This window comes from Bidens hawaiensis, unplaced genomic scaffold (genome assembly GCF_021521415.1).
Source record: "Bidens hawaiensis isolate Kalapana, Puna unplaced genomic scaffold, B.hawaiensis_p1.1 tig00006520_1, whole genome shotgun sequence".
NCBI lineage: Eukaryota > Viridiplantae > Streptophyta > Magnoliopsida > Asterales > Asteraceae > Bidens > Bidens hawaiensis.
Window position 1 is genome coordinate 331,897 of NW_027491437.1, and position 72,089 is coordinate 403,985.

Genomic DNA, 72,089 nt, shown 5'->3' on the forward strand with positions numbered 1-72,089 from the left:
TTGTATTTCGGTGTGTATGCTAGCCCAAAACGTAAAAGAGTAAAAAGGGCATCATGAACTCACCTGAATCAATCGAACACCTGCAACGAGCTAGGAAATCCCTAAGTGCACACTCACAAGTAAGGGCCTGTAAATTATACACAACGCGTTACTAATCTAGACCGCAATGACACACTTACCTAATGGGCCGCCCAAGCCCAACACTTTGGCCCGAGGCCCAACCACTTAGCCCAAGGCCCCTAAAACCTTTCAACTAACCAAAACCACCGGTTAAGCCTAAAACGAACTTGCTGATTAATAACGAGTAAAACGTGTAGATTTTAGCATGCGAAGATGAATTTAATTACATAGGATAACCTTTGAATTAAATTATTAAATTTTTACCAGACTTTAATAAATGTCCTAGGTTTATAAAAATATTTTTATTATATTTTTGTATTGGACCCAAAAATCATAAAAATTCTTCCAACACAGAAAGGTATGTGCAGCTATTTCAGCGCGCAACAAAATGGTTTTATTTTTATAAAATTCATTACCGAACCAAATCAAATGATTCCAATTGGGTTTGGTTCCTAACTCAAAACACTAACTTCCAGAAGTGGAACCAACCAATTTGGACTTGTCGAAAAAAGGTTATGACGTCGGGAAGACGGACCAGAATCCGTCATCACGCATCAGCTTTGACACTCGATTTTATAAATTCATAAAAACCATTCAAATCTCGTCCAAAAATTACTTATTATACCTTTCTGGAAACTAGACTCAAAGTATAATATCATAGAAACAAGAATCAATCAAAAACAATATATTTTCATCGGTTTACAGACCCTACAATAAACGTATACGAATCTGTCAGCAAGCTGTTATCATCAAAACTCAATCTTAACGACCAATAAGCGCGTTAATATGATCAATTAAGGTGTAAAAGACATGGGGAATCATAAAACCGACCTTGAATTGAAGTTTTCACGGCTGAAACTTGGCTGGGCAGAAGAAAAACGAGCAGGGGGGTCCAAGTCCGACGGCTGCAAATAGGTTTAGGGTTAGGGTTTTCTTTTGTTTTATGTTATAATAATTAATTTACATTCTAGTCCTTCAACTTTGCAAATGGTGATAACTTGGATGAAAGGTTAGATAATTAGACTTATGAGAATGACAAGGAGGTCCCCGAATAATGCCGGATCAAACCTGATAAATATACAAACTCTACAACGTGCGTGCCAATAAACGAAAATGTCGGGTGCTACATACTAAACTAACACTTTAAGTCGTAAGAGGGGATGTTTTGGGAAAAAGGATGGACAAACGGACTTTTCAAACGTATTACAAGGCTCTAAATTAGAAAGATGAAACCCCGGCTTTTTGACCAACATTTATAAACGATCGAGCCGATTAACGAAATTTACGGGCGTTACAACTTGAGTATTATTATTTTACAAGTTCCATGGTAATTGGGTATGTGGTAACCATCCTCGGTCTTATTCCGAGTCAAGGACCGAACCAAAAACCGAACTTTTGTTTAAAAGCTTTATTGTTAACTTTTTGAATGTAAAACTTGAGTATTATTATTTATAAGTTATTTTACAAGTTCCATGGTAATTGGGTATGTCGTAACCATCCTCGGTCTTATTCCGAGTCAATGACCGAACCAAAAACCGAACTAAACCGAGTTCACTCGCTTAAGATAAACAAGTGTGTTTTTAGCCACCAAAACTCATATTTTTCTTCAAGATTATATTTTAAATCAATTTTAGTTAATTTCTAAACATACTTGGCATGTCGGTAACCAACTTGATCTTATAACAAGTTCGAACCGATGAGGTCGTATACTCGCTTAACGAGCATTAAGGTTCTTCACAATAGAACTACATACTTGGTTAAGTCTATTTTGATTTTATTAAGTTATCTCATAACATTTATTATTTTGGGAAGTTAACTGTGAGCTTGGTCAATTATCAAGTCTCGAACCGACAAACCCGAACACTCGTTAAACCTCGTTTTGGTATTCTTATAACCAAGGGTTTTGCAATATCGCATTTTAACCCACATTATTACTTAACATAGGTTGAGTAAAAAAAAAAAAGAAAAAAAACTAATGAATAGAATACCGAGACCCGGTTTCGAGTAAACTTATTTTACAAAACTCGTTTCTTTAATTTCTCAAATATTTACATTTTAAATCATTAACTTTATTTATTTACTTTATTTGTCATGTATTTTATTTTAAACCCTTCCAAGACTACCTACTAACACAAGACCCGTTTAATATAGGTCTTGCTCGTTAAACCGATCTCTCCGATTATTCACGACACTATCTTTCAAGTTACTTGTTAATGTGAGTACTTTTTCATCCCCCGTTTCCATCTTTCGTTTTGGGGGTGGCATTGCATACTTATTCAAATTCAAATGATTTATACTTGAGTCTTAAACCACAACACGTATTGTATATGTTTACTTAAATAAATGCTCGATTTGGTGTTATATGCTTTATATGATTATGTGCAAATTCTTGAATGCTAAGGCGGGTAGCCTCTTGAATGCTAAGGCGGGTAGCCTCATCAAAGTATGATCATACGTTAATTCCAAGTATATATGGTATCCCCATATAGAAAGGTGTCGTCAATGTATTCTTATTGACGATTTCATTATTGTCGTCAATGTATTCTTATTGACGGTTCGTCAATGTATTCTTATTGACGGTTTTATTATCTAAATTGTTGTTATTATTTATTGTTTTCATATACTGGTTGTGGATTTCATACTATATACTTATTGTCCAAAACTATGAAAATTGCTCACCAACCTTCGTGTTGACAAACTCTATTTTATGCAATGTTACAGGTTTGATGTTAGCTTGATTGGATTACTTGAAGAAACTTATTATCTTGGCTTTAGGATATTAGAAAATAAAAGAACAAGTTATTTGTTTATCTATCTATTTGGCATTTTGTATGAACAATTGTTGTGTTATTTATGATGATATGGATTTAAATGAGTTGTTTAAATATTGTAACTTTATACTGTCATTGTGCAATGAGCAATCATGTCGCGCCTCGACGTTTCCGCCTTCATTGGTCGGGGTGTGACAACATGGTAAGCATCATTGATAATATTTTTAGCATAAAACCCACCAAAAACTCAAAATCCTTCATTTTGAGTTATTGTTGATTTTCTTTGACTCAAATCACTTCTGATAATCATATATGGTTATTCTAAAGGTTTGTGTACTTACTAGAGGATTTAAAATGGTGTATGTTAAAAATAACATGTCTTTATCAATTTTATATTCAAATATGTCGGTTGATTGTTTAATGATCTCATGTTTTTTGCATATGTTTTAGGCTTGTTATCGGAGAGGTGTTGGGCTTGAAGCGTTAATGGGCTGAAGTCTGGTGGGCTGGTTGGAAGCTTATGAAGGTCAAGGCCTAAGGTCCACATATTTTGTTATTGATAACATAAAAGGAGTATTAAATGCATCAGTTATAAATTGGGCGAATAATTTGCATATTTTGGTTCGGCTCGTCTTTCATTCTTCATCTTCTACACGTTTAGGTTTATTCATTCATGATAAACCATGTTTAGAAGAAGTCGTTGATAGCAGAAAGACAAGGGTACATGCACCAATCGACCGGTGTGCTGATGGTTGACTGTTATGTGCCTTATGTCCAAGGCTTGATGCAAAACTACTATCGAGCCGGGGGTCTCACCGGAAGCAGCCTCTCTATTCCTACGGGGTAGAGGTAAGGTTGTCTACATCTTACCCTCCTCAGACCCTACCATAGCTTTGCTATTGATGGGATATACCGAGTACGATGATGATGATGAGAAGAAGTCGTTCTTGTGTTGTTTGATCCTCATCACATTGATGTATATCGATTAGTTTTGAGTTTATTGTTGATTGAGTCAGTAATCTTCCATATACGAGTTGTGTTATCTGTTTTGTTGTTGATTGAGTATAAACACGTTCAGTTTGAGATTATACAGCCTCGATTTATCACTCATGACAGTTTATAACACTAGTAGCTTGAGAGTGGTTTAGTAATCATTTTGAAGGCTTGATATTGAACAGAATTTGGAATTTGTGTGTGATTTTCTGGATTTTTTTTTACTTGAAACCACATTTTCAAATGCCCGCAAGCTTTTTATCAAAAATTTAAGTTTTAAGTCTCTTTCAGTCCAGTTTGTTAGAAATTGGCTACTTGGATCACACTCACATATTTCAAAACTATCATTTTATTAATACAAATAGTATACCCTTATACACGTTTAACCTCGTTATATGAATCTCAAGTTTGAGCTTATTTTCAAAACATGTTTTAATCCAAACTCTTATAACTCGCTTAAATTAACTCGACTCATGGACTCTTTGGTAGCCTCTTAAGGATTCCATATTAAAAGGCTACATTTGAATAAGTTAACACCAAAGTGTGTTTAAATCACTAAAATGAAGCTCTGAATCAACCATGAAGCCTTTACCTAGTCAAATTTATAAACATGTTAAATGAAGCATTTAAATCCGTCACCCTTTTAATGACTCAGTTGGTGGATTTCAATTTTCAAATACCCCTCAGTTAAAGTTTTTTTTAGAAAGTTGGATAAGTTATATAAAAGGAATTCTGGCTCTTTGGACGGACGAAATTCAAAACTTGACTAGTTGAAAAGATAACCGGTACTTTTCACAAAATGAACATGTGAAAAACAAAACCAGTTGCTTTTACTTTACTGTGATGGTACCTCACTATATATATATCTCTTGACCTAATAGCCATTTTCGTTCCTGTGGTTTGCTACTTTCGCCACTTCAGTCCAAAATTTGTATTTTTGTCAATTTAGTCCTCATAGTTTTAAATATTAGCCAATTACGTCCTATCCGTCTAACGGCATCCAACTATGCCGTTAGTTCAAGGGTATTTTTGTCTTTCTCCTTTTTATTTTGAGTTATTGGTCATTTTCGTCCCTGTGGTTTGATACTTTTGCCAATTCAGTCCAAAGTTTGAAATTTTGTCAATTTAAGTCAGTTTTTTTTCTATAACCCTAGAGAGCATTATCCAAGCCCAAAACAAGTCTGCATTTACTCTGTCGACAACAGTAATCATACCCCCTCATCTCGTATTTAGTTTCTAGACGGTTCCTAAACTCTCCCCCATGGTGGAATTCAATGGTAAAGTGGTCAAAGCAATTCTGTGAAACCGAATTGTACGGAAAAAACTAAAAATCGTTTCTTTGATGAATGCATAATATTTAGGGTTTAGAGATTAACATATCATAACGAAAATCTGGGTCGTAATCAACTATTATACATTAATCAACAAAACAATTTTTAGTTTTTTCTGTATAATTCGGTTTCAGGGAATTACCTTGACCACTTTACCATTGAATTCTACCATGGAGAAGATTTTTGGAAATGTCTAGAAACTAAATATAAGGGGGGGGTATGATTACTGTTGTCAACAGAGTAAATGCATACCATTATTTGAGGTTGCTCGATGGTTTTGGGCTTGAATTATGCTCTTCAGAGTTATAAACAAAAAACATAAAAAATAAAAAAAACTGAATTAAACTGAACATTAAATTGACAAATTTTTAAACTTTGGACTGAATTGGCAAAGATATCAAACCACAGGGACTAAAATGACCATTAACTCAAAATTAAAAGGAGAAAGACAAAAATACCCTTAAACTAACGGCATAACTGGATGCCGTTAGACGGATGGGACGTAATTGGCTAATATTTAAAATTATGAGGACTAAATTGACAAAATTAAAAATTTTGGACTGAAGTGGCGAAAGTAGTAAACCACATGGACGAAAATGGCCATTAACTCTTTCAAAAATAATCCATGAAATTTCATTATTCTAGAAATAGTCCAAGTAAATCTATCGGGCCCGATATATTTCCAAAAAATCCGATTGATTTTCAAGGTCCAGTTAAAACGTACCAAGTGTCACACTCCTACCTACCCCCATTGCTTTTCACCTCAAAATCATCTTTCCACATTGCTTTTCCTTCTTTCATCTCCAAAGTTGGTTTTCAACCACTCTATTATCCGGCCACCATTTTTCCGGCCACCGTATTATCCCGCCACCATGTTGCCTGTGAAATTTAATCCTTTTGTCGCTTTCTTGAAGAAAGTATGGTGCTTGTGGGGAGATCGATTTCTTCACAGACAAGATGAAAGAATGGTGGCCGGATAATCTGGATATGTAAGTGTCGGATAATGACTTCATTTTAATCCGAATATGTAAGTGTCGCCGGATAATATGGTGGCCGGAAAGTTGGTTGCCGGATAATATGGTGGCCGGAAAAATGGTGGCTGGATAATGACTTCATTTTAATCCGGATATGTAAGTGTCGGTTTTTGTCGCTTTTCACCATATTATCATCAGATCGAAAGTATGGTTTTTTGAAGAAAGTTGGTTTTCAACCACTCCTTTCAGATTATCTGAAACAAATGTCACCACTTCTGCCATCGTGGCCGGATAATAGAGTGGTTGAAAACCAACTTTGGAGATGAAAGAAGGAGGAAAGCAATGTGGGGAGATGGTTTTGAGAGGAAAACCATCTGGAAGGATGATTTTGAGGTGAAAAGCAATAGGGGTAGTGGGAGTGGGACACTTGGCACGTTTTAACTGAACCTTGAAAATCAATCGGATTTTTTGTAAATCTATCGGGCCCGATAGATTTACTTGGACTATTTCTAGAATAATGAAATTTCGTGGACTACTTTCGGAATCTCTCTACTATTTTAGGAATTTTCCCTTAAAAACATTCAACAATTCTTCTTCATTTTCTCTCATCTCTCATTCATGAATCCTAAATCATCCTCCTCTTCTTTTATCTACAAGTCATCCGTCTACTTGCTTATATAATATCTCTATCTCTGCTTAATTTGATCATCAAATCATCAACAACGAGGTAACAATTACATTTATTATTTTTATTTGTATTCATGTTTGATTATGAACTATTGCTTCAATCATTCTTTTACTCATCTTTTCAACTTTCTACTTAGATTTTGATATAGTTTTATAGTAATAACGACTAACAAGTATTTGAACCACTCAATTTTAGTTTTCCACGGTGAAACTAACTATTTTGGATTCGATTCCGATTTCTGGTTCTAGGTTTGAACAGCTTTTGATGAATTCGTCTATATCTTTTACAGTGGAAGCTTTATGGATCACATGATTTATTTTCATTTATCATCTTATACTCGTTGTATTGCTCGTGAATTACTCTGAAGAGGGTAATTACGCTACAACAAAATACAAGAAGAGTAATTCTGTTTGCATAGTATAGCAAATTATTATTACTACTTTATTTATATTCTGTTATAGCGTAATAATAATTATTCTATAACAAATCTGTTGAGTACTTTACAAGTAATCTGCTGATATTTTGCTGTTAGGTAATTAGGAAAATATGAGCAAATTCATTTTCTAGTTCGAATTCTATGATAATTTTGTTTGTACGAACTTGCCCAATAATTTTTAACATTAAGTTCAAAATTTTGGAATTATTCACACATTGATTTTTATAGATTTATACCGCGTTTTGTACTATTATAACTCCTTTTTCACTTTTTGGCTGTTTCCTGAATTGTTTTCTTCTGAATTTAAATCCTTTTAAAACTTCATTGCCGCCTAATTGATTTCACTGTACGAATATGAATCTGAAATTCAAATGCCTGCGCATTGGTTACATAAACTTGATTCAAACGATTTTGCATCTGTAAATAGTAATTATTACCGATTAACATCAATTTTGTCGGTTCAATTTAAAAATTCTAATATAAACAATTCATTTACTAAAATATTTGATAATAATATTAATAATAATTGATGCGTTGAATTATGAATGTGGGAACCGCGTAGCTGGAACCGGTGTCGCCGGTGGTTTTATAATTACAGTTAAGACTTATGAACCTCCGGCAGGATATTTTTGCTGGATTTTACTTCATGTAGGATACTCGCAGCTCTAGGCGCGTGTTTTCCACGCGTGCTTCAACAACGTGTTCTTGTTCTTTATTGCTAGTGGCTGGGTGACACGTGTTATCAGGCCTGCAATGTTTGTGTTGGATATTTGTGGATTAATGTCTCAATAGGTTATAGGTCGCACGTAGACACAGTAAAAAATATTTTAATAATGCAATTTGGTTGTTTATGATACTAGATAAGTATAGGAAGTTTCAATATATATACACGGGCTAATTATAAAATGAAAAAAAATGAAAACCCACTTAAGTTGTGAAAATTTTATAAACACATTCTCAATCATATGTTTAAATTAATGTTTAAATCTTGTGGTTTACAATTAAAGTGAATAAAAAATATAAATATAAATATAACTTTTTCTCTCTCTTGAAAACATATATAAAATTAGTAAAAAAATGTTAAAAAATAGCAAAACATTTTTTTTTTATGTTTTGTATTAAATGTTACAACATATATTACATGTAACAAAAAAAAAACGATGTTACATAGGGTTTTCGCGGGTTTTCATAACACAAGTGGGTTTTCATTTTAACCTTACCCTATATACACATACATATCCACCCAGGATCTTAGCGAGCGTTCGTTTCACGGACTTTTTTTAAAGGATTTGGAATTGGAATGGAATGGAATGTTTGAGAATCCCTATCATGTGTTTGGTTGGTTAATATGTATTGAAATTAGAATTGGAATCTTCTTTATTCTCGGGTTTTTTTTTTTTTTTTTTTGAAGAAGAAGAATGAGGAAAACGGCGGAAACGTTTTACGTTTTTCACATTTTTCGTTTTTGAGTTATGATTTTTTTATTAATTTTTTCTAATTTTTTTAGGGGTTTTTACTTTCCATAACTCAATGAGGGAAACGGTGGAAACGTTTTGGGTTTTTCACATTTTTCGTTTTTGATTTATATTTTGAGTTATGATTTTTTTATTAATTTTTTCGAATTTTTTTTGGAGGAGTTTTTACTTTCCATAACAATCCTTATAAAATAGGTGGGATTTTAAAATCCCATGAAATGTGGGATTTGATGGGATTGAGTTTCCATTCCCATGCTTTTATTTAATGAAACGAATATATCAATTCATGGGATTTACAATTCTATTCCTTAGAATTCCTTCCAAATCCTTGAAACGAACAGGACTTTAGAGCATTCTCATCCAACCCCTTATATTATGTGAGGGGTGTTTTTATAATTTAATGAGTGATTCAGGTTGTTGTGAGTGAAGAGTTTATATTTTAGAAAAAATAGTGATTTTTTTGTATATTTGAAAAGTTACTGTTCATCTCCTATAATTTTTTAATATATTTTGAAAGTGGTTGTGAGTGAAGGAAAAAGAAAGGGTAACGATAAAAGGTATAAAAAATATTATTTAATTGAAATAGAGAGAGAAAATAAAGTGAGTTTTAGTGTAATTTTTGGTTTAGAGATAGAAGGTGGGATGAGAATGCTCTAAGAGAATGCTCTTAGAGCATTCTCATCCAACCTCTCATTTAATGTGAGGGGTGTTTTTATAATTTAGAGAGTAATTCAGGGCGTTGTGAATGAAGAGTTTTTATATTTTAGAAAAAATATTGATTTTTCTGTATATTTGAAAAGTTACTGTTCATCCCCTATAATTTTTTTATATATTTTGAAAGTGGTTGTTAGTGAAAGAAAGAGAAAAAATAATGATAAAAGGTATAAAAAGTTTTATTAAATTGAAATAGAGGAAGAAAATATAGTGAGTTTAGTGTAATTTTTGGTTTATAACAGGGGTGGGATGAGAATGCTATTATGTTATCACCCTGTTATCACGATTGAAGGTATTTCATAATATTTGAATACTTTTGTTAGATTATATGTATAAGCTATTTGTTTTGTTTTGTGAAATTTTAGTGAAACTGCAAGTGAGTTTGTTTTCTTTTTTCTATTTGAGGTTAGGGGTGACATGGGTTGGTTTAGTTGTGGTAAGTGTTAAAGCTGAGCCTATAACCAATATTTCGGTCTTAAAGATTGATTATCGTCGATTCCCTTCGATTTTTACACACATATAAATTATAATTATAACCGAACCATAAAAATTAGTTATCAAAAAATTCATAAACTAAATAGTTGGTTTCTTAATTGGTTAGGTTATTCAATTTTCTCGTCACCCATGTCTGAGGTAATCAAATTATTATATGTTTTGTATACTCGTTTAGGTAATCTAACGTGTGATTTTTTTTGACATTTGTATATTCTTTTAGGTATCAAATTATTATATGTTTTGTATTAAAAACCCATAAAGAATTATATATTAAAAGCTTATTAGCTTCAAAATTTAAAAAAAAAGGTAAGCATATTATTTTCTTACGTTTTGGAATTTGCCTTTCGTGTAATGTTTATAAATAAATAATTTATATTTTTTGACCGGCAAATAATAATTTATGTGAATTGGCATTGAGCTTACACGTATCACGATTTCATTTTATATTTATATTGCTGTCAATTTTCCTCCATATATTCCATTTCCAACTCAACTCGGAGTTGAAAAGGTCCTTTGATTTTAAAAGAACCAAACATATAATTCCTTAATGGACGGACTAATTGTTGCTTTGTAATATATGCAAATAATGAAGTTTGACCGTCACTATACCAAAGAATAGTCTTTGCACGTATGAACTTTCTTATCTTAAACATCTTTTGACCTATATACCTCAACTAGACAACAACTTAAAGTTAAATGCTACCACAATATCCGATGTCATGTTTGCTCAACAAAATACTAATGAACATAGTATCTTGATCGAGTTACATAATAATCCTCTCTTTTCATTTTTTCTAAAAGTTTCAGGTTTATCCATTAGTTGACAAATAAGCGAAATGGCATCATATTTAGTAAGTCGAATATCGCATAAAGTTTATATTTTATAGCTTTTAATTTGTTGTTACTAAAAAATATTATGTGTTATATGATCTTTTGTATTTTTCTGTTTTAAGGCTAAGTCGAATAAGGGTTATAGGAGGTCAGAATCAAGAAATAAACATTCATGGTGGTGGGATAGCCATATTAGTACCAAAAACTCCAAATGGCTAGCAGAAAATGTTGAAGGTAAGTTGCTACTAATATGCCATTCTACATGATATTCATGGTTTTCTTAAAAATAAAAGTTCATAAGGAATTAATATTATAAAAAAGGTGATCAATTTACACACGTTAGAACGTTAATGCTTATCTATGGTCCATATGAGAGCCCAAAGGCCAATAATCTTGTGTCTATATTGGGCTTGAAAGAGATTTGTTTACCTACAAATATGAAATATCCTTTATAATTTATAATTTTCTTGATTTTTATTTCACAAATAGAAAAATGTTTTATGGTATGCATATAGCACCATTGTTGTCTCATCAAGAGTTTACACCTTTGCTTTTCTATATTTCTTTTAACCAATAAATCAAGAACTTAACCCACCCATTTCATTCAGATCAAACCAACTCATTCTCGCATAATTTCTACTTTAAAAACGATATATTTGACCTATTTAAAAATAAAAAAGTCTACAACAACAGGCTAACTGTGGTTTTGAGAAATGGCATACCAAGCCAACTGGTTTTATCGGTGTGACAGTTTAACGGTTTAGTTCTAATGGTTTTATACAATTTTTTAAAAATTTTTAGATCATTAATTTTTCTCAAAATTTTTAAAAGTATGAATATGGTTCATGATTATTATACATTTACATAACTACATATCCAAAATGAAAAAGATTTTTAAAAAAGAAAGATATAAATAGTAAAGGTTAAACAATTGGTTTGGTTTTCACAGCCGAATCCAAGTTTCAAACTAGATCGATTCGTCAAACCACAAAAACAAACCGTTTGGATCTCATACCGGCCAACTTGCTTTGGTTTGGGTTATATGTCCTCTTGAAACTTGGATACATTATCTCGCGTTCATGGTGTCTCATTTTTTTATGCCTGAATCGTAGCTAGGCTTGCATCGTATAAAATATTCTGTGGCTGTGAACGTGCCGAGCCCGAGCTCCCCTAAGCTTGATCGTGGCTTGTTTATTATTTTCTACTTATATTATTAATTAACTTAAATACATTTACAATTATTTTTTTAGGGAAAGCACTATAAAATAGTAACACAATATATATTATTTAGTCATTTTATAATATATATTTTTTATATATAATTGTAATTTTCATATGCAACACAACATATATTATTTAGTCATTTTATAATATATATTTAATATATAAATTAAAAATTATATAAATAATAGGCGTATTTAGAGGATACTCGAGCTTGATAATGAAGCTCAGACTTGTTTATTAATCAAGTTTATTTTTAGCTCAAGCTTGTTTAATCTCTATTCAGCTCAAGCTTCTACGAGACAATCTCGAATAATAGACAAGCCATTGAACTGATTCACACCCTATAAAATTCAAAACCATGTTAGAACTACATGCAACTATTATATCATATCTATCTTTTAGATCCTCAAGATTTTTCCATTACAAATAATCAAATAATTAACTTTAAAAAAATCTTTCACGTCATGCTTGCCATGTTACATGGCATAACACGCTCCCTCATGACAAGGGTCCCATGTTTTATTTCTTGATTTAAACAAAACCCCTTTTTTCATGAAAATAGTTAGATTTGTATCATTTAATTAATAAGTGTTACCGACTATTCTAATAGTCAAATACCACTCATAATATACAATTACTTTTTTCAACTTAAAGGCTTTATCTTCCCATTGAAGTTGATCATATGACCCACATTTGGTTCCTTAGTGGCTGTCATAGTTGTTCCTTAAAATCTCACACTTTCTAGTGTCCTAATAAATTTGGGTCCCATTAAACACACCTTTAATTCAAAAAATAACAAATAACAACAATCAAACTAAACATTTACACATATCAAATGGCTAAATTTCACAACCTTAAACTCACTAAAGAGTTCTTGATTGCAGAAATGGATCAAAGTGTTAAAAGAATGTTGAAACTGATCGAAGAAGATGGCGACTCGTTCGCTAAGAAAGCCGAGATGTATTACCAGAAACGGCCCGAGCTTGTTTCGCATGTTGAAGAGTTTTATCGAATGTACCGATCATTAGCCGAACGGTACGATAATGTTACGGGTGAGTTGAGGAAGAGCATCCCCTCGGATCTTCAATCTCAAGGCTCGGGTGTTTCGGATGTCGGGTCTGACCCGCTCCCGAGTTCTAACACGAACCCGCGTGCCCGGTCCGGTAACCGAGCCGCGGGTTTTGATGTTTTTTTGAAAAGTGGCGGGAGTAATTCGGATTTGGGGACGAAAGAAGGTGATGACACGTCTACGTTGGATTCCGAGTCGGAATCAGATGACTCGTCGGTTAATAACTACTCGAGTTTGTCGGGAAATGATGATCAAAGCGTGTTGCGTAAGAGAATCACTGAGTTGGAAACCGAGTTACGAAAGTATGAGTCGATGGTGACTCGGTCGGATGATGTTAAAGAGGAGAAGATTCGGGTACTCGAAAGTGATATGAAAATAATAATGAAAAAGCTTAATGATTCGGAGGAAGAGGTCAAACGATTAAGACATGAGCTCAAGAATAACGGGCCTTCGGGTAATAACTTACAAGCCCAGAAGGAAATCTCGGGCTGGAAATCGAAACTCGAGAAGGAAAAGCGAGAAGTGTTGAGGCTTCAAGATAGGGTCACGAGGTACAAAACGAGTTTATCGGAACGTGATCGGGAAATTCGGGCTATGAGGGAAACATTGTCAAATGCTAATAAAACATTATCAGAAGAGAATATGCAGCTTCAAGAACAAGTTACAAAGCTTTTGAAAGAGCATGCGTTTTCAAACGATACGTTAAAAGAATGGGAATTACGATGTCAGAATACAGACGAGGAACTTAGACGGATGAAGGTTGTAAAAGTCGAAATGGAAGGTGAGATCGAGAAGTTGAAGTTTGAGAAAAACGAGCTTACGGTCAAAGTCAACGAGCTTGATCGAGAGTTGACTTTGAAAGATGGTCAACTCAACAGGTTAAGCCAGCATTTGGATCAACTACGTTTTGAGCACGTCGAGGTAGTTGACCAGATATCAAAGTCAAACAAGTCAATAGACGAGTTGACTTCTAGAGGCAAAGAGTTGGAAAAAGAGATCTCGAGGCAACGGGAAGTGATTATAGAAGGAGCCGAGGAGAAACGTGAAGTGATAAGACAGTTATGTTTTTCACTCGAGCATTATAGAGACAGGTATCAAATGATGAGACGGGCTTTCGTGGGTCATAACAAACGACACCTGGTGACAGCATCTTAGCATTGAACATCATCGGGTTTAAATAACTAATAATTGACGACAGTCGTTTATGTAAGTTAAATCATTTGGTGATGCTTTATTTTTGGTCTTGTTGGTTTTGTTCCGAGTGTGTAAGTAAGGCTTGAATGTTGATCATGTATGTTGATAGATTTATGATCTGTCAATGTATAATCTTTAGTTTGTGCTTTTGTTTTGTTGATCATATGATTCATATCAATGATAACTTCCAAAATATCGGTCGGTTTTATTTACAGCCGGTATTGCTTTATTGCTTATTATTCGTATTCTCTGTTCGTCTTGATTTATGGTTTATACCAAAAACCGGTTTTATGATTTATAACGTTGGTGAAAAACTGGATCGTTTGGTTTAAAGGTTTATACAGCTGAAGAAAAACTGGTAATAAATAATAATAGTTGGATCATTTTCCTAAGAAGAATTTTCAACTTAAGTTTTTATGAATACATATTTGATATGAAAGAATCATAAATTTTTGTGCAAGTTATAATACCAAATAGAGGTGTACAAATCGGTTTTAAGGCTCAAACCGGTACGGTTCGAGTGTGAGTCAAAACCAGTTATTGCCTAAAAACTGAACGGTTTGAGACTGCTTTATCAAGGGGAAATGACTAGCTCAGTTTGGTACCAGTTCTTATCTGGTTACAACCGGTTTCACAGAGTGGTTTTCAAACCATGACAAACCGATGGCTCGGTTTGGTTTCAAACCAATTAAACCAACGTACGGAGCTGTCCAGTTTTGGTTTAGGGATCGAGTTCAGTTTGTGAACCAGCTTTTTTGTCCACTTCTGGTGCCAACTTAACACAGCTTTACACTAGCAACAAGCAATGTAAAGTTAAATCCAAACCATTGGTATCGAAAAAAGGTCGATCGACTATATTGGTCAAAAAATAGAGATATCTTTTTAATAAAAGAATTATATAGGCAATCAGAATCTTCATCATGAAAGAATCCATTGATGGATATGTTCTCTCCCATTTGTTCAACATTTGAGATACTATTATCAACGTTTCTTTTCTATGTAAAATCAAACTGTTAGTGACGGTTTAACCTAAAAACCCGCAAAACTTGTATGGACTGAGCGAAGGTAACATTTAGATGCTGCTAGTTTCGACACGAGTAATGCAGTTGCATGAATGTGGCCAGCTTGAACCAAGATAAAAATATTTTTGTTAACAGGTAAAATCGAGTTCTTTATATACGCTGCTAACTCTGCATTTTGTCCTACAAAAGATCCTATCGACAGTTAGACGCAGCATTAAACTATGCTATATCTTATCGTGTTTTGAATACAGTTATTTTTAAGATTGTAATTATCAAGAATAAGGTTAATCCTAAAGAGTCTTCATTACACAAATATTTAGACACCTTGATGGCTTGATACCACTATACTATACACAGTTGAAGTTTTAAGTTTAGAAAGTGTTATGTTTATTTCAATTATAACTTAAATCAGTTAAATTTATGTAAAATGACTCTTTTACTCTTCAGCAAACATAACTGATTGTTTATCTAATTAACTTTAACTTAAATAATCTAATAATAAACCCGAACCATTCTTACTGTTCACGTAACTACCTTTATATCTTTCCATAAGTATAAAGCTTTTTAAACCTATGATATAAAGCAGATGATATGATGTTACAAATGAGATACAAGCACATGGCTTTTCCCTACTCACGCAATACCATAAGTTTAAAGAAAACACATCATGTCAACTCGTCCCACCAGTCACAACCCCTCACACTTCTTTTACAGCTATTACAAACCTTGTTGTTCTATAATGATGTTTGCAATTGTGGGCTTGTGGCCTTTTTTCTATATAACAGTGTTGCAATTTTACAGCTATTTAAAACCTTTTAGCTTCGGTTTATTTTCTTTTATTTGTTTTTGATGATATTACCTGTAACATAACCTAATTCATCTAGGCACGATTAACATCACTACAGTCTATGATTCGAGTGCCATAAAAAACTGACCCTGCCATATAAGCTCGTGTGTAAAGAAAAACGATAATATTAAACAAAATTGATAAGGTAATGAATGAATCTTCTAACAATAACAGTTTAATCAAAATTATACACAACCTAGAGTCTCATACTCATCTACCAATCTGTACATTTTATTCTTATCATATTTTAGTAACGAGCCCAAAACATTTCTTTTTTTACTATTTTTTTTTATAAAGTCTTAGTGGTATAGGTTTAAAGTCAAACCTTTTGTGTTATTTTAATCAATCATCCCAAGCATCATCAGCAGAACCTTCTTTTTTTATCATTGCAGCAGGGGCAATCATGTACTTGTACTTATCTTCAACATTTATTGATGTCGGTGGAAGCTTCGATTGTGCAATCCTTGCTTCCTTCTGTGCAGCTGCTGCTTCCCTCTCCTTCCTTCTGGCCACCTACATATTAGACACACTTATGTTATTATCTCTAATGGTCCGAACATATAAAATCAAAACATAAGCTACAAAAGGGTTTGAAAGTCTTTTATCAAAATACGTTAAAAAACAATATAGTTTTGCTGAATGCGTACATAAGTAGATTAAAAGTGAGTTGGGGGGGGGGGGGTATGTCAAAATGAGCGCGGTTATGCCAACACAGCAAACACTGTTTTATCAAAAATATTGAATTTTATGAAGGGTTATATTCAAATGTATCCATGACAAAATTCATTTACTATGAAACATGCTACAAGTAACTGATTCTATTCTATATCATCATCATCATCATCATCATCGTACTCAGTATATCCCACCAATAGCAAAGCTATGGTAGGGTCTGAGGAGGGTAAGATGTAGACAGCCTTACCTCTACCCCGTACGAATAGAGAGGCTGCTTCCGGTGAGACCCCCGGCTCGATAGTAGTTTTGCATCCAGCCTTGGACATAAGGCACATAACACTCAACCATCGGCACACCGGTCGATTGGTGCATGTACCCTTGTCTTTCAGCTATCAACGCCACCACATGATGCCTGATTAACCTTCCGCCACTTTTAACGTTATTTTCACGAGATTAGTAAAATAACGTCAAAATTAGTGCAATTTCACTTTTGCCCACCCGAGGGTTCACACATATTTACACTATATGTGCGCACCGCAAGCAGGGCGTCAAATGAGAATGAACAGGTTGTAAATTTTCTGCTTGTTGGCGGGAGGTTTTAACAAAATCGACCCATTTATAGATAAATGGGTCAAAATTGTCACGTCTGTACTCTGTACACTACAAAGGTCTAGAATAATTATTCAAAATATCCAAAAAAAATACCTTTCCAGTGGCAAAAGCCACGGTATTCCCAGATTGAACATCTGCTGTTGCTTTCCTTATTTGTGATACAAGAAACTGAAAGAGATTGTCAAGCAAGAGCAATTATCAATAATCAGTAAATTAATAAAAGGGCATTAACATCGCTAACAATTGTAGATGATGGGTCAGATAGCGGGTCAAATGAGTCGTTTTTAGTACTGGTTGGGCCGCGTTATCCTGCAAACGCCTTTTGTCCATTTTTCAAAACTCTTAAAAAATAATGGAGGTGTTTACTATGACAACAAAAACGCTATTATGACAACAGAAATCAAATACTTAAATCAAATACTTAGAATAAAACGTTTTTAGAACTTGTATACATTAGAAATAGACTTTGAACGACTCCCGACCTTTCACTCATCCAAAGATTTTAATTTGACGCGATGACATGATTCCCATTATACTTAAAACTATACTTTTAGTCAAATGTTGAAATTTCAAAGGGCCAGATGGGGAGGCTAAGTAATAGAATAAAAGAAAAAAATGGGTTGAGAAAAAGACACCATGTCACGATCTGTATAAAATGAAGTAGCTGGGCCCGTTGATCCTGCACGGCCTGTCCTTCCAATTCGGTGCACACAGTCCTCCATTGTCTGAGATCAAAATAATAAGAAAAAAAGATGCAGTAATATAAAGAGTCAAATATAAGTTACCAACTTTTGATCTTTTAAAAAATACCAACTTTCCTTATTGCATCTCAAGTAATATAGTAAAAATACCTTTGGCAGGTCGAGGTTAACTACATGAGCAACTCCTGTAACATCTAGACCTCGAGATGCAACATCAGTAGCAACCTGAAAAAAATAATATATTAAGTTTTAAATAATTTAATTAAATATCATAAGCTTTATGACATACCAAGATATTAGTGGGACCGTGTCTAAAATCACGCAGGGCACCTTCTCTTTCACTTTGAGTTCGACCTCCATGAAGAGCAACTGCATTTAGACCTTGAGCTACCAAAGCTTCAGCAACTTCATCACACCGTGTCTACACGCACAATATAAAATAAACATGTAAGGTGTTAAGTTGCAGACTTAAGTTTCAAATTATAAAAATGAAATAAAGATAAGAAATAAATTATAAAAAGAATAATATATGGATACCTTTCGTTCCACAAATACAATTGTTAAAGGAAATCGGTGGCCTAACTTTTCAGCTAGTGCAGCTTCCTCAACAAGCACTGATAGCAGTCGATCAATCTGAAAAAGAGATATTGATTTTGTAAGAAAATTAGCATCACCAAAAAAATTGTAAACTTTAAACACGTAACAGATTGCAACAAAAATAGCATGCACCAGACTAATATTAGAAGTGTCCGTAAAGATAAACACCAGAAAGTGATGACGGTGTAATTTATCAAGTAATACAATTATGAAGTAAATAAATAAAAGCACAGCCTCTATCTAAAACTTCTCAAAGTTGGTATGTCAAACACAACTGAATTATATATTTTTATCAGCATGTATACTAATGATGAAAGACATTAAGAAACTACATATTTCATGTGTATTTGAGATTTCTAGAAGCTTCAGAAGTAATTAAGTAAATAGTGAAATTACTTACCACTCTTCCAACCCAAAAAAAAACAAAGGAGTGAGGGAATGGTAGCTTATATAATTCACACATTCATTGATAATTTCACTTTCAAATTTAAGTGTTTTTAATTAAGATTGATTCTCTTTGTGTCAGAAAGTATCAGTTATGTTAACTAGTAAAATATGTAAGTGCCCTTTTTGCTTGCTTGGAAAATTTTCATTGTTTATACTCTATTTTTTGAAGATGTACCAATTCAGTTCAGTATCAAAATCATGAACTACTGAATTTTGCAAACCTAAATTAAGTTTCGGCGTACCTTTTCAATTTCAGTAATTTTCTCCAAGGTTTGGCATACGTTCTCTGTTGGGCTGCTAATTTTTCCAACCTTCACTTGTACTGGATTTGTCAAATATTCCTGAAATTGTATAATTTAAGAGAAATTCAAATTCATTTACACAATGATAGAACATTAAATTTCATTGTGTCCATGATTTGTGTTAGAATGAAAAATCTAATGGTATCTTGAGCTGTTGATTAATAAGATATATCCCAATAATGGTATCACAAACAAAGAATATGAAATCAGATAAACCTGCGCTAGTGCTTCTATCTCCACTGGCATGGTTGCACTGAACAATAGTGTTTGATGCTTTTCTGGAAGATTACGCATTACCTAAAAGTAAAAAGGCAAAACACAATGTGGATTATTTTAACATCCTACAGTGATATGAAAACGCATATAAATCTGGGCATTGCTTAGCTATTAATTAAATAACAACACCAAACAAAATGTATATATGCTCATATGTTTGTATATTTTTAATGCTATATATTAGTTTAAGATAAGATTTTAGTACGTATTCCCCCAAAAGAAGAAACTTCACAATAATGCATGCATAAACACATCCAACTTTACACAACTTTGAATCATAACCACTAAGCTTTAAAGACCAAATCAGATTCATATGCCATGTGGAACTTCACAGCAGTGCATATATAAACACATCCAAAATTCACATAATTTTGAAGCATAATTACTAAATTTTAAAGACCAAATCTTACTCATATGCCATGTGAAATTACTAAACTATAGATAGCATCAGCATAAGATTATAACCACCAAAATTCAAGTTTAGGAACATAAAAATGAATTCTACTACATTTAACTTTGTTGTAACAGATGAAAGATTAGGCTCAGACATTCATAATCACCGTCAACTAGATAACTAAAGATTAGTTGCAACTTTTTTAAAAGAGGATAGAAATTAATAATAATAATAATAATAATAATAATAATAAAACAGGAACACTAATTGTAAGAATTTAGCATTGACATCAAAAAACACAATTTACCTCTCTTATTTGAGGTTCAAAACCCATATCAAGCATTCTATCTGCTTCGTCCAGAACAACATATGAAATTCGTGAGAGAGACGTGTTTCCTTGTTGTAAATGATCAATAAATCTTCCAGGAGTAGCAACCACAATTTCCACTCCAGCCCGAAGCTCTGACCTCTGCTAGGCATTCACAAATCAAATACAAATTTGTATTTATTCTATACCTATCAAAACCCAATAGATAGTATAACTTTTTAAATAGGGGAAAAGTCAACAATCTGACCAACTGCAAAACATGAAATATCCCCTCTTATTGAAAATGCAATTTCAATATCAATATTAATCATGAATCACCTGGTCAGAAATGTTTGTTCCACCAACAACGATTGCAGTTCTGAAAGTCACCAATGATTGACTGAAAGCCTTCACCTGTAGTGATACCATGAAACATGTAAACATCATATATTGAATATGAACATGATATCATCAAATCTTAACATCTCACTATCTCAGATAGTATAAGTTCATTATTAATAATTGACTCTGCAAATACACAGTTTTGCATTTCCATATGAAATAGATATCACCACTACTTGTGTGTGATTAATGAACATATAGAAAAATTATCAATGCTATCAGCCAACTAATGTGTACCATTCCTCAATAACCAGCTTCCATTGTTCATGGAATATTACAACCACCCAACAAATAAAAATAAAAAAGTACAAAAATTTACATAATAAACTCAACTGCTCATATAAATACTTAACAAAGAGCTTTTAAAACAAGACATGGTGCATAATGAAAGGAGTGCAAATGCATATTAACATACTACACAATCAAGACAACAGTGTGAATAGTAGTCTAATTCAATACTTCAAATTAAACAGGCGTAAAATTTATATTGGTTGTTTATGGAACCATGAAGAACTGCATATCATCCAATTTGTCAGATCAAACATGAACAGAATTACCTCTTTCTCTATCTGTTGTGCAAGCTCTCTAGTGGGAGCCAACACTAGCGCCAATGGACCATCTCCACGCCGAACAGAAGGCTGAGCTATACAATGCTGGAAATGATAAAGAAATAAGCATATAAGAGATTATGAATAAATAATAAGTGTTTTATATGTGCATGCATGAATCAGTACCTGTATCATGGGAATTGTGAAAGCAGCAGTTTTGCCACTGCCTGTTTCTGCACAGCCTAAAAGATCCCTACCGCTTAAAGCAACAGGCATCGCCTGTGCCTGAATAGAAGTAGGTGTCGTGTACTCATGAATGGCAATATCCTTCATAATGCTCGAATCCAAGCACTGCACATGTTGAAGAAATTGCATTTAATAATTTAGTAAAGATTAATTAATAATCCAATAACTCATAATGTGTAACAGAAAAGTATATCAAGTACAAATCTGGTTACCATGTCTGTAAAAGATTCGATTGGTGCAGGTGCGGGAGGAGAGTCGGGAGTGACAGTAACATCAACATTGAGTCGTAATCTGACCTCTTCAATCTGTAGGTAATAGTAATTGATTTTTAAAAGGCAATCTATTAACCAAAATGAATAAATATAAACAGCCATCATCATCCAACTGATCATCTTTTAATGAAAATTGTACCTAATGGTGACAGCTAATCATTAATCAGGAAACTAGTTAAGCACTCCGAAATCCAGAAAAGTACTATCAAAGAAACTCATTCTATAAATGCAATTCTTCCTTTCTATTATATGTCAGATAAACAGGCATAAGTTCTTTAACAACTTCATATTCCATTAGACAATCGACCTAGCAGCTAGCTCAACATTCAAATTTGGCACTTTGACCTCTCCTTTAAGCAACTTAACCTGTTATTAGCACTTAGGCTGCCATTAATTTCTAATCAAGAAAAGCTTGTGTGATAGCATGTTCCGGAAGTGAATGGCATGCTTATATGCAACTGCAATAATATTCTAAAATATGTGTGAGCTTACAAAATTCCTATCTACTCATCCTGTACCAAAATAACAGATAAATCTATTCCATCCAAAGGCAGTACCAGAAATCCTATATATCAAATTGATATTCAAATACTCAAATTTCATTTGTTTCACATAGGTTATGGCTGTATATGATTAAACCTCATAACATTGTACTCAGATAAAAATGTCAAGATTATTACAAATTTGTTCCTAAGTTCTTAAGGTTCACTATTAACAACGCTATAATAAACCTTACGGCTTGCGCTACCGATGAGAATGTTAGTATTATGCATATAATCTCAACAGGATAGACCTAGAAATGTATCACCTTCATAACTATCATCCAATAATCACAGAATTCAGCTAAATAAAAGCCTAAACACGAAACAGCTACGCGGTAAAATCCTTTCATCTTCGAATGAGCATCAGCTCAATCAATTTCATAAACAAAACAGTTAACATAACCACAAATTCAACAAAAACAACGTGAAAATCAACTACCTGCTCAGGTTTAAGCCGCAGAACGCGTTCGGACGGCTTCCACTGCGGAAGAACGACGTCGTTCGGCACCGGCGGTTGGAACTGACCGTTAGCCGAGCTCCGCCGTGGAGCCGCATTGGAAAACACATTGTTAACGGATGTAGGCGTAAGCTTATGGTTATTGGTGGTGGGGTTATCTAGGGTTTTGGTGGCGATTATTGATTTACGGAGGTGAGGACGCACGTAAGAAGACGAAGACATATTATTATTATTATTATTATTGTTGTTGTTGTGTTTCTGTGTGTGTGAAAATGATGAGTGTGGAAATAGAGAGTGTGAAATTAATTGTAACATAATCATAATAATAATAATAATAATAATAATAATAATCTCAACGAGCGTTTGCTGGTAAGGATTTTATCGTTAATTAGGGTTTATTTTCTTAAATTCAGGACAAAAGTTATTAATTAAATTTGTGATATATCAAATTAATGTGAACTAGGATAGAGCCTCTTGCCGCATGATATACGGGTGGTTAAAAAAATAAAAATGAAATAAAAGGTTGTGAATTTATAACAATTAAGAAAAAGAGAAAACTAACATTAATTTTATTTAGTTGAGTTGGTAAGGTATAAACATTTTAAAATTAAGGTAGTGAGTTTGATTCCTACCAACAACATATTATATTCATTTGTTTTTTCAATCTTTGTATTTATAACGTATTAATTAATGGTGTTATAAGCCAATATGGTCGAGTTCCTCATAAGCTACTTAGATCAATTGACTGAAAGTTTGTATTGAGTTGATTTGAATGAGTTCAGGCTTAAGCTCGAGCATAAACTAAATATTATTTAATATGTGAGTTCGAGTTTGTAAACTAAATCTTATTTAATTTGTGAGCATGAGTCCAAGATTGATATGCCGAGCTTGACTAGGCTAATAATTCTAAACAATTATAGTGTTGGTATTAAAAAAATAATTTAATATAATAAATATGATTTTATATCTAATTTTAATTAAAATAACTGCATAAACGTTTTGAGAGTGGAGCAAATGTTTCCACAATAAACGCTTTTGGAGACTTTTTTTAAAATAGTGAATTTCGGTCATTTGGGAGACTTGAATCCAAGATCTCTCATCTTGGTGTTTTAAAGGCTTTGTCTTTGCTATATAACCACCAACCCCATTCAAAAATGCATTTGGATATATAAGTAAATTCTTTTTAACGTGATAAACATTATAATTTTTTGTGTGAAAAATCAAGCATCCCGGTTTCAAATATTAATTTTTGTGGCCTTACTTAGATTAAATAAATTATTTGTATTTCTAAAATAACCAACAAATACCGGGATAATATTGAATAGTTTTTAATATATTGTTTATGAACTCACTTAAACATGAATTTGCTGTGTCGGCCTTTTTATGCATTAGGAAAACCATTTCATCATATTTTTGACAAACTTTATGAACAACTTTTAAGTGATATTCAACACGTATCTTACATAGTATTTTGCTCTTGAATGATGTTCAATATTCACCCATTGTCATAATCGAGTTGTGTAATGAAGTCATTTGAACATGAAGTAAGACAATTTAAGAATATCATGTGAGAGACTTTAAGGAAAGATGGGTTGTATTCGTGTGGTGTTGTTGGGGATCCATCCACGTGAGTATATGGAAAATAAGAGGAGATGGGTTTGGCAAGGATTTGAAATCTTAGGTGTATCTGAAGCACCAGTCTCATGAGGATTATCAAGATAACAAGATTGGCTGGTTTCTTATAATGAATCTCGACCACTTAGTCCGTCTATATATTGGTGCCACAGTGAGTCTTCCAATATATTTGTTAAAACTTTATTGCGACGTTATATCAAATCGTCAACGAGACGTTAATCAACTTTTCTCATGTGTGTTTTGAAACACTGCTTCATGCAACAACCTTTTCTAGTAGCCGATAGGAAGGTAGGGTGTCTTTGGATTGTTCTAACTTATAATGACAAAGAATGCGATTTCAAGACTATTACTCCATGATGCCAAATATTTTCGTGTCAGACCCACAATTACTTTGTCGAGGCCTTATGGGTCTGCGACATTACCATTAACATGTGAACCGTGATGCATATAATATAAAGCATGTTTTAAGAACTAGATCAGATTCGCTTAATAACATCCAAAATATCAAACTGTTATAATGACCCACCATAACATTACGCGCACTATCTTCACAGCTAAATGCACCAGCCACCAGCCGGGAATCGAACCCGGGTTTGTACCGTGGCAGGGTACTATTCTACCACTAGAACACTGGTGCTTGATGGTCGTTATAACGAAAAGTAGTTTAATCAATGTTAAGTTGTAACAACTTGTAATTTATAATGTAACGAATAAAAGCAACAGGTGGAAGAGTGCAGGACTTTGTTATAGCTTATTCAGATCAATTGTGGGTGATTAATTAGCTATTTCTGAGGGTTGAATAGCAGATTGTGAAGTAACTTATTACTTGTAGGCGTTTGTTGTTATGCAATTTGAATTTAACCTACCTAGGTGTCGTTTTTGGAACGTTTATGGTTAATAATTGATCCTTGTAGTTTTATATCTTCCAAGATATAAAGTGAGCATATATTTAAACTTCTCGAAACTAATATAGATTTATCACCGGGTTAGCAAGTTAGTATATTATGCTCCACAATACGATTAGTAATTATTTTTTCAATGGTAGTAACTAGTAAATTAACAGCGTGCTGCGCGGAGAAATAAGTTGGTAAAACCCGGGCATGGTAGCGGAGAGTCAACGCAAATTTGGTGGATATTAGCCACATTCGTTACGGTATCGGATAGGGATGGCAATGGGTTGGGTTTGGGTCGGGTTGAGGTATTCCCAAAACTATACCCGGTTATAAAAGTCTGTTCCAAACCCATCGGGTTTCGCGTTTTCCCATCAGGTTTTGAGTTTCCTATCGAGTTTTGATAAAATACCCGTCAGGTATACCCGGGTCAAAACCCGTCGGGTTTCTACCAGGTTTTGACAAAATATAACTAATTGATTACAAAGATGGTTACTATAAAGGTAAAATATCTAAAATAATTGACATAAACAAGTTTCGACAAATAATATATTTGGAATATAGTATATATAATATAATATATATATATATATATAATAAGCTATATCAGGTACATCGGGTATATAATCGGATAAATGGGTTTATGTTATCGGGTAATCGGGTATATTAGAAATTCCAAACCCGCAATAAATTTCAAAACTAATCCCAAACCCTAATGAATCTGATATTACCCATCCCATTTATGTCGAGTTTCGGGTTTCATTGTCATCCCTATTATCGGAACTAAATATAAAAAATGTTTGTTAAATTAACATGTTCAAAATAAACCAAACCAAAAAAGAAAAAAAAATAGTTGCACTCGCATAACGTATTATAAAAAAAATTAGCATATTTATTTAGTTGGCAAAATCGGGTTGTTGCCGCTCGGACATTGGTAAAACCCGAGCATTAAGACAGCGAGTCGACGTGAATTCGGTACTCAATGCCGGTTATGTTCGTTAGAGTATATGCAACGTTGGTAAAATCCAAGCGTTGTCAATCCCAGTTGTTGAGGTGGTGAGTCTATGGGAATTCAACCGGCTTATTTCATTTTTGTTTATGGTACTGAAACTATAAAAAACTCGTTCGGTTACACTCTTCATGATACTGGAACTAAATCAAAATATATAAAAACTGAGATGTGCCAATGGGGTGGCGTCGGTCAGTAAAACCCTGACATTGGTTAAACATGACCGTTATCGGTCCCATGTGTTGAGGTGTTGCGCCTGCGTGAATTTGATATATTAAAACAAAAAAAAGTAACAAAAAAATTGATGTCCGATCAGTCGCATTCGTTACAATACCATAACTTTAAAAAAACGGCTAACGATGGATCGCCACTTGGTTCAACAGGGGCCAAGCGGCACCAAGTTCAACTTTACTTATTATAGATAATATATAATATATTTTTAAAGATGTGGCATTTGAATAGTTAAGTAAAATTTCTAGTGATTTGTACATTATAAATTATAGTAGAGAACAGTGAAATATTACATGTATTCTAACTTGATATATTATACGCGTGAATTTGAAAACAGTAGTTGGTATTTTGAAAATCAAGTTGTATGATTCCTTTTCTTGAGATTTGTTTTGTATTTTACATGAAATTGATGTGTAGGCAAACTTCGTATACAACTATACATTATTTTTGTATCGCATTCGCTATTTTGATCGTACAACTTGATTTAAATCCATGGTTCTTCATTTATGTATATATTTTTTCTTTTGAAAGGCTAAATAATATTAAAAACCAAAAAAGGTCACTTACAAGATAAAATCAGCCCAAATATCATACATATGGAAAATACAAATGAAGTTAAATGATCAAATACAAGAAAAAGCAAACCAATTAAATTGGGAAATCACAAAGTTGAACCGGCACCACATCTACAAGAAGGAAGCTGATTTGATGCCATTCACCGTTTTGAACAATACGAAGAGGGCATTATTGAATGAGATCATTATTAGATAGCCATATCATCCAACACGTAACTACCGAAATCGATTGAACCATTTGGCACGACTCCTTGTTTTTTATGAGCTTACTAGAATATTCAAGTATACATCTTTCAAAGAGTCAAAGTTGGTATGTCTAGGCAACTTAACCCAATCGTGTGTTATCCCCCAAATCTCCTTAAGACTTTGCAACCAACAAAAAGGTGATGGGAGGTTTCTGTACCACCACAACAAAACGTACAGTGCACGTCGCCAAATGTTCGATGTGACTTTGTCTCCTCTACCCGGTTTGGAAGAGTTTATCTCAACAAGAGACAGGAGTTACGTCTCAGTTTGTGTGTTGACGCCTTCTAATCGTGTCGTGATTCTAAAGATGGTTCACTTGTTCATGAATATTGAAATGAGTCAACTACTTGTTTCAATATGCAAGGTGGTAAAGCTTATTTTAAAAACTTCTATAAGGGATGCGTGGGAAGTTAGGGAACCAATGCACGTCATGTCCACTAATGTATGTGGCACAAGAAACGCTTCGAAATGTAAGATGATTATGAATTTATGTTTTAATAACCATTCATTTAATTTTTTAGGTCTTCGTAAAACGTACATGGCCACTATGGATCTTTAACTTTGCAAAAAACACATATAAAGGTAGAGGCGTTCATCGTATTTATTAAATTTTGGGCTTCTAGCTTTTCATTTTGGGTTTCAAAGTTTTAAGTCCATAACTAAAACCCGACCCACATCTCTCATGATATATTCAGGTCTGTGTTATTCAAGTTCGAGGTTTTTCATGATGGGTTAATTGGAAAATTCAGTTAACCTATGTTAATTAACAAAATATGAATTAAAGATATTAAGGGTATGCTTGGTTGGAGGTAATGGAATGAAGGGGAATGGAATGGGAGAATGAATGAAATGGACAATGGAATGAAATGAATAATTATCATTTCTTTGTCTTGTTTGATTAAATTATGAGAATAAAATGAATTATTACTTTATGTTGTTTGCTATAAAAAAATTATAGGAATGAAACAGAAATAATAAAAGCACTCTTATCTCCAAATACTTTTTACACAAAAAAAAAAAAAAAACCTACAATGGCGACAGTGGTAGCTCCGGCGACGAAAATGGCGGTGGCAATGGCGGTCATGTCGGCGAAGTTGGTGGTGGTGTTGAGAAAGTATGTTGAAGAAGGAATGGAATGAAAAAAAAAGAAGAGAGGGTGGGAAGGAATAGTTTTGATGGAATGAGATTTCATATGTAATGGATAATTCCATTTCATTGAGCAACCCCAAACATCACTTTTTTCATTCCATTCCATTCCTACTGTTATTCCTACATACCAAAAGCTACGTAAATATTTTTACTTTAGTTAGATAATAAACAAATAGAAAACACCCCTGAATTGTACATCTATCCAGTCCAACATGAAATGAAACAAATAGATCTTTTGTCGTTGCATCAACCTTAGTGGGGCCCATCGAAGCCCCTCCACCGTGCCACGTCAACGTCACGTCATCATCTTGTAGAAAACGAGGCATCGAAGCCCGCTCCGCTATGGTTAATGCCCTTTGGACGCTCCCAATATATATATATATATATGTGTGTGTGCGCGCGCGCATATATATGTATGTGTGTATGTGAGAGATGAAGAAAGAGAGGGCCCACCCTTCTCCCCTCCACGCCCCCACCGACAGCGCCCCGCAGCGGTGTTCCACGCCCTCCGTGTAGCGCCCATAACAGACAGTCTGATGAATTCCTTCCGTTAAAAAGTTAACCAATATATTCAATACTCTCAATATAGCCTACACCTAATATCAGAGCCAATGGCCAACCCAAGTTACTATTGTTCATGCTCGAATTAGCTTTTTTCAAAATCGGGCTCCATTGTTTTGGTAGGTTAAGTTACTATTGTTCATGTTCTGGTTTCGTTAAAAAGTGATAGTTTTTATTTCACATACATACCTGTACACCAGTTTTCATTTGGCTAAGGCTAGAAATTTAACAACCATACTAAGTTTTAGACAGTTCGATTGAGACTTATGGGCAGGTGTAAACCCGGATCAGTTCTAATTGTGCTAAGAATTAGACTACTTTTTCAGTGAAATTATTAACATCCAATATCTGGCTTTCACGTTTGAACCTACTGAAAAACAACTTCCTGACGTAGCTTAACTATTTTAACTGTCTATGGTCTCAACTCTTACACTAGTTCATTCACAAAAACTGTTTAAAAGCATTGCTGTTGCCAATGATCCATCAGCAATCTAAAAAATAACTTTTTACTTTAGATCAACGTTGCAGTACACACTTACTATTAAAAAGTTGTTAATTTAAGTCAATCATACTTGGGTCTCATCGTATTTTCTACAGCAACACACAAGTTTTAATCATTTACTCCCTTATTCTCTTGCAATTAAAATTTTAACGTCACTCTACTCATCAGCTCATTCGAGAACGTTTAGAACTTAAGCTCATTATATTTGGCTAAACTCTGTAATAGTTTGTATTAGCTTTACTTGTTACGAACTTATTGTCCAAATCAAGCCAAGCTCAGTACAAATCGAAGACAAAATATTGTCTAGACCTAGTTCAGCTTTGCCAGTTCATGTATAACTCTAAACCAAAACATTGTTTAGCACTTCATCTTAACAAAAAAAGAAGGAAAATCCAATGATATTGTTATGAAAATAAAATAATAAATATGTTTACTGAACCTTGTCCGTCATGAAAAAATCAAGAGGTTCACCCAATAACGATGCCCACTCTTATCTCCCTGACGTTTACGGAGACCGATTTACAATAAGGCAATCGATCCCTGCTTTTATACATCAGGTTATTATTATTATTTTCATAACAAAAAATATATAAAATAAATGTAGGTCTAATCCAGGCCCCCAACTCATTAAAAATCATTGGGAGCAGACATGACGACCTAAAAGTTTCTTAATCTCCGTGGACACTACCATGCTTCCTTCATTACTTATTATCCAGAGCATCGGCTTATTGTACACGGATCCATTGAATATAATCAAACATAAAGCTACAATATATAATTGCAGTTTATTAGAAAAAAGATGAAAGAAATGAAAGGAGAACGAGATCTGGAACCGTTGTGCGGTTAAGAGGAAGGCTATGAATATATAGGTAGAAGGATGTGTGATTAGGGTTTGGTGTAACCGAGCTGAAGACAGTTTTTGATGGGCTTTCAGAGTAATGGGCCCAGTGTCAGTTGATATAGTCTAAGCCCATTATTTGGTTGTGCGAGAATTTGGTCCGTATTTATAGAAATTTAAAAGTAAGCTAAAAGGTTTTATTTTAAATAAATTTTTACGTTAACAAAGTGGATTACTTCACTAGAGGTGTGAACAAGGGAAGTCCCAAATTGGTTTGATAAACGCTTGAATTGAACTAGCTTAAACGAACTCGTTGAATAAATGCTGAGACTTCTGAGTTTCACGTATCAAATTTGACTAGTGTCGTGAGTGTAAACAAGTCTATTGTTTATATATATACATATATATAGGCTAAGTATAAAATAAAAATCTACTTGAGTTGTGAAAACTCTAGAAACTCATTCTTAACCACATGTTTTTAATTCATGTTTAAATCTTGTGATCCACAATTAAAGTGAATAAAAAATTTAAATATAAATATAACATTTTCTCTCTTCTGAAAACATATATAAAAATTAGTAAAAAAATGTTAAAAAATAGCAAAACATTTTTTTTAATGTTTCGATGTTTTGTATTAAATGTTACAACATATATTACATGTAACAAAAAAAACGATGTTACATAGGGTTTTTGCAGGTTTTCACAACTCAAATGAGTTTTCATTTTAACCTTACCCTATATATATATATATATATATATATATATAACACTCTGTGTGCTTATATGATAGATATATGATTACATAGTAAATGGAATTACATACATAATTTTGATATAATATAGCTAAATAATATTTATATCTTTGTTATATACACGTAATCATCCAATTCGTAATACCATTGTCATTAAGATTTAGGCCATAAGCAGGGGCGGACCCATATAGTGTGGATCGGGGTCCCGGGACACCAATGTTTTTTAAAAATTTATTAGAAGCGGTATATTAAATTTTTTGAGGACCCCATAAGATTTAATACTTGGAACCCATACTATTAATGTTGATGTGGTCTGGTGGAAAGTCCCTTGTTTTATCTTTGAAAGGTCATGGGTTCAAGTCTTACAAGGCTCAGTTTTTGGTTTTTTGTGTTAATTTTTAGTGTTAATCAATCATTTGATTGCTAATGTTGCAATGATAACTTTGGAAATATTCAAACACCTCTAAAATACATATCATTGTTTTCAACTTTATGCATGGTTTTCTTTAGAAACATTCAAACACTTTAAAATATCAGTTTTATTTTTCACTAGTTTAAGTTAATGGTTTTCAACACATGCTTATGAAAGGGTGTATCTAGGTTCTATCTCAAAAATGTTTAAGAAAGGGAAAACAAAGTGTTTATGTGTCAACCCGACCCATTTTGACCCGTTCAGGTAGTGATGATTGAAAAGAAAGTTTTATTATGATATTGTTTTTTATTATGTTCTTCGCCTCGACCCGACCTGAACAACGACCGACCCGAAAAATTTGAACACCGAAAATATGGGACCCCATTGGCAAAAAATCCTGGGTCCGCCACTGGCCATAAGGCACCACTATGACTCCTATAACCAAGTAACTGCCCATGAGATTTCTCAACCTTTATGATTACATAAATGCATATGGCCGGCCTCTTGAGGTGTGTGAATAAGTTTAAATTCAATGTTTAAGAAATATCCATGTACACATAAATCCAACAATACGAGACCCCAGAATTCAAGGTGTTTCATTGTATGAATACAAATAATTAATATTTTTAAACTCTTAAATTAGTGTAGATGTAGTTAAAAGGCAATATAATAATATTATTATTTAGTTAAGACTGTTTTTTATATTCATATGTTTAACAGGTATCTTGATACGTCAATATTTTAACTAATATGTTTTTTTATGCTTATTTGGTGTTTTTTTCGCACATACTAAAATGCATGAGCGCATGCGATATCTTTAACATTAAATTGAGGCGCTTAGTGATATCTTTAACATTAAGTTGCCGCTTTAATGATATCTTCAACATTAAGTTGGCGCGTTTAGTGATATCTTTAGCATTAAATTGACGCACTTAGTGATATATTTAACATTAAGTGGACGCGTTTAGTGATATCTTTAGCATTAAATTGACGCTCTTAGTGATATCTGATATCTTTTGTGACATTCGTCAATTTCGGGTCTTGTTTGTATTCGTTTTTGTATTTGTTTATTATGTAAACCGACCCGATTTGTAAACCGAAGCTTATGTTATAATCAAAATGATGGATTTATGTTACGCGTTTAGTGATATCTTTAGCATTAAATTGACGCTCTTAGTGATATCTGATATCTTTTGTGACATTCGTCAATTTCGGGTCTTGTTTGTATTCGTTTTTGTATTTGTTTATTATGTAAACCGACCCGATTTGTAAACCGAAGCTTATGTTATAATCAAAATGATGGATTTATGTTACAATATTGTTTCACACTTGTTTGTTGGGTCTTGAAAACATCCTACCTTTATTTTTATTTATTTATTTATTTATTTATTTATTATTTTTTTTTTGTTTTGTGTTTTTGTCTTGATCCATTTTGCATGAAAACTCTTGTGTCTCACACCCATATTTGACCACCAACATTACCCTATATATACACCACCTTTCCTCTTCATTTTCCCTTGCTACAACTCTAAAAAAAAAACTCTCTCAAACATCAAAGATTCAAGGTTATTTTCTTAAGTGTTCTTGAAGAATTTTGGTCTTTCATCTTAATTAGTTTATGTAGCCTTATTAATACTTGTTTATGGTTGTGCAACATATATATAATATACACCCCTTGTTTACCTTTGGTAGTTACTTCTCCGATTCCGGTCGGTGAGGTTTCGGACCCCATAAGGCAAGGCTTCATGGAGGACTTCGTGTCCTTGATATAGATACATCTATATAACTTGTTCATACATATTAATCTTGCTTATTTTAGTTTGTTGGTCATGTTTACAAGTTCCATGGTTATGGGTTTTTAAGAGTCTATGCTTCGGTTTAACCGTAAATAGCTCTAAACCGTAAACCGAACTTTGTTACTAGTTTTGTTTGTTTAAACATACTTAGTGTTAGATCTAAGTTTCAAAAATCATTTTTACAAATTCTATGGTTATGGGTTTGTAGAATCTTACCTCGGTCTTAACCCGAAACACGATCCGAACCGAAAACCGAACTTTTGTTTAAAGACTTTATTGTTAACTTTTGGTATTTTTTTTATTTGTACATTATTATACAAGTTATTTAGTGTTTGGACATGTGGAAACCATCTATAAACTTGTTGTAAGATGGAAACCGAACCAAACCGATTCTTGCTCGCTTAAGACACACAAGTGTGTTTTTTTTTAGCCATCAAGACTTGTATATTTCTTTAAAAATAGTTACAAATTGATTTTTAAATATTTTCTTAAGTACTTGGAAATGTTGGATCCAACTTGATCTCATAACAAAGTTTGGACCGACAAAACCGAACACTCGCTTAACGTGCGTTGTTAATTCTAAAACAATGGAACTACATACTTGGTTAAGTCTTATTAAATTTTATTGAGTTATCTCATAACATTCAATATTTTGGAAAGCTGACTTTGGGTTTGACCAATTATCAAGACCCGAACCGACAACCCGAACACTCGATAAAAAAAAACCGTTTTAGTATCTTTATTCCAAAGGGATTTGCATTCTTGCATTTTACCCACCTTATTACTTAACATAGGTTGAGTAAATATTAAGGTTAGATACTTTAACCCGGTTTCGAGCAAACTTACATTTTTAAAGGGTTATTATTATAAATTCTTAAATAGTTACATTTTAAACCTTGAACTTTAATTATTTACATTTCTCAACATTTATTTTGTTTAAAGACCTTCAAGACAACCTTTCTAAATTCAAGACTTATTTTCTTTTTAGGTATTGTGCGTTAAACTCGTCGTTCCGACAAATCTCCAAATTATCATCTTTCAAGTTTACTACTTGAAGGTGAGTACTTCATACCCCATTTTCCATCTTTTATTTTGGGGTGACATTTCATACTTATTCAACAAAATGTTTTATATTTGAATCTTAAACCACAAACGTAGTTGTATACTTTACCTAAATAATTGCTCGATTTGGTGTTCTATGCTTATATGCCTATGTGTTTATCGCTTTTGGTTGGTGGAACTATAAAATCCTAGACTATTTGGCATCCCCTTATAGCAAGGTGTCGTTAACGTAATGCAATTAACGATAACTATAAAATCCTAGACTATTTGGCATCCCCTTATAGCTAGGTGTCGCTAATGTGTTTAGCGATGTCTATTTATCCAAATTACCACTTTTATTTATCGTTTCGTATGCAAGTTTTGTGGCTATGTTTATTATATACTAATATGATTAAACTTATGAATTGCTCACCGACCTTTGTGTTGACAAACTTTATTTTATGAAATGTTGCAGGTTTGCATCTTGGTTGATTTATGATTGTGAAGAAAACGACATCAAAGACCTTAGGATATTTGTAAAAATGAACAATATCAATTTGCCATATTTTATGATATCTTGTTTATGGTTATTTTATGGATAATTGTTATGCGACATTTTCGATGTTGTGAAATGAAATGAGTTTATTAAATACTGTCACTTTAATTAGTGTCATGTGCTTATGGACAATCGTTACACCTCGGCATGTTCCGCCGCCTTTGGTCGGGGTGTGACATCTTTAATATTAAGTGGACGCATTTAGTGATATCTTTAGTATTAAATTGAAGCGCTTAGTGATATCTTTAACATTAAGTTGATGCATTTAGTGATATCTTTAACATTAAGTTGATGCATTTAATGATATCTTAACATTAAGTTGACGCGTTTAGCGATATCTTTAACATTAAATGGACGCGCTTAGTGATATCTTTGACATTAAATTGACGATATCTCAACAACTCTATATATTGGACTCTAAATGGCACTAATTTCTTAGTTTCATTTGTTTTAAATCCAAGCCAAATGAAATATTCTATCCGCCAATTGATATTGTTTTCGAAACTTTATTTTCTTCAACATACTTCGCCTTCGTCTTCTATATTATGAACCTCATTGTTTCAAACTTCTTTATCAAGCCAAGAATTATAAGATCGCAGCCACCAAAGCCTACACAAAAACCTATTCATCCTAAAGCCATGGCTACATCTAGTTCACCCAAGGAACCAGGATTCCCCTACACCTCTATCCATGTTTTCTATCTCCACAAGTCGTGGCCACAATAGAGTCATCTGCAACCAATGTTCCTCCAATAGAGGTCGAACTAGAACCGGAACAAAATCTGAGCATGGTTGTTCAAGTTTAGGAGCAAAGGTATCGTGCTGTAGCTGAGCCGTTCAAGACTATGGAGGTGCACATACCGCTCCTCCGCCCGTTAAACCACCGTCTGCTTGTTCTAGTGGCAACGGCAACTCCGCACTGACCAGCTATGATGGACACATCATCTAAACGCAATCTGGGAATTGAGAGGCTCAACCACATTGAACCGGATCCGATAGAGCTACCCTGATTAACAAAAGTTCCCGAAATCGGGTGTTGGTTCATAAAGTCATTAAACTCTTCTTTCATCATCATAGACAAATACTTTTTCCTTCATCTTGATAGACAAATACTTCTGGTTCATAGTGGGAGAAGTATTCGTCTATCATGATGAAGGAAGAGTTTAATGACTTCATGAATCAACACTCGGTTTCGGGAACTTTTGTTAATCACGGTAGCTCAACCGGATTCAATTGAAACAATTCATTGTGGTTAAGCCTCTCAATTCCCATATTAGAGTTTGATGATGCCACCATCGGTGCTGTGAGTGTGGATTTGTCGTTGTCATTAGAGCAACAGATAGTGGTTTAGGGGGCGGAGCGGTACGTGAACTCCCAAGTCTTGAGCAGCTCGTATACCGTACGATACCTTTGCTCCTGAACTTGAACAATCATGTTTAGATTTTGTTACGGTTTTGGTTTGAGCTCTAGTAGAGGAATATTGGTTGTGGATGGCTCTGTTGTAGTCACGGTTTGTCAAGCTAGAAAACACGTATGGTGGTGCAGGTGAATCTGGTTACTTGGGTGAACTAGATGTAGCCATGACTTTAGGATGAATAGGTTTTTGTGTAGGCTTTGGAGGTTGCAATCTTATAATTGTTGGCTTGATAGGGCAGTTTGAAATAATGCAGTTCATTGTATAGAAGAAGAGGACGCATTATGCGCAAGTAAATAAAGTTCGAGTATCAATTTACCGGATAAAATATTTTTTTTTGCTAAATATTGACCAAATCCAAAATAAATCCTCACAAACTCTATAAGAGCATCCATAATAGGGATGAGCGTTTTCGATACGGGTACCGATTGGTACCGGTACCGGTACTGAATTCGGTACCGATTTGGTACCATCGGTACCAAGTTTTGAGTTTTCGGTATCGGTACGGTACCGGTACCGGTATTTCCCGAATTTTTCACGAAATACCGGTACCGAACTGATACCGGTACCAATAATTTCCGAATTTCGGGATCGGGATTTTCGGGATCGGTACCGGTCGGTACCGGTACCATCCCAATCTCATCCCTAATCCATAACAAGCTCCAGCTCCCGAGGTCTGGATCTACATGGCGGATGGCAGACCTAAGACAAGCAAAGTCCACCATTGTAGAGTGAAGTTCTTGGGATATAAAGTGAGGTTTTTGAGAAACAACTTCAATTTCACAAATTTAACAATTAACATCGCTATAATTTGCAGACAAAAAGTTTTTTAAATGCCACTTTTTAATAACAAAAGGTTTAGAAAAATGAAGTAGAAACAAAAGTTCGCAGAACAATGAAACATCAAAATTATGAGATTTGACATTATGTGAGTAGGTACAGATTCAATATGTATTTTGAATATTTAAATTTTGATATAGAAAGAGAAGCCGATGAACTGTGTAATGATACAAATTGAGTTCGGTAACAAGAATGTCGAAAACACAGTTATGAAGTATGAATATTGAAATTAGAGTTTTAGCAAAGAAATGAAAATAAAAAAAATGGACCATTTTTTTATTTGTGCGTGTCATCCTTGCGCAGGGGCCATGTTAATCATCTCTGTATCATTCCAATTTTATTGGATGTCCCCGAAGGGACGACAATCATCACCAGTCTCGCAGCTATTTTAAGCAGCTCTTATTTCTTCTGCTTGTTGATGGGGGGGCGAAATTACTTTTTAGACAATGGATCCTATTGGTAACAATAAAACAGCAGGCCCTAGAACCAAACAAATCGCACCATAAGGCCATATGCCACGGTTGACCCGCACCCCACACATGTTATCTAGCGCGTCAGGGTCGTCAGAGAATCGTTAAAAAATTTTGTGCCGAAGGAAAAAATAAGTGCGGGTCATAAGTAAAAGGGTTTTTTTATTGAGTTTAAACAAAATTTTTAAATGAGATTACCTGGTTATGATTTAGGTTGTGCAAATTTTTTTATATAAAAACGAGATTAAATTGAGTTTAAACATTTAGAATATGTAATTTTTCAAAGAGAAAAAATGTATATAAACTTAAAAAAAAAAAAAACTCATGCTTACCGAGTAATTGGGCTGAAGACAATCGGGACAGTCGTTTCGTCTTCCATAATCCCAGAAACTACAATACACAGAGGATCATTTGAAACATGACGACTCCATCATCACTATAAATACATGTATAATGTATTTAAATCTTGTTATAGTTATCTCAGATTGATTAGTTACCTTTAGTTAACATTATTAGATGTACCATGACTATGGGGGTAAAATGGAAAAACAAACTAATGTAAAATTGCTCTGAGTTCAACTACCTTCAACGACTTCATTGTTTGTCTGCGCATTCCCGTCTTTAATTTCAATTGTACTATTGCGTACAGCTCGGGCCAGCACATTAACTTCATCTAACATCATATGTCGGGTCACAGTTAGAGATCCAATTACGGACCTTTCGTACTACTGCCCTCAATCATCATTCAGGGCCCATTGATATTGTTTTCGAAACTTTATTTTCTTCAACATACTTCGCCTTCGTCTTCTATATTATGAACCTCATTGTTTCAAACTTCTTTATCAAGCCAAGAATTATAAGATCGCAGCCACCAAAGCCTACACAAAAACCTATTCATCCTAAAGCCATGGCTACATCTAGTTCACCCAAGGAACCAGGATTCCCCTACACCTCTATCCATGTTTTCTATCTCCACAAGTCGTGGCCACAATAGAGTCATCTGCAACCAATGTTCCTCCAATAGAGGTCGAACTAGAACCGGAACAAAATCTGAGCATGGTTGTTCAAGTTTAGGAGCAAAGGTATCGTGCGGTAGCTGAGCCGTTCAAGACTATGGAGGTGCACATACCGCTCCTCCGCCCGTTAAACCACCGTCTGCTTGTTCTAGTGGCAACGGCAACTCCGCACTGACCAGCTATGATGGACACATCATCTAAACGCAATCTGGGAATTGAGAGGCTCAACCACATTGAACCGGATCCGATAGAGCTACCCTGATTAACAAAAGTTCCCGAAATCGGGTGTTGGTTCATAAAGTCATTAAACTCTTCTTTCATCATCATAGACAAATACTTTTTCCTTCATCTTGATAGACAAATACTTCTGGTTCATAGTGGGAGAAGTATTCGTCTATCATGATGAAGGAAGAGTTTAATGACTTCATGAATCAACACTCGGTTTCGGGAACTTTTGTTAATCACGGTAGCTCAACCGGATTCAATTGAAACAATTCATTGTGGTTAAGCATCTCAATTCCCATATTAGAGTTTGATGATGCCACCATCGGTGCTGTGAGTGTGGATTTGTCGTTGTCATTAGAGCAACAGATAGTGGTTTAGGGGGCGGAGCGGTACGTGAACTCCCAAGTCTTGAGCAGCTCGTATACCGTACGATACCTTTGCTCCTGAACTTGAACAATCATGTTTAGATTTTGTTACGGTTTTGGTTTGAGCTCTAGTAGAGGAATATTGGTTGTGGATGGCTCTGTTGTAGTCACGGTTTGTCAAGCTAGAAAACACGTATGGTGGTGCAGGTGAATCTGGTTACTTGGGTGAACTAGATGTAGCCATGACTTTAGGATGAATAGGTTTTTGTGTAGGCTTTGGAGGTTGCAATCTTATAATTGTTGGCTTGATAGGGCAGTTTGAAATAATGCAGTTCATTGTATAGAAGAAGAGGACGCATTATGCTCAAGTAAATAAAGTTCGAGTATCAATTTACCGGATAAAATATTTTTTTTTGCTAAATATTGACCAAATCCAAAATAAATCCTCACAAACTCTATAAGAGCATCCATAATAGGGATGAGCGTTTTCGATACGGGTACCGATTGGTACCGGTACCGGTACTGAATTCGGTACCGATTTGGTACCATCGGTACCAAGTTTTGAGTTTTCGGTATCGGTACGGTACCGGTACCGGTATTTCCCGAATTTTTCACGAAATACCGGTACCGAACTGATACCGGTACCAATAATTTCCGAATTTCGGGATCGGGATTTTCGGGATCGGTACCGGTCGGTACCGGTACCATCCCAATCTCATCCCTAATCCATAACAAGCTCCAGCTCCCGAGGTCTGGATCTACATGGCGGATGGCAGACCTAAGACAAGCAAAGTCCACCATTGTAGAGTGAAGTTCTTGGGATATAAAGTGAGGTTTTTGAGAAACAACTTCAATTTCACAAATTTAACAATTAACATCGCTATAATTTGCAGACAAAAAGTTTTTTAAATGCCACTTTTTAATAACAAAAGGTTTAGAAAAATGAAGTAGAAACAAAAGTTCGCAGAACAATGAAACATCAAAATTATGAGATTTGACATTATGTGAGTAGGTACAGATTCAATATGTATTTTGAATATTTAAATTTTGATATAGAAAGAGAAGCCGATGAACTGTGTAATGATACAAATTGAGGTCGGTAACAAGAATGTCGAAAACACAGTTATGAAGTATGAATATTGAAATTAGAGTTTTAGCAAAGAAATGAAAATAAAAAAAATGGACCATTTTTTTATTTGTGCGTGTCATCCTTGCGCAGGGGCCATGTTAATCATCTCTGTATCATTCCAATTTTATTGGATGTCCCCGAAGGGACGACAATCATCACCAGTCTCGCAGCTATTTTAAGCAGCTCTTATTTCTTCTGCTTGTTGATGGGGGGGCGAAATTACTTTTTAGACAATGGATCCTATTGGTAACAATAAAACAGCAGGCCCTAGAACCAAACAAATCGCACCATAAGGCCATAAGCCACGGTTGACCCGCACCCCACACATGTTATCTAGCGCGTCAGGGTCGTCAGAGAATCGTTAAAAAATTTTGTGCCGAAGGAAAAAATAAGTGCGGGTCATAAGTAAAAGGGTTTTTTTATTGAGTTTAAACAAAATTTTTAAATGAGATTACCTGGTTATGATTTAGGTTGTGCAAATTTTTTTATATAAAAACGAGATTAAATTGAGTTTAAACATTTAGAATACATAATTTTTCAAAGAGAAAAAATGTATATAAACTTAAAAAAAAAAAAACTCATGCTTACCGAGTAATTGGGCTGAAGACAATCGGGACAGTCGTTTCGTCTTCCATAATCCCAGAAACTACAATACACAGAGGATCATTTGAAACATGACGACTCCATCATCACTATAAATACATGTATAATGTATTTAACTCTTGTTATAGTTATCTCAGATTGATTAGTTACCTTTAGTTAACATTATTAGATGTACCATGACTATGGGGGTAAAATGGAAAAACAAACTAATGTAAAATTGCTCTGAGTTCAACTACCTTCAACGACTTCATTGTTTGTCTGCGCATTCCCGTCTTTAATTTCAATTGTACTATTGCGTACAGCTCGGGCCAGCACATTAACTTCATCTAACATCATATGTCGGGTCACAGTTAGAGATCCAATTACGGACCTTTCGTACTACTGCCCTCAATCATCATTCAGGGCCCAATGAGCCTGTAACCCGATTCAGCCGTTGACAAGCAAGACGGGCAAATGTTGGGGCCTGCTGGCCCGCTACAGATTACCCAAATCAGTTTTACATGACCACCCCAAGAACACGAACACGAGATTTGTATAACTCTCTACGACTCTTTTATTAAGAAAATGACACACGAGAAAAGCTTAATAATACCTGACACATTGAACCTAGGGTGTATATATATAAACGCATGATTTTCATCCTGATCCTATACTAACTCAAATACACAATTTGAATCCAAAACAAATAGGATTAAATAAAATAGACCAACTTATCTTATAATAAACTAATTATTATATTAACTATTCTCCGAGCCTTCAATCTAGTTTGGTGTTGGACACGTTTACATACTCCAACAAAGACTTTCACAAGTTACAGCCCCACAAACAAAGATTTCAGAAAATAATGGAGAGATAAAAGTACTCATAAAAAAAAAATTTTGAACGACAAAGAAACTCACATGTAAACCTATCCTTTCGAGGCTATGTCCAAGGTCGACTCCTCAACCTCCTTGAGACCGTACATAGAATACGTAAACCCTCGCCTTTTGTCTGGTTCGACCTGGGATTAAAGTCATGATTCGTCTTTTCACCCAGATATCCTCCGAATTGGCCCAAGTGAGAAACGAACCCGCGTCTCCACTAAGGGAGGGCATGCCTCATACCACTAGACCAAGTTCTCATGATAAGAACTCATCAAATATACATGTAAACATGATTTGTATTAAATATAAAAATGCACGTAGTTAAAATGGCCGATACTGTTAATTAACATTTAACAAGCAAATTTAATATAAATAAATCAACGTTGTATCTTTAAGGTTTTGTCTTTGGGTCCGTGGTTGACGTTATGAGCATACTTTTGTATGATATTTTTGAACATGTTAATGTAACACGTTATGAGCATACTTTTGATGAGAACTATAGTGTTGGGTTTGTGGAGGCTTGGTGATGGTTACTTGAAGACTTGTTTTATTAGTTAATGAAGATTGAAGACATGAGAGGTTTTTGGCCGACCTTAAGCCTGTAAATGAACCGAACGAACACGAACAAGGACATGTTCGTGTTTGTTCATTTAACTTAAACGAACACTAACACTTAAACGAACAAATACTTTTGCTCGTGTTTGCTCGTTTAAAAATATAAACATGTTCGTGTTCCTTTATGTTCGTTTGTTTAAAATGTCAATGAATTGTTCACGAACATAAACGAGCATAACAGAACAAAGATAAACGAACATAAATGAATATATATGAACAAATGTAACAGAACACAAACAAACATAAACATATATAAATAAACACACTTAAATGAACACAAAATAACAAAAATAAAACCATTAAGTAGATGACTCATCTAGATAATATTTTAATTATTTTCTATTAAAATTTATGGGATGCATCGTATTGTATCATATTATATCGTGCTTCATCATATTCTATTGTTGTATTATATTGCATCATATTATATTATAGCATATCGTATCATATATAATATTGTATCATATCGTATCATATTATATCAAAATACATTTGATTACACCACAAGATATTAAATACCATACTATAATATTAAATTAAAGTTGGTTGGACTTCAAATCTATCATTCTATTCATATACATTTTTACATTTTTTTAATTTAACTCTAACCAAACAAGATTACACAAAAAAATCTAAAATATTTGATAGGTAGTAAAGCAGCGGAGTTTATTAATTGTGAAGTCAATTGAACAATTTAGATGAAAACAAGTCAACATGTTTGGTTTCTATTGAATATTTTGAGATTAATGTAGTATATCATATTATATAATATCGTATCATATTGTATCATATTATTTTAATTATACCACAAGATGTTGCATACCATAATATTAAACTAAAGTTGGTTAAACTTTAAATCTATCATTCTATTCATATTTATTTTCTTAATTCAACTATAAACCATTAACATTACATAAAACTTAAGTTCTAAAACATATGTAAGGTAGTAAGGTAATGAAGTTTATAAATTACGATATCAATCGGATTGTTTACAAACAAAACTAATGGCATTGTAAATATCATAACAATTTAATAGGATTAACCCAAAAAAAAGGCCATTATCAATTTCATACAACACTTTATTTTTATTTGAATAACTAATACATAATTAAATCCATAATCAACAAAGCTTCATTTGTTCTTGGTTCCAGACTCATAAAACGAGCAAGTTGTGATACTTTATATATTAAAAGAAACTACTGACATTCTCAATAACATGATAACAAAAGATTAACATAAAAAAACTAATTCCAATACTGATTACAAACAACACTTTATTTGATTAAATTAACATAATTATCAAACCCATAACTAACAAAACATTATTTGTTTTTGGGTTCCATATTTAAGAAAAGCTGGAAGTCTACTATAAACCAGAAGTATTCGTCTATCATGATGAAAGAAGATTTTAGTAACTTCATGAATTGACACTCGGTTTCTAGAACTTTTGTTAATCAGAGTAGCTCAATCGGATCGGGTTCAAACAATTCAACGTGGTTAAGCCTTGGAATACCCGGATTAGGGTTTGGTGATGTCGCCATTAGAGCCAATCAGTGTGGAGTTGTCGTTGTCATTAGAGCAAACAAATGGTGGTTTAAGGGGCAGAGTATCGATATGTGCACCTCCCCAGTCTTGAGCAGCTCGGATACCGCGCAATACCTTTTCTCCTGAACTTAAGCAACCAAAAGCGGATTTTGTTTCGGTTCTAGTTCGAGCTCTAATGGAGGAACATCGGTTGTGGATGGCTCTATCGTGGCCACAACTTGTGGAGCTAGAAAACACTAATAGAGGTGTAGGTGAATCTAGTTCCTTGGGTGAAGTAGGTGTAGCCATGGCTTTAGGATGAATAGGTTTTTGTGTAAGCTTTGATGGTTGGGATCTTATAATTGTTGGCTTGATCGGGCAGCTTGAAATAATCAGGTTCATTATATAGAGGAAGAAGGCGAGGCATGTTCAAGGAACTAAAGTTCCAAAAGGAGTATTAATTAGAGGATAGAATGTATCATTTGGCTTGGATTTAAGACAAATGACACTGAGAAATTTGTGCCATTTAGAGTCCAGTATATTTGGTCGCTAAGATATCACTAAGCGTGCCAATTTAATGTTAAAGATATCCCAAAGCCCGTCATTTTAATGTTATAGATATCACAAAACGCGTTAATTTAATGTTAAAGATATCACATGTGCTGATGCCTTTTAAGAAATATATATATACATAAGCATGATGTAATAAGTAATTTAAAATTAAAAACAAACAACGTAGTAAGAAATTATGGGCCAATTATAGTCCAATAAGTGTGTGGGAACGTCAATCTAAACTCTGAAGCCAGCATGGCCCGGTTAAGATAACATGGCCAGAGTGAGGGCAACGAGGCTCTTTTAGGGAGTGTGGTAGCCGAAAAACACAAGAAAGTTGTTGTTCTAAAATAAAAATAATAAGCACGTTAATTTAAGGCAAAAAGATATCGCATATAAACACATATTTTAGTAAGTAACAAAATTTACGAATATGAGTATTAATGTAATACACATTTTTAGTTTAGATAATATTTAAACATTCAAGCAAATAAACAGAAGTAACGCCTTAACCTGGGGTGTCTAAGATATACTAATGAAACACGGTTCTCAAATTAGAGAACTTCATTCATTAAGCAACGAAAACATTCTAAGTTCGCAAACATATAGAACAAAACATTTGTCTTTTAAGATATACATAAACCATAAACAACATAAACTTTGGATGCTAGTCTCTATTTCGGATAGCCCGCTGATGCTCTCCATCCTAGTATAAAGATCATCGGCAATCAGTTTGATGTGCATACTAAAAGTCAGCTACACTGAGTGAGTTATAGTTTAACACACAACCTCAATTCATCATATCACATTTCATAACGTAACACATCTTAGCATACTCATCATAACATAACATTCATAAGGTAGCACTCATAACACAACATTCTTAACATTTCTATGAGTACGTGCATGGCTCGTCGGTCATCCCTATAGTCATTATTATGAACACGTACAAGGCTCGATGGCCTTCATATGCTCTTTACTATGCACATGAACAAGGCTTGACGACCTTCCCTATGCTCATCCTTACCAGCACGTACAAGGCTTGCCAGCCTTCCCTATGCTCACACGTGTGAGGTTCGTCGACCTTCCCTCTGTGTGAATGTTCAAGGATCGCTGGCCTTGCCTGTCTTGGTGATCAAAATTATTTCTTTGGCCTGGAATTTACTCGCAACCAACATGGATTATTTCTTAGTCAAACTAAATATGCCACCTACATTCTTTAAAGGGCTGACCTTTTGGACTCCAAAATAGTTCACACACCTATAGCCACCAATGAGTCCTTTACCACTCTTGGTGAACCATGCAAGGATACCATGTACTATCGGTCATTCGTAGGGGAGCTTCAATATTTAACTATTACAAAGCTCCTACTGCTATTCACTTACAACAAGTGAAACGTATTCTTTGATATATTGCACCTTAACCCTTTTGCTACATTTCACCAAACCATCTCATACGTCCATCTTGGGTTATTCAGATGTTGGCCGAGTCAGTTGTCATGAGACTCTTCATTTTACATATGGGTACTCTATCTTCCTTGGTGGTCTCATTTCTTGGAGTGCTAAAAAGCAACCTACCGTTTTCGGATCCAGTTGTGAGTATGAATATCGTGCCATAGTTAACACAACAACTGAAGTCATGTGAGTCACTCATTTCTTGCGGGAGCTGCATGCCTTACCACCAGGTCATCCCACCACTCTGTGTGGCAACCAAATTCTGTTCGACAACCAAAGTGCTTTTTCCTAACTTAGAATCTTGTGGCTCACAAACGAGCTAAACATATTGACTTGGATTATAATTTTATAAGGGAACTTGTCACATCAGGAAAGCTTCAAACCAAGTTCATTCCAACCAATCATCAAGTGGCGGATATCTTCACCAAAAGTCTTCCTCTCTCCCAATTTGAAGTTCTTTCGTTACAAGTTACAACCTGGACCGCCACACTTTCGCTTGAGGGGGATGTTATTTACATAAGTTCATATGTTTTGTACTTACATTGAATTTGTTTATTCTTGATGTACCTAAGTGTATTTTCTCTATCTTATATAAGTTCTAATCCCTTAATCGAGGGATATTGAAAGCTACATCATTTGCTTTGTCCTCTATATCCACTCCAAGTTTAACATGGTGTGCCTATTGTGAATGCTCTAACCGGGTTAAACGTATATTTATACAATTCATCACTAGATTTAACATGAAACTGATTTTCCTATCAAGAACAAACCTAGCATGATAACAACCCCAATGGTTGATATATTGACATAAACGACCCTGCGCTTTCATTCCTAGAGATAATAGCACCCCAAATTATAAGGTAAATTTTCAACAGCCTTATAATCATACTAAGGGTCCTAATTAGCCCTACATGAACAAAGGCAACATGCTTTTGCTGAAAAGAAATAACCAAAAAATCTCCTAAATATATTCAATTCTTAGGTGTAACATAAATTTTCTAAAACAAAATAAGCAAGGCCGGCCCAGACTCCGGCAACCGTTTTGGGAACGGTTTTGGTCCGACACACAAAATTTAAAAATTTTAAACTAAAAAATGGCGTGTTTTAGCCTGTTTATGTTGGATTTAGCAAAAAAAAAAAAAGAAAAAAAAAAGATCCAATAACATGTAAAATTGGGCCTAATAACTTAAAAAGAACCTAGTTTAGTCTATTTATGTTAAATTAGGTCGAAAAAAGGGCGTAGTAAAGGTCCATGTTTTATTATCTTTTTGTGTACTCGAAATCTCCAACGAGGGCCCTGAAAACGAGACGTCCCAATATATATAAAGCTATAAATAATATATATATATAAATAAATTATTTAAATTCTTAATAAATACTAAACAAACCAAATTCGAGCTCTTATAAATTAAATGATTGGAGTTGTTGCTCACATCAGTTCGATTACATCCCTGTTTCAAACATTCCAAAACGTCTAAATCGAAGCCAATTGGATGTTCTACCTGTTTACGATACACGCAGCTTCGGTAGTACACCAGTTTGGATGACAGTATGAAACTTGGAACTGGTCGCGTGATCTGAACTGATCAGTTAACTTATGTTATATTATTTATTTTGTGAATTATGCATATGCATGTGACATAGTAATTAATTAATCATCTTATCCTATAAGAAAATTTGGTATCATCATAGCATGCAGATTACTTGATTAAGCCTCTTTTCAAATTCCAGAAAAATGGGCTACACAAATTCTAAATAGTTTTCAAATATTGAAAATTTGATGCATACATCCTCAAAGCTTCACTAGCATTTCATCCAAGATGAATCCTAGTTGCAAATAATGAGAAGATAATTAATTAAAATTGTAAAAACCTGAAACTGATAGTAATTAGTTATTTGTTTTCATCAAGACATTGTGAAATAGTTCTAGTAAGAAAACATCATGGTTTCAAATTAATATAGCTTATTATTGACCAAATCCAAAAGAAAACCTCACAAACTCTATAACAGCTTCGATTTCACAATTTAACATCACTATAATTTGCAGACTATAAGTTATGTTAATGCCCCAAAATTAGGTTAGCAAAAGAGGAACAAAAGTTTGCAGGACAATGAAATATCAAAACTGTGAGATTTGACAATATGGAAGCGCATACAGATTAAAATATGCATTTCGAATAATCAGATTTTGATACATAAAGTGAAGTCGATGAACTGTGTGATGAAAAAAAATAGAAGTCGGTAAGTCAAAAACACAATTAAGAGTTTTAGCAAAGAAACAAAAACAAAAAAAATTTGAACCGTTTCTTGATTTGTGCGTATCATCCTTGCGTAGGGGCCATGCTAATCTTCTCTGTACCGTTCCAATTTTATCGGATGTCCCCAAAGAGACAACAATGGACGCCAGTTTCAGCTATTTAACGTAGGTATTATTTCCTTTTCTGGCCGATGTGGGAAGAACTGAATCTCTTTATATGAACTTAATTCACTCCTATCAGATTTTCAAGTAGGATTTGATCTTCAGGTAGAAACTATCAATTAGTTTTTAGAGTTTAGACAATGAAATTTAATGGTAAAAATAAAACCACAGGTTCTAGAACCAAACAAATCGCACCGTAAGGCCATATGCAACAGCTGTCCTACACCAAACACATGTCGCGTTAGGGGCTAGGGCGGCGGTGTTCCCACACCAACAAACACACCCCCTCACATTATTAGAATAATCAGTTCCTGATAATTATGGATTTTGTTATTCATTTTCGAAATTAAACAAGCAGTGTTTATTTAACTCTGTGGTTGGATTGGTGTAACACTACTAGAAAAGAGTAATGTTTCCTACAAAAATTTTCAACGCATTTCTTATGAACGCTATTTCCTACACGTTTCCAACGAAATTCCTACGAGAAAATCAAACCATAAATTTGCAACAGAATTGTGACAAGGTAGTGACAAAAGGCAATTGTGTTGGAATTGCGTAGCAAATATTCCACCACAATTCCAACAAAAAAATAGTCGCACACTTTTGTTTAATATTTTCGTAAGAAATGCGTAACAAAGAAAACAAAATATATAAATAATAAATTCCGTTAGAAAAGCGTATGAAGTATTCCAACGCAATCCTTTACTAACATTTGTTTTTAATATAATAATTGTTTTATGTGTAATTAATTTATTAGTTGTAATAGTAATAGTACAAATTAACTGTTTTTTTATATTAAAGTTATTGATGATAATAATATAATTTTTTTAAATTTAAAATGCATATAGATCAATATTTTTTAACGGAATGCATGTTGATAATAACATAAATTCATCTAACGTTTTCTTTATTTTAAAATTATGTATTTTTTTGTAATTTGTATTTGTTAGAAATACGTAAAAGAAAAATAAAATAACAATAATAGTACATATCTATTTCTTTATAACAAATGAGTTATTGGTAATATTATAGGTATATTGGATTTTAATAATTCAAGCTTTGTTTCATTGGCCGACGCTAAACCAAACTTTATAAATGTATATCACAACACTCCCAAGTTTTAACATATTGCCACCAACGAGTTTTTCACTAACAGGGTTAGATTTCGTTAGCTTTTTATGACATGTACGGTAGATGTGGTAAAAATAGTAGTGTGTACTGCTTATGTTATAAAAAATATATTTAATTTAAAATTAAACTTTTCTAACCAAAATAAATGATGCGCACAACTTTTTTCAAACAAAAATAAATGAACCAAAACACTTTTTTAACAAAAATAACGAAGCGAGCCACTTTTTTTTAACAAAAATTAACGAACCGAACTACTTTTTATTTTCAAAATCAATGAACCGAACCACTTTTATTTAACAAAAATCAACGAAATGAACTACCTTTCTAATAAAAATAAACTTAGGTCGAGAGAGTTCGGGTCAAAAAGCATTTTGTTTATTTTTGTTAAAAAATGTGGTTCGGTTTGTTTATTTTTGCTAAAAAAATTGGTTTGGTTCGTTTATTCTTGTTTTGTTAAAAAAAGTGGTTCGTTTCGTTGATTTTTGTTTAAAAAAAATGGTTTGTTTCGTTTATTTTTGTTAAAAAAAAGTTCAGTTCATTTATTTTCGTTAAAAAAATTGGTTCGTTTCATTTAGTGTTGTTTAAAAAAGTGGTTTGGTTCGTTTATTTTTGTTTGAAAGTAGTTTTGTTTGTTTGAAAGTGGTTTGGTTCGTTTATTTTTGTTCAGAGAGACCCATCATAATCACATTATAGTATGATCATACGACTGTCATAGTAGCCAAAGCTCGATTCACTAGGCAATGGTCAACTGATATTAATTATTTGCTCATGGTTTGAATGACTTATGCTCATGTATACACATATTATCATATTATCAAAAATGGTGAATTTTCTTACTCAACCTCTTGCTGATAAACCTATCTATTTTGTACGCATATTGCAGGTTATCATCTGATTTGTGTAACATCTCGGATTTTTCGTATGTGTTTAAACTGATTCGAGAATGTAATTCGGATCTTTCGAACTATTTAAAACTTATATTTATTGGTATTTAACTTGGTCTAACTTATTTTATAATTTCATAACTTTTAATCATGCCAAATAGTCCTTAACAACCTTTAAAATCGCTTAAAACGGCTAAAAATCGCATTTTCGAGAACCACAGGGACTAATTTTGCCAATTCTTTCATGTTTTTGATTAAATTAACGAAACTTAAACTCCAAGACATGTTATTACAGATTCCAAGACGTTTTCTTGTTGTTAAATTCGAAATCTCTATCTTATTATACCCGATTCTATCATTTATTGATTATTCGGTTTCCTAAAATAGTTATTTCCTAATAAACAAGTCTTAACACTTAATATTTAAACAAGGCATATCATAAAACCCTAAATTATTACTTCAATACCAGCCACCATCCCTATATCCCACAAAATTCCTTTCCCCATTGTCGGTTTCTTCAAGAATTTATCAAGTTCGTATTGTTTTGTTGACTTTCAAGCTTCAAGACCCTTTGACCTCGATTATCTCATGTTCCATTCATTGTTTGGGTAAGTTGTCTTCTTCAATATTGTAGATTTTTATCTGTAGAGCAAAAGCCCTCAATCAATTTTGCTGATTGAGGGAGTCTCGGTGGACAATTGGACTCACCCGTTTAAGAGCATAATAGTCAACATCTTTGACTAGTCAATTTCTCATACTTCTGGTCGGATTCAACGTTCGGTCTAGAAGACTTTTATTCTCGTAAAGAAATTTTAAGTCTACTGACCAAAACCCGACTACCGACTCGCTGTTCGGATTCTGGTCAGTACCAGCTCGCTTAAATCTTAAAACAAACATAACTTGAATTCTAAACGTTCGTTTGGATTGATTTCAGCATAAACAAGTTCGTTTTTACTTATATTATCATAACTCAAAATTCAAGATTCTGAATTTCTTATATCGTTTGACGTGTAGTGGACGACTCGCTTATTCCATAGCTCGTTTAATCGCATCTACTAATCGCTTATCATTGATCTAAGGTGAGTTTGATCATTCCCCTTTTTATACACTGTTTTCAAACGTTTTAGGGACATGTGTGTACTTACTCATATTTTCTATTCTATGTTTATATACAAACTCGCCAACATAATCATTGTGTGAATATCAGTTGAATGCTATTTGCTAATTGCTACATGTTTAATTGTTTACTTGACAACATTCGGAGAGGTCCAACACCCCCTTTGTATAGGGTTCTCATTAGTATGATCATACGATCGTCTTAGTAACCGGAGCCTGATTCGCTTGGCGAAGGTAAACCGACAATTTTAGTCATTGTAATCAATGCCCGATTCGCTTGGCAACGATTCAATGGCACACTAGTACAACTTGATTTTGGTTTGTTAAGGTTTGATTGATTATTACCACATAGATTGGTTTGCGCATTTAACACTTATCATTTATCATTTATCTATTATATATATTATTATTGTTGTGTCAAAATTTGTGATCATCACTCAACATGTGCTATTGACAAACTCTGCTTGAGTTGAAGTTTGGACACTTAGAAAGACCTTAGGATTTTATTGAAGACAAACATGAATTTAAATTGTCGTATTTATTTATCTGAATTGTTTTGTTGTATTTGAATATTGTGTGCACATTTGAAATAAAATAATTAAATAGATATCATCACCTTTATATTATGATAGTATCTTCGAGCTGTGAGCAACCGGATCACGCCTCGGCATTTCCGCCTTAGGCTGGGATGTGGCAATTTGAAGCTAAGGTGAAGAATCATTTAGAGATACCATAAGTTATTTTAATAAAAGACGATTGTGTTTGGTTTAATTACTTTGGAAAATTTGATGTATTTTGGTGTTATGAAATTGTTTGAACATTATGTACTTGGTTGAAATTTAAATAAATTAGATATTGTCTTATTAAAATGCATGATAGTGCCTTGTAAACTGTGAACCAACGGTTCAAACCCATACTTTCCACCGTAGGTTGGGTTGTGACATGTTTCACGTTCATTTTCATCCCACAACTTCTGATTACCACATCACACTCTCAAAATCTAGCAAATTAGTGTTCTTAGTGTTTTAAGGCTTAAATAAGCTAAGCAAGGTAGCTAGTAAGAGGCTCTGATCAAGTATTCCAAAAGTGTTAGAAGCAATCATAAGTCCTTTCTAGGTTTTGTTATAGCTTGGAAGTAAGATAAACAAGTTCTTAGACTTGTTTAAGTTCGTTTCTTACATATAAGCAAGTATCCAAGCTATTATCGATCAAACCTCAATAATTACTTTTTATTTATTTCCGCTCTGCGTCACCTACCAAATATCAAGCTCGGCTCATTTAAAGCTCCTTTTCTAAAGTTCAAGCTTAAAACCTAAGTTGTTTTTTCAAAATCTGTCTCGGTTCATTTGTAATTTATTCACTAATTTATATAAATGCTTAATTATTTTTATATGTGTTAAGAAAAACCTTAAACGAACTCGGTTGTGCAGTGTGAAATTAGTACATATAAATCCAAAAGAGACAATACTCAAAAGTACGCAAGGCTTAATATGGCTTGACGGGTCTAAATTAGTTTCACATACAAGGCTCGAGCTTGGGCTCAATAACTAAAGAAGCTGTATTTGAGGCTCAGGCTCTATTCAATCTCACAAGGATCGACTCTCTTAAAGCTTCTTATCAATCCGAGCTCAAGTAACTCGCCAAAGGCTTGGCTCATTTAGAGTTTTTTATGTTGATTCGAGCTCAAGTAGCTCGCGAGCGGCTTGCTCGTTTCGAGCTTTTTTATCAATCTGAGCTTAAGTAGCTCGTGAGCGACTCTGCTCGTTTTAGGAATTTTATTGATCCGAGCTAAAGTTGCTCATGAGCAGCTCGGCTCCTTTCAATATCTTTATTTATATAGGCTCAAGTAGCGGCTTGACTAGATTGCACCCATAAGATAATAAACATCTATTAAGTTTAAAATATACATAATTAACATATGAGATATATTTTATATTTAAAATAAAAACAATTAATAACATGTGTTGAATATAAACAAAAGTGAGGTTTTATTTCGATAATACTAAAAATCAAGTCATAAGTTAAAAAACATATTTTTCGCAGTACTAAAATCAAGTCAAGCAGTTCCTATTACCACCACGACTCATCGGAGGAATCGGGATGCTTCCTAACCACGTTCCAATAAACCGTTTAATTGCTAAATTCAACCTACATCATGTGTTTGTTGTTAATTTTGTAGTTCCTGCATCTCCCAACTTGTTTCGAGTTCATAGGCTTCTATCCCAGGTAATGGGTTCTAATTTGTTTTTGAATCAAGCTCATATGAACAGATTGTTCTACTTCATATCTATACTATATTTTTTGGTTTTCATTTAGGGCTTCTATGAGTTTGTTGATTGCTTAAATTTTAGGGGTTTTTGATTTTGAATCAGGGCTTATCTGGGTTTGCTAATTTGTTTTTTACATGAGTTAACAGCATATGCCCGCTAAGTGTTTGTTAGTATTGAATGAATTAATCCATTGGTTTTTCAAAAAAGCTATGAATTCTGTTTCTTATATTAGTTAACAATGTATGCTCGCCAGGTGTTTGTTAAAATGCTTCAATGAATTTAGCAAATAATTTTTTCATAAAGCTATGAATCTATGATTTTGAATGTGAATACGTGAATAAAAACAGTTGATTCAATATTGTAGTCTTAATCTCAAGATTCTTATCTCATAGAATTTCAAAAAATGTTGGGATGTTACAGTTATTTGGTAAGGTAACTTGCGGATGATACACTATGCTTACGTATTCAGTTTAAGCATAAACTGAGGATCATTAGAGCCACCGCTTAATCAATTATTCGTCTTTCTTTTCCTCGCCGTCTTTCGAACCATCCGAATACGCAGTTTAATTATGTAGGGATGAGCTCGATACCATACCGGTACCGAATATACCAATCCCGAAAACCACAAATTCTTGGTACCGGTGCCGAAATATTCGGTTGGTACCAGGAAGCTACCGGTGCCGAAATATTCGGTTGGTACCGGGACGGTACCGGTACCGAAATATTCGGTTGGTACTGGGACGGTACCGGTATTGAAGGTAAAAATTCGGGAAATACCGGTACCGTATCGTACCGATCCCGAAACTCAAAACTTTGGACCGATTTCGGTACCGGTACCGAATTTGCTCATCCCTATAATTATGTAATTAAGTTTTATGTGAGGATAACTTTTTATAATTTAAAGGATATAGAACTCTGGATAGTCAATTTACTTTATCTGCGTTATAATTATATTACCCATTCGAATACACTCTGTTCCATTAAATGCAGGGTGTATAAATTGGGATGGAACATATATCTCAGCACATAGCTGGATCTATGGGATTTGATGAGCGTCGTATCCACTTGGTAAACAAATCATATTTCTTAATTTTAGTAAGAAAATTTTGATTTTTGTACTTTTAACACGTATTATATTACTCATTTGTGTGTAGGAAACAAAACATGGTCGCAAAACTAGCTGGATGGAAATGTTCTTTGATGCCCACCTTACCAATGAATGTAAAACAAGATTCTGGGCAGGAGAACTTGACATTAATGAATGGGAACAGTTCGAGTTTTGCTCAGAACGATCAAAAGAAACATATGTAAATTAATTATCTTTATCATTCACATATAATTATTGTATAAACTTTTAGTTGAGTAACTATTACAATGCTTTGATGAACTGTAGGCAGAGTATATGAGGAGTATGATTGAGTTGTACGGTTCCGATCTCACTCAGCATCCAACGAGTGATCCCGATGTGTGGGCAAAGGTGCAGGCACTAGGAGGAAGTAGAAGCCGGAGATTTGGGATAGGATCTTTGGATCCCCATTTCGTGATGACTGGGACACCATCGAGAGCTTGCGAGTCTAGATCATATTTTGATGCTCGAAGGTCGCAAAAGAGGTATTGTTTTTGTATCGTTGTTGTTATTATTATTATTATTATTATGATTATCATCATCACTATTGGGTATATTAGTATATGTGTTTGGACCGGGAACCGGTGGCCACAGTGGTCCGGTCGGTTTTAATTTAAATTAGCTGTTTTTAGATAAACCGGGGGGTTTTTTGATAGGATTGGGTCGAATTCTCTGTAAATCGTATTTATTGATTCAGTAACCATTTCAACCTTTGTATTCTGTTTAACTTAGATTTTTAATTTATTGACATTGTAAATATATAGTTAGTTATATATTTTATATAATTTTTAAATTAATTAGCACGCGTTCGGCTTTTTAAACTGATCTTACTAGTAGAACCAGCAAACCAACTTGTTATATGACCGTTATATATAGTTGTGAAAACATTGGATAGAATAGAACTTGATCCACGGGTGGAACTAGTTAGGTCTGAATCCGTTATCCTTTGGCCAGTTAATGTTTATATTAGCTGGGTAATCAAACTGACTTCACTTTCTTGTAGTTTGACATATCAAACTATTATATGCAAAGTATTTGAAGTGGATGTGAAAAGTTATTATATTATGAATTCAATAGCTAAAAAGTTGTTATTGTCATTATGCTCTGATTATTATATAATTAGTATTGGATTTTAATTTGAAGTATTTGTTACATTTTAGTTGAGTAAAGCAGGTTTTTCTTTAGATCAATGTTTATGAATTATTATTGATTAGTTGGTGTGAATTCAGGGCTGAAATTGAAAGGTAATTTTGACCAGTAAGAAAAACAAATAAAAATTTTAAGCATAATTTTTAATTCTAGAAATACCCTTTTGCATTTCTACCACTTTAATAAAGTATGTTTGCTGATTATGTACTGATCGTTTACTAACTATTATAAATGTTTTAACAAATTTTAGGTACAAGAAGTTCGAGCCCAATTGGAAAATGAACGAAAGGCAAAAGAAGACTTGGAACGAGTGAAAGAAATGAAAAATGAGCGTATAGACAATGAAGAAAGGATGCAAAAATTTGAAGAGTTAGAAGAAAATTTCACTCTTGCAAATTAGTAATTGTGATTTTGCAAACAAACCTTCTTAAGACTAATGCTATGTGAACCTTTTAATTTAAGTACTCGTATTTGTGGTTGGTTTGTAAAACATGCTTTGAATTATATTTAACTTGTTCTGTTTTTGTAGCATAAAAGATCTAGATTTTTGTTGTTTCCTTTTTTTTTTGGAAATTTCTTTTTGAAGTGTGCAGCAAAAGAAAAATATAAAACTACAATGAAAATACATGTGAAATAAAAGTTTAAAATAAAAAAATAATTAGATGTGTCGGAAATGCGTAGAAAAATAAAAAACAAAAATTATTTAGTTGCGTTAGAAATGTGTAGGAAAATTGAAGAGAATAAAAAAAGATAATAATAAGATTGTGTCACAAATCCGTAAGAAATTAAAAACATAAAAATAAAAAACAATATTTGCTTTCGTAGGAAAAGCGTAAGAAAATAATTTACTATGCGTAGGAAATGAGTAGAGTGAAAATCAAAGTTTTTGTTATTTGTGTCAGAAATGCGTTGGAAACTTCCAACGATATATTTTTATAGGTAATGTGTTGGAAAGTGTGTTCATATTTGTTGGAAATGTGTTGGAAAAGATGATTTCCTACACATTTCTAACGAAAACTGACGTAGAAAGTTGACTATTTTTCTAGTAGTGTAAGTTCAGTCTTGTGTAATTTATTGTTAGTCCTGCTATTGTTTGGCCTATTTGCATGTTTTTTTTTTTATAAAATATACCTTTCGGAAAAAAAAAGGGTCTTCGTTTGATGGTCCTTTATGCCTTGAGAAAACTAGCTAGTAATGGCAAATAATTTTCATTTGCAACCACAATGGTTACACCAGTACATTTCAAACACATGTAGAAGCCAATGCGCTCTACTCTTAATAAATTTTCATTTGTACTATGACTGTGTGGGGGTAAACTGGGAAAACAAACTAATGTAAAATTGCTCGAGTTCAACTACCTTCAACGACTTCGTTGTTTGTCTGCACATTACCGTATTTAATTTCAATTGTACTATTGCGTACAACTCGGGCCAGCACATTAACTTTATCGAACATCATAATTGGTACCTTCCGCGTCGGTCGTTGCTACCGCGCCCCCCACCCACTGCGCCACTCGGCAGTGTGCAGTGCCCATAGCGAGGGGTCTTGGTGAAGATACACCCCACAGACAAAGATTTCAGAAAAAATGGAGACATAGGGAACTCATCTACCTATATTCTAATAAAAGAAAATAACTGGGTGCGCATGTCAGTTATAGATTCATTCTTAGCCTAAAATTTCCAGCTTAAACTATTCTTCTATTTTTAATGAAATTTTAATAAAAACATATATTTATGTCAATATAATCAAAATGTTTATATCCTTAATGAAATCGATCTACTTTTTTTTATTTAATCAATTTCTATACATTTTTTAGTGTAGAAGATGAATTTGGAAAAATTCAATGAACGATATTTTTAGGTCTAAGATGATATAGACCATAAGAAATTATGAATAAATAGCAATTTTATTCTTACATATTCATTCGACCTCCATGGATCTATGAAGTTTTCATTAATCTCTTTCGAAACTATAATGCAAAAGCATTTTTATTCATGTTAATTTTATATACGATGTTCCTTTTTTATGTCATTCATAATGAAACATGTTATCATCTTTTATAATTCTCTATTCCATTAAAAAAATATAATTACAACTTATAAAATCATCAAGCGTATTTTTTTCATGATTATGAAGAAATTGCGTGAGAATACATCACGTATCCGTATAAATATTACATTATAAAATATAATTTGAACTTATAAAATCATTTAATTTGATCAAATATAGTTTTTTAATTTAATCATTTAATTTATATAGTTTGATTGTGTTTCTTTTAGGCATCCCGTGTATCTTCTAAAGCTAGTTAATTATCCATGTAAAAATTGATTTCTACGAAATATTGAAATGCAAGTTGTTAAAATGGCCGACACCATTAACACGCAAAGTTAATATAAATCAACGCTGTCTCTTTTAAGATTTTGTCTTTGGGACGCAGTTGACGTTACGGAGCGTACTGATGTATGATATTTTTGGACATCTACCTATTCTAATAAAGTAAAATAAATTGGGACACTTGTCATGTTTTGGTTAATTCTTACAATTTTTTTCTCCTCCAAAACTAATATACCCTAATATATGTAATAAATTAATAATTATTCACTTTCCTTTTATACTATATTTATATAATATCTATATATTTTTATAAATATAAATATTAACATACTATTTTACTATATATTTCAAAATATTTGGTGAATTTCAAAAATCAACAACAAATCATGTTTCTCAAATGAAAATTGTTTCAGGTTTTTTTTTGTGGAAATTAAATTTGATTTTATGGGTCAAAAGTTGGTAAATAGATTGTTGGGTACAAGTTAACTACATTTAGGTCAAAATTTGTTGCGGGTCAAAAATGAAAATTTTAAGTATTTTTAAAAGTTTGAGAATGCAAAATAGATTTATCGTCAAATTTTTTATGGGTTCAAAGTGTTGCTTTAAAATGTCAAAAGTATGAAAGTTAGTATTTTAAACATGATTCGGGTTTCAAGTTTAATTTTAAGGGCATTTTTTGAAATAATCAAAAGGTTCGGGATTTGGCAAATTGACTATTTTTCCTTCAACTATTAAAATATAAGAAAAGATTGCAAACACTTTCGACATGCCACCCCCATGCCTATTAATGCTTCTAACTTTTATCAAATTTGAAATATTTATGTCAACATTAATTTTTTCCTTCAATGATGATCAGAACGTTGTATTGTAAGCATGTCATGCAAAACTATGCTCAAATGAAACAAAATATTCAAACATATTATTTTTTAAGTTGTCATTATGACAAAGTAGAGAAGCACTCTAAAACTTATTAAATTTTTTTTATGGTGTAGCTCAGAAAAACATAATTCTTGAAAAACATCCATTGCTACAATTTAATATCCTACTTTCCTTTGATGGGTGGTAAATTGATAAATATATCAATAAATGTAACGCCTCTTTTGTATTTAAGCTGACTGGTTAGAACTCCTATCGTATGAAAAGTCTTATTTTCGAAATTGGTTCATAACCAAAATTCTTTCAATTATACATATATGACACCGAGAATGAATTTTTCAATAGAAAGAAGCATTATCGGGTACGATTTTGCACGGACATTTTTTTTATTAAGCTTATTTAAAAAAATCATTTTGTGATATAAATAAAATAGATTTATGTACGCATTTTATAGATACAAACATAAATGTAATACATTTTTTTTCATATACGATATGTAATTATTTGTTTTACTTATAATTTTATAATTTGAATTATCCCGTGTGTAACACGGACTCTAAAACTAGTGTTATTATAAACTCAATACTCATATTCAAGTATTTGTGATTATCAGTGTCGTTATGGGTCATACTTTTGTAAGATACTCTTGTATTATATATTTGGACTAGTTAATGTTTATGTATCTGCATATGATATTTGAATAACGATGAGAACTATAGTGTTTGGTTTGTGGAGGCTTGGGCATGTTACTTGAAGACATGTTTTATTGGGTTAATAACGATTAGAAGACATGTGAGGTTTTGAACCGCCCACATATCTTTTTATTAGTTTATGTTTTTTGTTCTCTATGTTTTGTAAGCATAGTTTAGTCTCTATTTAAACACATTGTGCACTTGTATTTTCTCATCATAGCAATAATAATATATCATGTTTGTAACCCGTGGATATAAGTAATAATGTAAATCTTCGTGTTCTTATTTTATCTATAGTTTATTTATGTGTGTTTCTTTGCAACACTATCCTAGTATATAACTTAAAAAACATCACTCTTAATGCCTTTTTTGATCACCACACTTGTTGATTCAATATTAATGTGGCTAATATTATTGACCGTATTCATTAAGATAACCCAACAAACAAGAAATTAGCTAAAAATTTCACAAATTTAACATGAAAAGTTTTTTGCATTTTAATGTATTTAATAATATACGACTTACAACATATATTATCAACAAAAATGAATATTTTAGTTAAAACAAAAATGTGTTATGGTATTCAGAGTACTGGCCCCACCCAGGTCGGCTTTTTGGGAAGCCCGTCCTCATCGTGCTCACGGCCCGGCCCGGCTGGCATGCCAGCGGAAGGATAGTAAAATAGGATCAAAGAGGACTTGGTTTTCGGTTTAAAACCAAAATAATCTTAAATGAATACCTTTTGAATCTATGCATTTGTATATATGAAACAATCATCATAAGATCTTTTTTTTTTTGACAAATACACTATTTAAATTGTTGACTTGTTTGTCATATGCATTGATGACTGAAAATAACACAGCATCAATGATTCTATGAATAAGTGGTCGTAAACCTTTATGTACAAAATCATCTTATGTTGACCAAGTCTTAGGGGCATCTTTTTAAACGTACAATAAATGTAATAACACTCAATGTGGATGTAGATAGAGAAAAAAAATTATCTTACGGTTTTGAAACCGACGATATTTATGGTTTTCTTCATACCAATTGTCATCATTGTATGCATTTGCGTAAGCAAAAAATATGTGTTGTTACATATGTAGGCCGACTTAATGTTTCATCAGGTCGAAAACAAATACTAAAATTGAGGTCTTTTTTCTGAGAGCATTCTCATCCCATCTTTTATTCTTAAACCAAAATTACACTAAAATTCACTACATTTTCTCTGTTTATTTCAATTAAATAATACTTTTTATACCTTTTATCATTTTCTTTTCTCTTTCCTTCACTCACAATCACTCTCAAAATATATTAAAAAAATTATAGGTGATGAACAGTAACTTTTCAAATATACAGAAAAGTCACTACTTTTTCTAAAATATAAAAACTCTTCACTCACAACATCCTGAATCACTCTCTAAATTATAAAAACACCACTCACATTAAATGAGAGGTTGGATGAGAATGCTCAGAAGACCTTAAATTTGAAGGTCTAAAGCCATAAAAATGAATAATAGTAGCTTCAAGTTTGGAGACCTTAAAATTTAAAGGCCTAAAGCACCCGCCTCACTAGGCTTATACTGGTGTCGTACATATGCATAATAGATTATTTAGTTTTGATGTAGATTGTATTGTTTTTTAAGATATGACCGCCACTCCTACTCGGGATCATTTTATGGATTCCAGTACTCCCGTGATATAATAAAGAACTAGGATTTTTGGTTTTTGTGGTCCAAAATTCAATTTGTGATAAAGTATTACATAATTATGAAAACGATATATACTAATGGTTATTTAACAACATATTTGAGAAAGAACTAAAATATGAAAATGGTTCGTAATTAGTTGATTACATGGGGAGATCTTGCAACATTAGAATATTTGTGGTGAAGGGCATTCACTAATAAAAAAAACTATTATTATGTGACGAAGAGACAATTCATTAACTAAACTATGGTTTAACCAAGTTTTAATCATTTGGCAATAATTATTATTTACATATTTTTTTTATTAAATTGTTAATAGGTAAGTGTGGACGTGTGGTTGATTGAAAAAGTTTTGGCTCCACCCAATTAGCCTATGTGCCCGAAACTCCATTATCGACTGGTGGGCTTCCCCAAATTCATTAAGCGTAATGGTGTTTGCCGCCTAGGATTTGTGATGTGACAGTGGGCTAACGCTCGTTACACATAGTTTTATAGTGTGTTTGGTTTGTGAAATATAGTGGAACTGGATCTGAATTTTATTAACAACGTATTTGGTTAGCATAATTTTTCGAATTTGGAATTTAAATTTATATCTAGAATTTTCTTTTCTTTTTTTTAATAAATTAATCAATTGATATGAGAACTAATTTACTCAAATTCCTTCATGTACAGGAAATATAACCTTTGTCTCTCTGGCCAATCATGTCACCTCCAACACCCTTGGTTTAAAAGAAAACTGTTCGGTTCTCTTGTTTACTTTAAAGGATAAGTATACGTGGATAGTTTTGGGTAATCACCTTTTAACTCGGTCAAATTTAGCGGATAAGGGAATCGATATACCATCTATTTTATGTCTCTTGTGCAATGATGGCTCAAATTCCGTTCATATTTTTGGTGATTGTGATTCGGTTAATAAGATTTGGGATCCAGTGGAAAAGGGCTTGATGTGAAAATGTCTATTCAAAGATTTCCTTCTGATTTAGTGGATTGACTCAACAATTCTTCGTTATGTTTGGCTAATATAGAGGTAGTCGATGTAATTATTTTTGTTGCTTGGTGGGTATATGGAAGCTTCGAAATGACAAAGTTTTTTGAAGAGCCAGTCAAACAGTCCATGGTTGTTTGATGACGTTATGTAATTCTCTTATTATTGGTTTTCGAGTAGAAACAATAAGTGTAAAGTAACTTAAAGAGAGTGGTTGCAAAGCTCTTTTTTATTCATCTAACTGTTTTGTTGTTACTCATCTAGCGTCTTGCTTGCCGGTGTTCAATGAAATGTTCTCCTAAAAGTCACTTTCTAAAAACAGAATTTATAAAAAGAAAGCATGAGCCAAAAAAGAAAAATAACACACATACAAAACCATATCCAAGACTCCAAGTGTATGTTGGCTGCCTAAATACAAAAACTGGTTAGCTTGGCCCTCACATGACAACTTTTTTTTTTCTTTGCTTAAAAGGTAGATTTTTATTTTGATAGAACTTGATCCTTATATGTACAAAAGACAAAACTAAGAATCTAACTTTCCTACTTATGTGTGAGCCAATCCACAACACATGTCTTGATTTGGATCCCACAACACTCTGCTTGTTGATTTTATTTCTTTTAACAAACTAGGAATAAAGCTCGGCTACTCGAGGTAACCTAATGGCAAAAACCAACCCTGTAAGCCCATGATCGAAAATGGTACTTGATAGCCCAAGCCCACAATCTTCTGTTTTGGGGAATATCCGTCACTCGAAGACACACTCGGTAAAACATGGTTGGGATCGGATTCAAACTTGAGACTGTACAGCCTCAATCACAAATCTTCACTTCTCCTCCGATATAAGTTGAGATAAAGCTCCTTGCCATTTTGCTTGTTGATGATTCTTGAAGGTCTGGGATTTGGATAACCCTTGAAACAATATTCTAATTTGTAATCATGAAAAGATAAACCACCAAGAAAGAAGTAACTATCCCTTCTTTGAAAGTTTAGTTTTCTTGATTGAATATGACAACTTCGTGTTGGAGAACCATGAACCAATAACTGGGACCCGAAACTACTTGCCATTGTATCTAATACTATCGATTAAGAAACTTTGTGTTGTAAAATGTTTTCATTTAGAGGCATTAACTAACATATTTTCATAACTTAAAAATTAATTACGTATTCCTCGTTCTTAAAAACTATTAATTACATATTTCTTATTCTTAAAAACTATCAATTATATAATTCTCCTTCTAAAACACATATATTACGTATTTATCCAATTCATTAAAACTAATTTATTAACGGACTATTTTATCCTTATTTTTTAATAAATAATTTTAAGATATTTCCCTTGATAAAACATGTTAATTACATATTTATTCGTATTAATAAAACTAACTTATTGAGTAACCATTTTACTTATATTTTCACTAAAATATTTTATCAATGTCAGATGTGTTAACATTTGCCGGGCACGTAATCGGCGTCTAACTCGTTACTAGCATTAGATGCGTTATCGACGTCAGACACGTAATTAGTGTCGGACGCGTAACCAGTCGGACGCCTTACAAACGCCTAGCGCGTTAACCGACACTGAACACATTCTGTGTGTCGGACGCGTAAGCAAGCTAAACCAGCTACATATTTCCCTTTCGTATCTAATACGTATATATTCATTCAACTACATATTTTAATAAGACCAATCAATATTCTAAATCAATTACGTACTTCCCTTTCGTATCTAATTCTATTGATGTAAGAAACTACTTCACGAGCTAATAAGACGGGGACCCGGAACTATCTGGCATCGTATCTAATACAATCGAATAAGAAACTTGGCGATATTTCATATTTGAAATCAATCTAAATAAGGAAATGTTGCAATGTGAAAACTATGGTTTGTTACTAGTATTTTGGGTTGTGAAACATGTTTACGCTTACATACCTTTTCATTTATGTGGTATGTTTCACATTGAGCAAATTGTTGTTGCGTGTATTGCATTCTTATGCGATTATCTGGATCAAAATAATGATAATAATATTCAATTAAAAAATCAACAGTTACATTAATCAAAACTTTTTTATAACCAAAGATTATGAATGTAGTTTTCAAAAGATTTATTTTTTCACTCAAAAAGTGCTAGCAACACAGCTTGTTGTCTGTTTGTCTTCTCTTTGGATATTAAGTTTTGCCTGTAAAGAAACAAAATGAAAACAAAGTGATAAAAAAAAATCAATTGAGATTATGATAATTTTTTTTTATATTTGTTTCAACTATTTTAGCGGTGAAATTATAAGGCACAATTACAAATAGATGCTGTTTATTATCACCATTAATAGAATTATTGATCGGCCGGGATATCAAATCATATAACAAATGACTCTGATTGGATCCATAAATAACTAAAAACCAATTGGTTCGACGATAACCCCATGATTTTCCTTATTAGAGGTTGTGGGTTCGAGTCTCGCCTGGAGTTCATTTTCCGATTTGAGCCATGAGGTTTTCCCAGTTGGGTTTCCTTCTGAGTGGCTGGGCTGGGTCACAATGTTATATTCCTCGTGCGTAAATGTGATTTATTACCTAGCGTGATCCTGATTTCCAAACCTTTACCATTTAAAAAAAGTTTCAAAATTGCACCCATAAATATGTCATTTAAAGATTTGGTTAAACATAAATCAATGGACAAGTGAAGTTTTTTATATGGTCACAAAGTTGTTAGATAGGCAGGTAGCTTTGTTTTTAAATGTGATTTGAATTCGGGGATCATAGGTCAATATTTGTTTCTAGTTGTGCATATGTATATCAATAATAACTCTTAAAAACAATTTTATGGTTGATATATACTTTCTAGTCTCATAAGTATATTTCATGTATAATAAAGGTATTATAATGAGTGTGTTTCGAAAAAAAGTATATAATCTATAGTGGGCAAGATGTAATAAAAGAAAATAAGGTACTAAGGTGATGAAGTACGAACAAATGTATAACTTAAACCTCAACTACACACAAGATTCTAAGTAATAAAGTCACTTGCCGTGATAAAAGCAAATAAGGTATCAAGGTGATAATGTACTTACAAATGTATAACCGAACCTCTACTACAAGATTCAAAGTAATAAAGTAAACTCACTTGATGGACTATATAAAGATTATTGAGTTAGACAATGACCAAACCTAAAAAGTAGCATAATTTGACGCTAGGTCTGGAATTATGGATACAATAAGTGATGGACAAAAAATACCATAACAGGCCGGGCTTTGCTAAATCCTCAGACCCGAAATTCACTAGCTAGAGCCTTGATTTCGAACTCTAACGCCTTTTTCTCAAATTTAAGCAATTTTTAAATCACAAGAGTTTTCTCTTTTCTATTTGTGTGTGGTAAAAAAATATATTTTTCTCATATAAATAGGAAAAATATATTTAAAGCCAAAGTTAGCTTCAAATGAAGGAAAGGTTTAAGAATTGGGAAAACCACATTAGGCCATTTGTTAAAAAGTGTTTGGCCCATTAACATGTCCACGTCTATAACAGTATAACATATGAGCCATAAAAAGAATATAAAGCAATTTTAAGTTAATTTTTCAGTATTTTTTTTTCCTTCATACAATTATCTGTATACATGCTGCCTTCTAACTTTTTAACCGATCTTCATATCAGTAGAATCCTACACATAAAATATGAAAAATAGGTAACCTTATAACCATTACGGTCCAATTAGCCTAATTGAACATGCATATAAGATGTATAATAGCTGATGAGTCAAAACCCAACGACATTCCCTAGAGGAAGGAAAGGCAAATACGCATTGATTTCAAAGTCAGAATCAAAACGATTACCTTCAAAGTATATTTTCCAAAGGCTTTTGATTCGATCAATTCCCATTTCGTTACAAACATGATTTGGGCATAAACTAAGGAAATGCACTTAAAGCATGACAATTTTGACAATATTCTAAACCCGAGTAATAAAGTTGTTAACTTCCCTTATAAAAAACGTCAGAAAATCGATTTGGTGAACAAAAACTTTTCATGGTGTATGTTTGTGACTTTTGTATGGATTTGGGCTTCGAGAACTGACATCGTGCATACGAAGGTTGAGGCTAAGACCAGTATTAGAGGCTTGGACATGTTTCCCTAAACCCGAGTTCTCTCAATGCTTACGACTTCTGGTAGATGCAAGAAGTTGGGTTCACTTGGGCTTATCGGTCATCAAAGCATTTTCAGTTTATGACGATTGATGGTACTAGAAACACCCACTATTGACAGAAAAAAAAACTAGAGATTTATCCCCAGTTATATATGTTATTTTGTGCACGCGATATTTGGTGTAGTTTGACATATTCTTTTTGAGAAAGAGTAAATTGCCATCGGTACAATAATTTGTTGCGTGTTTTCCCTTTCAAACGTTAATATGAATATATATGTTTGTTTGCAAATAAAGAACTAACTTTTTAGACATTCGCATCCCTCAAAAAAACTCTAAAATCAGTTCATGTGTTTGTCACCGACCATTCCTTGATATCCTGCATTGATTAGTCAAGTTATAGGCTACACATATTTTAGATTTGAAACCTTTTCTTTTTCCACTATAGGTTTTCGTAACAACGATTCAGAATACTGTTTGATATGATTGTAAATTTATAGTTCAGCAAATTACCGCTATTCATCTTTTCAGAAATAAACATTTTGATTTGAGGTTTTAATTAACAATGGCTTCTAATAAAACCTCACCAATAATCACGTGTTTAGCAACTTAATGCCATTCAATTAAATTAATACATAACCTAAACTTCTCATATAATGTTCCGTGTTTGTATGATTGTTAGGTATGTAAGGTTGGGTGTCCAAAACACGTGGGTTTACTAAAAATACATAACAAAACACCAAAGTCGGGTATTGGCTCTTCAAAACGGCACGCCCTTCAAATTCCAATTCAGATTAATCGCTAGCTCCTACCCACTATCCGACTAGCGCCTAGTGACTTCTACAACATTCATAGTATATAACACCACACATAGTGGAAATCATTTTGGGAAAAAACGAGCTCCACAACACGGCCCTACCTCGTTTTGGTGCTCGTTTTGGGTTGACTCGCTGCGTATACAACGGTGGTGGGGGAAGGGTTGTCCAATCATTAGCTTTATCTTCTCTAAAACCCCATTTAATCTCACTAATTTACATTTTTATATATATATTACAAAATTAAAAAAAAAATTATAACTGTGTAATGATTGCAAAGGGAAATGAGACTTTTTACCACTACGGCACTTTTTGCAAAACTAGCAATTGTTGATTAGGACGTCACATATCACACAACCCCATGTCTGCTTAGTTACCATTCATTACGTGTGATCTAATAGAACTTATGCCACCTCATTTGCTAAAATAACATTCCTCATTTCCTTAACCAACCAGTGGATGCCATAACTTTTATTCTTTCACAAATAGTGTTATATACATGATCTAACAAAAAAAATAATTGTGACACATGTTGCTTTGTGGTTAAATCTCACAACTCTTTCCCCTCGAAAACTAAGATCTTAATTGACCCTAATATATGTAATATTCGCTTTCCTTTTATACTCTATTTATATTATATCTATACATTTTTATAAAATTAAATATTATCACATTATTTTACCGTATATTCCAAAATACTTGGTGAAATCTAAACATTAATAACAAATCATGTTTGCTAAAGATTGAAACGAACAGATTTTTAGATGTTATCGTTAACATATTGTACTAAGTATATCGTTGAAGATTATAAAGAAAAGCTAACTCGAATATGCTTTCATTTTACAAAGCAAATTTTTTAATTATTAAATTATAAATCTATGCCTAAAATTGATCCGTTTTTTTTAAATTAATCCATTTATCTATTATTATTGTTGTTGTTGTAAATTGTCAAATATATGCTTTAAATCTATCAATTTATTTTTCGTTTAATTTAGTAACTACATATTTTTTCGATTAATTTAGTAAATATATACCAATCACTTTCATATATAACAAAGTTTATCATATTTAATTTCTAGGTTTTTTTATCAAGGATTGTTTCGGGTTTTGTGAAACTTAAATTTGATTTTTACGGTCAAAAGTTAGTAAATATATTGTTTGGTACAAACTAACTACATTTTGGTCAAAATTTGTTACAAGTCAGAAGTTGGAAATTTGACTATTTTTAGATGTTTAAGAATGCAAATAGATTTATCATCAATTAATTTTTTAAGTATTCAAAGTGTTGACTTGAAAATGTCAATCAGGTGAAAGTTAGAATTTTAAACATGATTCGGGTTTCAAATTTATTTTCAAGGACATTTTGGAAATAATCAAAATATTCGGGATTTGACAAATTAACTATTTTCCCTCGACTGTTAAAATTTAAGAAAAAATAGTGAACACTTCCTGCATGCCACATCCAGGCCTATCAATGCTTCTAACTTTTATCAAATTTGAAAAATTTGTGTCAGCAACTCAGCATTAACTTTTCTTTCAGTGGTCGTTAGAACGTTATATAGGAGACATGTCATGCAAAACTATATGCTTAAATGAAGCAAAATATTCACAAAATTGAATGGGTTAACATGTTATTTTAGAGGTTGTCATTATAGAAAAGTCGAGAAGTCTCCTGAAACTTATCAAAATCTTTTTCATGGTGTAGCTCAGAAAAACATAGTTCTTGAAGAACACCTGTCGTTATTATTTAATGTTCTCATTTCCTTCTATGGGTTTTAAATTAATAAATATATCAATAAAGGTAACGCTCCTTAGGTATTTAGGCTGAGTGGTCAAAACTACTATTGTATGAGAAGTTTTCTTCCTGAATTCTTTCAATTATACATATATGATACTGACAATGAAAGTTTAAATAGAATGAGCGTTCTCGGATACGTTTTGCGCATGTAATTTTTTTTAAGTTCATTTAAAAAATCATTTGTGATATAAATAAAATCAATTTATGTACGCACAGGATACATATAAGCATAGATGAAATGCATTTTTCAATATACGTTATATAATTATTTGCTTTATTGTAATTTTATAATTTGAATAATCTCGTGTGTTATACGGGCTCTAAAACTAGCTATATATATATATATATATATATATATATATATATATATATATATATATATATATATATATGCGCAAACACAAAAGATTGTTTAATCAACAAAAACCAAGGTGTTGTGACGGTAAGGTTATTGGGTTGTCACTTTTGGGGCGTGGGCTTGAGCTTTGGGAGGTTGGTTTTTAGAGATTCTTTTTTTTTTGTTAATTTAAATAGATATGTTCAAATAACATCGCTGCACTTTAAATTAATTTACATTGTTGTTCCTAAACTTTAATATATACTATAAATTATAGTCTTTGTAGAATGTATCATCGTGATTTACTTATATTTATCTAAATTCGAAACCCGTCAAAAAACACTACATAAAATGACGCAACACGCCATGTCATCTGCTAGCTATTACTAAAAACAGAGAGAAGGTTTTAAAGTTGAAATATACAAAGCTACTATCTTATATAATTTCTAACGTAGACAATACTATATATATTGTTAGCTGATATTTTTATTTTCTTAAAACATTATTTCCAGTTAAATGGAATAAACTAAACGAATAACACAAAATTAGAGAATTATAAATTCATTCCATTCGTATCAGCTTAGTTGACAAGACTCTGTAATACTTAATATTACAAGTTTGAATTCCACTTTTAGCATAAAAAATCTTATTGTCATTAGTAGGGATGTCTTTGAGCTTTTAGACATAGGCAAGTCACTGGGGTCTTAAGATCAGTTATTGGTTTCATCCTGGAACGGGTTGGCATCATTCTCGAGCGTCAAGCTAGCGATGGACAGTTGAAATTTCGATCGTCTGAGGTATGAACACACCTAAGTTGTGAAGAGACATGTCACTGGGTCCAAATTACCATTGATGTTAAAAAAAAAATTAAAAGAAACTAGCAATCATTAATAAGAATTTTAATTTTTTTTAATCATGCTTTAAATGGAAGGAGTACACGGGTCCAAGTGTTGTGTACATGGTCAAGGTAAAGGTCTAAGGACCCAAAGACTTTACTTTTTTCCAATAATGCATTCAATATAAGTTTTTATTTGTATGTATAGTTTTATGAACATTGATCCCGATTCTACACATATCTTCGAAAAATATACAATAAAGAAAATTATAAGTTGGTTAATTTTATATTCAAAATATCCACGTGTAAAATAATTAAACAAACACTATAATTATTTATTTATATGAAAGGATGCAGGTTCATTCGCTTACACATAAAGTACCTTTCAATCTATTTGGTGATTTTGTTCCAAGAATTGCTTGTCAAATAGGACACGTTCTTCTTAAGTTTGTTTTACAGTTTTTAAATTATGCTTTACTAGCCATAAGTTTTTTTATAATACTTTTATACTCTTAATTAATGACAAAACAAAACAAAAATAGCAAAGAAAAACAACATAGAAAATAAAGTATATATATGACCCAATATTTAATAAGTACTATGGTTGCACATATGATTATATATGCATGTGAAAGACAAAAGATAAATTTTGGTTACAAACAAATGATAATAGGTATCAATTAACTTAACTCATATATAGATCCTATCAGGACATATGAATATAAAATCTTAAATAGCAAATCGGTGTCTGAAGAAACACTAATCGACCCCGGCAGACTACGGATAATCTGGGGGTTAAATAGATGTTTCCTACGAGGGTTAGGTCCGGCAAGATGGTTATTCTTCTGATGACCTGCAAAACACACCGTGAGCTCGTCACTGAGAAGGGGGGGGGGTACCTCCTTGTGACCACCCTCCGGCGTGAGAATCAGACTAGATTGCTCTTGAATATAAGTGTATATTAAGAGAAATAGCTAGAGAGAAGATAATATGATGATACCATTCCAAGGTGTTGGAGTATTTATAGCCGAAGGTAGGTGTCCAAGAAGGTACAGCCGGCTGTATTATATTCCTTTTCTACCAACTGTGGGCTACGCACGTGCCGTGCTGGTGGTTGGTGGGTAGGCAGCGGCTGATAGTGACATGGCCGGCTGTGTACTATTCCTTTTCCACCAACTGCAGGCTATGCACGTGCCACAACAAGGGTTGGTGAGTAGGCAGCGGCTGATAGTGACATTAAGTACTAGAGCGTGCT

The 72,089-nt window shown here is 33.2% G+C and overlaps 1 protein-coding gene, 5 non-coding genes and 1 pseudogene across 8 annotated transcripts; 1 reads left to right on the plus strand and 6 right to left on the minus strand.

Moving 5' to 3' along the window:
- The first annotated feature begins 10,911 nt into the window (after window positions 1-10,911).
- LOC143632622 (protein NETWORKED 4A pseudogene) lies at window positions 10,912-14,627 on the plus strand (annotated as a pseudogene). Of its 2 annotated transcripts, XR_013153544.1 has the most exons (2): window positions 10,912-11,062; window positions 12,937-14,627. The product of XR_013153544.1 is annotated as a protein NETWORKED 4A pseudogene, transcript variant X2 (transcript). The 2 variants fall into 2 exon arrangements; XR_013153543.1 differs by lacking the exon at window positions 10,912-11,062 and having other exon boundaries at window positions 12,868-14,627.
- Window positions 14,628-16,255: 1,628 nt separating this feature from the next.
- On the minus strand, window positions 16,256-39,218 carry LOC143632682 (ATP-dependent RNA helicase DBP2-like). Its single transcript, XM_077101140.1, has 17 exons — window positions 39,008-39,218; window positions 38,462-38,551; window positions 37,198-37,340; window positions 22,945-23,220; window positions 21,904-21,996; window positions 21,632-21,796; window positions 21,455-21,550; window positions 20,835-20,909; window positions 20,496-20,657; window positions 19,735-19,815; window positions 19,459-19,557; window positions 18,710-18,805; window positions 18,462-18,593; window positions 18,323-18,397; window positions 18,107-18,196; window positions 17,565-17,639; window positions 16,256-16,697 (listed from the first exon to the last, which is right to left on the minus strand). Exons 1-17 carry the CDS (start codon window positions 39,216-39,218, stop codon window positions 16,527-16,529), a joined length of 2,130 nt encoding a protein of 709 aa, XP_076957255.1. The 3' UTR covers window positions 16,256-16,526.
- LOC143632702 (small nucleolar RNA snoR74) lies at window positions 30,176-30,310 on the minus strand. The gene has a single exon (XR_013153556.1). It is a non-coding gene; the product is annotated as a small nucleolar RNA snoR74 (small nucleolar RNA).
- On the minus strand, window positions 30,357-30,464 carry LOC143632701 (small nucleolar RNA snoR100). The gene has a single exon (XR_013153555.1). It is a non-coding gene; the product is annotated as a small nucleolar RNA snoR100 (small nucleolar RNA).
- On the minus strand, window positions 37,666-37,768 carry LOC143632707 (U6 spliceosomal RNA). The gene has a single exon (XR_013153560.1). It is a non-coding gene; the product is annotated as a U6 spliceosomal RNA (small nuclear RNA).
- A 1,439-nt stretch (window positions 39,219-40,657) lies between the features above and the next one.
- Window positions 40,658-40,760, minus strand: LOC143632708 (U6 spliceosomal RNA). The gene has a single exon (XR_013153561.1). It is a non-coding gene; the product is annotated as a U6 spliceosomal RNA (small nuclear RNA).
- A 7,753-nt stretch (window positions 40,761-48,513) lies between these two features.
- Window positions 48,514-48,616, minus strand: LOC143632710 (U6 spliceosomal RNA). The gene has a single exon (XR_013153563.1). It is a non-coding gene; the product is annotated as a U6 spliceosomal RNA (small nuclear RNA).
- Between the last annotated feature and the right edge of the window lie 23,473 nt (window positions 48,617-72,089).

Bases quoted from the DNA above. Each gene is read 5' to 3' on its own strand.
- LOC143632682 (XM_077101140.1), bottom strand. From the start codon at position 39,218: ATGATGAAAGAAGAGTTTAATGACTTTATGAACCAACACCCGATTTCG. The intron at 18,197-18,322 runs GTATTTTTACTA...TTTTGATCTCAG, and splicing joins TTAACCTCGACCTGCCAAAG to ACAATGGAGGACTGTGTGCA. The intron at 16,698-17,564 runs GTATTTTTTTTG...TCTAATATGTAG, and splicing joins TGGCTTTTGCCACTGGAAAG to GTGGCCAGAAGGAAGGAGAG.